This window comes from Octopus sinensis, linkage group LG14 (genome assembly GCF_006345805.1).
Source record: "Octopus sinensis linkage group LG14, ASM634580v1, whole genome shotgun sequence".
NCBI lineage: Eukaryota > Metazoa > Mollusca > Cephalopoda > Octopoda > Octopodidae > Octopus > Octopus sinensis.
Window position 1 is genome coordinate 33,858,689 of NC_043010.1, and position 56,240 is coordinate 33,914,928.

The 56,240-nt window shown below is 36.4% G+C and overlaps 1 protein-coding gene and 1 non-coding gene across 2 annotated transcripts; one reads left to right on the plus strand and one right to left on the minus strand.

Annotated features, from left to right (window-relative positions):
• The first annotated feature begins 3,766 nt into the window (after positions 1-3,766).
• Positions 3,767-51,440, plus strand: LOC115219059 (armadillo-like helical domain-containing protein 3). The gene is made up of 27 exons (XM_036508864.1): positions 3,767-4,120; positions 10,660-10,813; positions 11,232-11,288; positions 18,160-18,225; positions 20,134-20,217; positions 22,221-22,328; positions 23,034-23,126; positions 23,698-23,772; positions 24,131-24,217; positions 25,217-25,273; positions 26,449-26,492; positions 27,227-27,287; positions 33,521-33,567; positions 33,869-33,944; positions 34,687-34,762; positions 35,816-35,917; positions 36,513-36,571; positions 38,177-38,242; positions 38,353-38,422; positions 40,788-40,848; positions 42,325-42,413; positions 44,837-44,919; positions 45,470-45,596; positions 46,208-46,283; positions 47,922-48,000; positions 50,175-50,291; positions 51,039-51,440. The coding sequence occupies exons 2-27, from the start codon at positions 10,691-10,693 to the stop codon at positions 51,132-51,134; spliced, it is 2,079 nt and encodes a 692-aa protein (XP_036364757.1). The 5' UTR covers positions 3,767-4,120; positions 10,660-10,690; the 3' UTR covers positions 51,135-51,440.
• On the minus strand, positions 32,603-32,710 carry LOC115219565. The gene has a single exon (XR_003882333.1). It is a non-coding gene; the product is annotated as a small nucleolar RNA U13 (small nucleolar RNA).
• Positions 51,441-56,240: the final 4,800 nt, after the last annotated feature.

Here is a 56,240-nt window from a genome sequence, read left to right on the forward strand (position 1 = left end):
CAAGAAAGAGAAGGCAAACTGCAACATTAGTTGTGGTTCTATAAAAAGCAAACTTCTGGGTGAATGCAGGTTGATCATCTGGGATGAAGCAACAATGAGACATAGGGTTTCCTTTGAAGCGCTTGACATGACCCTTCAGGGTCTGAGACACAACACTGGGCTCATGGGAGGTGCCACAGTCTTGCTTGCAAGAGACTTTCGACAACCCTTCCCATGGTTCCAAAGAGGACAAGAGCTGATGAAGTAAATGCCAACATAAAGTCGTCCTACTTATGGAGCAGTGTGCAAAAGCTAAGACTCACAACCAACATGAGAGTGCAGAACCTTTTCAAAGCAACTGTTGGACATCGGTAATGGCACTTCAGATGGTGAGAAGGATGGCTGGGTAAGCTATCTGATTTAAAGGAACTAATGAATAAAGTGTTTCCTAACCCAAGGAATCAGTTTACAGACCACAACTGGCTGAAAACTCATGCCATTTTAGCTCCAGAGAATGTGGTAGTTAATGATTTGAACTTTAAATTTCTAGAACAGTTGCCAGTTGAGCATCACATCTACAATTCCATTAATGATGTACTCAACATTGATGAAGCTGTGAATTATCCAGTTGAATTCTTGAATAGTCTAACACAACCTGGCCTCCCGCTTCACAACTTGCACCTCAAGATTGGGGCACCAGTTATGTTGCTTCAAAACTTCGATCCACCAAAGGTTTGCAATGACTTGAGGCTGAGCCACACGTTGCACACAATATTTGCTGGTGCAGGAGTTATTCAATTCTAAAAATTGGAACAACAACAACCACAACAAGAACAAAAAAAGATACTGGCTAAATATCTTATTGTTATGCTTTCACATGTATTAACTTGATAATATATCTATTTTAGGTGGAGGCACATGGCCCAGTGGTTAGAGCAGCAGACTCACGGTCGAGGGATCTCAGACTGGGCGATGTGTGTGTTTATGAGTGAAACACCTAAGCTCCAAGTGGCTCTGGCAGAAGGTAATGGTGAACTTTTGCTGACTCTTTTGCCACAACTTTCTCTCACTCTTCCCTCCTGCATTTTGCAGCTCACCTGCAACGGACTGGTGTCCCGTCCAGGTGGGGAGCCTATATGCTAAGGAAACTGGAAAACCAGCCTTTATGAGACAGGCATGGCTTGAGAAGGAACAAATATATCTATTTCAGACTATATTTGGTTTGGCAGAAGCAGCATATGAAATAGCTGCAGCTACTGCTGAGGAGAATATCCAGCCTGAAATGTATTACCTTTCATATTATTCTGATGGTATTGTTATACCAAACTTTGGGAAGCAGCTGACAGGTAAATCACTTATACCTTTAAAGAAGTAATTTTTTTGTTTATATAAATAATTTGTTCTAATTTCTAGTTGTGTAAACTAAATCAGGTCAACCACTGCTGACTTAGACTAAACAAGTATTGAAGCCTTGACCTTCCATTTTTGCATATTTCTGACTACAATGTTTATATTTGTGTTATAAAATATAAATTGTTGGGTTTGATGATTGTTGTTAAAAGTCAATGAACTGTCCTCTTTCTTGTTACCTTTCTCTCTCTCTTGTCTCTCCCCTCTCTCTCTCATCTCTCCCCTCTCTTTTTCTCATCTCTCCCCTCACTCTCTCTCGTCTCTCCCCTCTCTCTCTCACTCTCCCCTCTCTCTCTCTCGTCTCCCCTCTCTCTTTCACTATTCTCCCTCTCTTGCTTCCTCTACCTCTTTCTCTTTCTCTGGCCAGGTAACCATGTACCTCCTCTGTAGCAAGACACCTGTTTCTGCCTCTCTGTCTCTCTCTCACACTCTAACTTTTCATCATCTGGCACAAGATCACCTCCTCCATTGCCCCACCTCTTCTCTCAAAATTCTTTGTCTTATAAGTTACTTGTTGACCCTGCTGGTGCTGGTGCTGCATAAAAAGATCTAATCCACACTGTGAAGTGGTTGGCATTTGAAAGGGCATCCAGCTGTAAAAACCATGCCAAAACTGACCTTGCTTGTGCTGGTGCCTTGTAAAAAGCCAATCTATGAAGTGTCCACTTTATAGGGTGGTTGGTGTTAAGAAGGGCATCCAACCATAAAAACCATGTTGAAACAGACACAGCAGCCTGGTGTAGTCTTCTACATGGCTGGCTCCTGTCAAACCATCCAACCCATGCCAGCAGGGAAGGTGGACATTAAATGATGATGATGAGTACATGCATATGCACATATATTACGTGATCACGTGACTGACCAGGCTATCAGATGTTGCTACACATCACTGGTCACAATGTGCTTCACATTGTTTTAGCCTTCAAATGACGTCACCCCGCTGGCTAAGCGAGCAGGCCAATAGAAGAAAGAGTGAGAGAAAGTTGCGACGAAAGAGTATAGCAGGGATCGCCACCACCTCATGGAACTTTAGATGTTTATGCTCAATAATCACTCACAATGCCTGGTCTGGGAATCGAAACCACAATCCTACATCTATGAGTCCGCTGCCCTAACCACTGGGCCATTGTGCCTCCATATGCATATATATATATATATATATATATATATATATATATATATATATATATATATACACACACACACATTCAAAATGTGACCGCGTGTGTACTGTTGGTGATTTTATTCCTCTGTCTTCCCTTCTTTGGATCTTTCCTTCTCCTATGTTTCTGACGTAGAGCTCCGCTCGAAACGTTAAACCCTCCTTCTTTCCTTCTTTCCTGAGCGTCCAATAATACTATATTTGTTCCACGTCCTCGTGTTGTTGTGTTTTCTCTTTGTGTTTTCATGTTTGGATTAACTACATATATATATATATATATAATATATATATGTATGTATATTTATGAATATATATTTAGATCCATTGAAATTTGTTTGGGATATATTTTACCTGTACAAAGGTCAAATTTACTTCAAACTTGCCATGGAGATCCTTTCTTGCTTGAGGGAACAGATGATCAAAAAATACCAACCGTCATTTCAAGGTACCATCTGGCAGAAGTAACGAATGCAGTTTGAGTGTTTTGCCTATCATCAGCACCATGTACTACAAGAGATATCACCCTTAAATGACTTCAGAAACCATTTTTTTGCCTTATAGTAATTCAGTCTCCAAACGTGAACTGATTATGTGCAATGCCAGCCTTGGCATGAACAAAATATTGCAGTAGCCATGCAAAAGCAGTGTTGTTAATAAATAAACATTTAGATCAGGAAAAGACTTTTTACCAAAGTCATTTCAGGATTGTCTCTCTTGCCTGTGAATGTCATGGGCACTGTCCCTGTATATCGACTTCTTTTTTTACTAACATCTATCTCACTTCACTATAGAGTCCACTTGTTTCACTGATTTATCACTATGTACTCCAACTGATACGTTACTTCGCCCATCATTGGAGCTCAACTATATAATGGAGATTTCGGTAGCATAGCTGATTTGAGAGAGAGAGAGAAGAAGAAGAACCAAAAATAGTACATGATGATTGGAACTTTATTGAATTCCCAAAAATTTTTTTTACTTGAAATCTCAAAACTATGACATAAATGCATGGTTAATTCAAATACTGACTAAATAATCAGTACATATGACATAATATTCTGAATACTGAAGGTATATTAACTTTATGAAATATGTTCATGCCATTAACCCAATTGAGTTATTTCCCTTAGCTCAGGTTTTTTTTCCATATTTTTTAATGGTATATTTAAGACTGCATTAACTCATATGAGTTGAGAGAGAGAGAGAGAGAGAGAGGGAGATGTAACTGCAATTTCTAGCCAGTATAACCCACCCAGTCGTTATAACATAGAAGATATTTTGTTTATTTCGAATGAATTCGAACGTGGAGCAAGCGCTATGATTAGAAACTAGCCACCGGAAGTCAGTCGTTTAAGCCGTAGTTACGTAAAGTCTGGGGGTGACTGAATCACATTGATTTGTTGTTCTCTCTTGTCATGTCTTACGCCCTTTGATCTTCTTGTCGGTTAAACTGACTTATTTCCACTATTCAGTTGTTTTTTTCCCCCACTTTCTCTATTTTTTTTCGCAATCTTTCAAATTCTATATATTACTATGACTATTCTGTCGTAGAAGTAACTACAACGAAAAGGTAAGATTATTAGATTTTTTTTTCTTTTTCTTCGTTGTCCAAAGTTCAGTTTTATTGAATATGGATCTTTCACTGCCTCGAAAATGATGAGAAATAAGAATATATATATATAATATTGTTCAGAACAATGTTATTATTTCATATTAAGCATGAAACAATAATGACTAGATTAAAATAAAATCTACGAACAACAAGTACCAACTAGAACTAGAAACCTCATCTCCTGCGTAGCATCTTGTAATATGGTTTTCCCTATTGAACAACGAAAACAATCCAGATTATTAAAACAACAAAAACAGTGCAGCATTTTAAATTAGTTTTATTGTTGCTTGCTTGTTTTGATTTTTCAATTAAGAAAGTTTGGTGAATCAATAATTAATTTCACGCTTTGTTTGTGACTTGTTTTCTGTTCAACTATTTAATAATGCGAGAATTGCAGATTTTGTTACCTTCTGGTTTTGTGTCAAAATCAGAGATCTCGAAAGTTAGAAAGGCTGTGCGCTTTTTTCGAATTTACGTACGATATATATATATATATATATATATATATATACACAAACGAGACGTACATACCTACGTGTGATGTGTGTATAAACACGTACTCACTATTGTTTTCTAATGACGAGGCATGGTGGGAGAGCGGTTGTAATCGGTTGATTTAGTCAGTCTTCGTATATCGATGATACCTGTTGTATCGGTCTATTAGAACGGTAAGGCAAGTGGAGGGGCGAAAGAAAATAATGCAAGGTATATTTAGTCCTGCTCTCTACTGTATCGACTAAATAACCACCATATATATACATATCGAGAGAGTTCTTGGGGAAAATCGATGTAAGACCTACTTGAAAAATAATAGTTCATGTAGTTCCTGGTTTGATCGGCTATCGTTGGGGAACAATGACAGTCAATCACACAAGTTTCGAACTGTCGTTATTGTTACTGCTAAATTGTGTTACTGTTTGTTAAATTATATGTTGTTGTGTCCCTCCCCCTCCCCGTTATATCTGATCAAGCAGGCATAAGTTCAAAGGAGGTTCCAGCCGTGACCATTCTGTCTTTCGGGAAAAGTGTACCCTGGACTACTTTACTCAACGTGTCCTTTTCTAAAAACTGACGGGTGCGATTTAAAGGAGATTTAGCTTTAATTCTAGCATGTTGAGTGGACACGGTCTTCCTTGATGGCTCGATTATATTTTATTTGTTATTACCTACATTGAAATAAAATTTGCGTAAATCTTGCCTTTAGTGTTCCGAAATAAGGATGAGGGGACCGCCAAGTTTAGATGATATCTTTTGTAATCCCTTGTTTATTTCGCCCTATTTTATAGCTTCTGTTACTTTTACTTCTCCCCATGGAATTTGTATGTGACAACTTTGATTTCATATCACGAGTGAGGAGGGGTGAGAATTAAAGAAAACATAACTCATGTTGGAAAACTTATTACGCTTGATCTTTTCTTCTTTCACTGTCCATCTAACTCGAACTTGTAGTTGTCATGTTTACATCAACTGGACCAGGCAGGTAATTTGTCTGTCTATCGTGTGCTAGCATGAAACATCTCCTCCCCCGATAACTTTTGCGGGACATTCTAGTCTGATATTAGCCATCGTAAACATTTCTTTTTTTTTTTTTTAATTTAAGAGAGAAGGCAGTGCCCATGACTTATTATAGGACGTACGAGTCCACTCACTCCGCTGTAAGCATTCGGGAAACTTGACACGAATGCTTGCAACAGAATGGACTCCGTTAAAGGCACCAAGTGCCAGCTGGTGGTGTTAAATCTGGCGACGAGTTAAATCTATCACCCAACTTGACCATGGTTGGATTTGCAGAACAACTAACGCAAGACGTGCGGTCCGATATTCTTACAGTTACGCCAGTTCACTGCTTTGGATTTGTGATACATTTTTTTTATTGATCTCGATGGACGGAAGGCAGAGTTAACCTCGACAAGATTTCAACTTCATTTAATACGATGTTGTTGTTGTTTAGACCCAGGTCAGCCCCGATTAAGATATACGTGTGATCAAAGATATTCTTGTGATGACCATCCCATATTTTTTTCAGATATGCACTATTATTAAATGTGTCCTTACATTTGAAAACAATATAGTTCGATCTAAGGATGATTCAGCGAATATTCCCAGCAGGATGAAGGTCTGCGTAAAGGCGACCTCTTTCGTTTGTCAGTAATATTGTTGATTAAGGCGGCGAGCTGGCAGAAACGTTAGCACGCCGGGCGAAATGCGTAGCCGTATTTCGTCTGCCGTTACGTTCTGAGTTCAAATTCCGCTGAAAAGCATCTCCTGATTTTGCCTTTCATCCTTTCGGGGTCGATAAATTAAGTACCAGTTACGCACTAGGGTCGATATAATCGATTTAATCCGTTTGTTTGTCCTCTCAGTGTTTAGCCCCTTGTGGGTAGTAAAGAAATTTCGCCGAGGTCGACTTTTCCTTTCATCCTTTTGGGGTCAATAAATTAAGTATCAGTTGCTTACTGGAGTCGATGTAATCGACTAGTCCCCTCCCCCAAAATTTCGAGCCTTGTACCGAGAGTAGAAAAATATAATATTGTTGATTGCCAGTATATCTTTACAATGAACAGCTTTTTATTGTTGCTCATATTTGCAGTTACGATTTATACATTTTTAACATTAAGACACTCAACTTGCTAGAACTGGCAACTAAATCTTCAATCCACATACTGTTTAAAAAAAAAAACAAGAACAAATTACGGAGATGTACTTGCATAGCAAGTGACCTGATCTGAGATCATGTACTGGAACGATATCATGAACTAACTGTTACTTTCTCAGATGCAGCACAAAGTTTTGTCAGTGAATCGGTCGCGGTCTCAAAGCGACGAAAATATCTTGACAAATTAAATTTAAATGTTGAAGTGAATCTAACGGTTTTTGTGTGTTTCTTAAATGGCTTATAAACACCTTCCACACTGCAAGAACAAATTGGATTGACTGAAAAAAAAATCAGGAGATGGTCTTGGCTAAAATGCTTTTCATTATAGATCTGCTTGGTATCAGAGTTAACTTGAAACTAAACAACAATAATAAACAATACACACACATACATACATACATACAATGGGTTTCCATCTACTAAGCCCACTCACTTGGCTTCAGTTGGCATGGAGGTTATAGCAGAAGATACTAGCTCAAAGTTGCATGCTGTGGGATTGGGAAGCAAATTCTTAACCACACAGTGGCTCCAACACCTACACATGTATGTATATGGTGTTAGCATAGCCTTGTGCTTCATAAGTTTGCTTCACAAAACCATAGTCTGGGGATCAAATGTAAGTATATACTTATATGTGCCTGGAGATGTTATTTCTTTAAAAAGATGAGCTAAAATAATCATGTGGTGTTTACATTGCCTGTAAACATTATACCCTATAGCTCTGTGCACTTGTACTGTTGGAACTAAAAACAAAGATCTATTACATGTATAACAGATCCAGGATGGCAACAGGTAAAGCATCCGACCATAGAAAACTGCCTCAAATAAGTACCTGTCTGCTTGCGTGGAAAATAGACAGAAAATGAACAAATATATATATGTGTGTGTGTGCATATGTATGTTTCATCATCATCAGCGTTTAACGTCCGCTTTCCATGCTAGCATGGGTTGGACGGTTCAACTGGGGTCTGGGGAGCCCGAAGGCTGCACCAGGCCAGTCAGATCTGGCAGTGTTTCTACAGCTGGATGCCCTTCCTAACGCCAACCACTCCGAGAGTGTATATATATATATATATATATATATATATACACACATGTGTGTGAGTGTGTAGGCCATCTAAGACTTCACAAGTCAGGAAAAAATGCACTCATGTATCTGTCAGTAAAGTGGGTATATTAATTGAAGTGTACAGTATTATACATCCATTACAGTTTATCTTACCAATCAGTTTTGCACCTCCGCTCTCTTCTGTTTCCCTCTACCTTCATTGGTCGTCCCCTACTCCTTACTCCCCACTTCCTACATCCACCTTTCAATCTTACCCAGCCTGTACAATTGTTGCCTACCTTCCCTTTGCCATTCCTCCATATCTTTCACCCCCATACACTCTTTCTACCTTCCTCGTTCACACACACATTCCTAGTTTCTCTGCTCACACTCACTTCTTCTCACCTTGTACCTTGAGAGGTCACCTCATCAGCGCTATTTATTTTTTTGCATCTCATCTACAACAACCACCTGTTTTCTCCCTTCCTTTCTCTCATATTTTAGCCCCACATCTCCCAGTTTAAAGCTACCTACCTCCCCAAATCAGGGTTCATAGTCTTGCAAGCTACATGATAACCCCACTGGGGTCAGTAGCTCAGAAAAAGCACCAGTACACACTGTAAAGTGGTTGATGTTAGGAAGGGCATCCATCTGTAGAAACCATGTCAAAGCAGTCACTGGAGCATGATGCAGTCTTTGGATCCAGTGGATCCTGTCAAACTGCCATGACACTGCATCCTTTAAGGATCCTGCCATGACACTGCATCCTTTAAGGCCCTCATGCTTTCCGAAATCCGCCGAAACTACACCTGATTATATATACACTTTAGATGAGTTGTAGTGCACCTGAGCACTGTACACAATTATTATTATTATTATTATTATTATTATTATTATTATTATTATATTATTATTATAAACTGTCCAGCCCATGCCAACATGAAACATGGATGTTAAATGATGATAATGATCATGACATATGCAACATGGCTGTGAGGGTAAGACATTTACTTCAGAAGTACATGGTTAGATTTCAGTCCCTCTGCAGAGAGAGAGAGTTGTCTAGGCTAACACACTACCATTTCTGAACACCAACCACTTGTCCTACAAAATAGTGAAGTACAGTGTATAATAGTTGTAATACTTAAAATATGTAACCAGGAAATACTTATTTATTTAGAACAATGATCTAGCACAGGATTGGGGAACTTTTTTTAACCAATTACCCTAAAATGTATCTATTTACGCTTATGTTACCCACTTGATTTGAAAGGAAGAAAATCATAGATTCTTTGAATTCAAAAGGTTTATTGAATCTGTTTATATGAATCTATTTACACATCCATTACATTGGACAGATGCAGTGTTGCCAAAAGAAAATTTTCTGTCGCAACAAGGAACACGATTTTCATGTAATTTTACTTATATCCAATGAGTCCTCATTACTCCCAAGAATTTCGTTTTTACTCCACTTAATACAAATTTACCCTGGTTCGCCAACCCCTTACTTAGCAGAATAGGTAGAATGAGTATTGTTCTTCCTTCAGCTTTTGAAATCTGTATTTGTTACATTTCAACCTGTCAAGGTATTATTTTAGGTAACTTCTACTTGAGGTGAATTTGGCCTTTCAAAAATAAAGTACCTGTTACATACTAGGATCGATATATTTGACTATATTTCTTAATCATGTGCCTTTGTTTTAAAAAGTCAGTATGATGAACAACTTCACCATCAAGAGTTATCTCTCTTCACTCTGTATTGATTTATCAGTAGTTTTGTGTGTGTGTACAAATTTCTACACACATAAATATGCAAAAAAAGAACATCCATCTCACACACATACACTCATAAACAAATAAATACTGCTGGTTTGTGAAAGCAGTTAAAGTGAAATTAACTACTTACTAGTAGTGTCTTGAAAAGTTTTCCTTTCATCTGTGTCCAGATCCATCCTTTTGATACCAACCCACTTGAGAGTGCCCCTTGTTCTGTGATACAAATTCCCTGTTTTAAAGAGTTCTAAATTGCATGTAAATTTAAGTTCAAAACACCCCAGTTTTGTAATCTATAATGACAATTTTAAATTAAATTCTTCGTTATTTTCAAAATTAACTGAAACAAACCCACTGTATTTTAACAGTGTTATGGTAACAAAAGGATTAAATAAATACCTGTAATATATCAAGATTTATTCAATCAACCATAACTTCATCTCTCTTTCTAAAGAAGTAACCTTTTGTTACATAGTTTTTAAATTTGCAAGAATTTTTTTTTTAGACATATGAGTTTTGCAGATCCTCCCAGTTTGAAGAAAATCAATGCAAACAAGGAAGGAATTCAGTAGGGCTGTATTTTTGAAAAGAAAGGAAAGAATTGGAAAAATCTTTAGTTTCAAATCCAAGTAGTGAGACATGTTAAGGAGAATGAGAGAGAGATGAGTTAGTCGAGTGTATCTGGATGGATGTGGTGTACAGATTTGTAGTTCAAAGTAGCAGGGGTAGACAAGCCAAAAAGAGAAAACAATGCCTCTGTCAACTCATGGTTATTATATGTTGGTAAAGGAATTATGTATAAGACCCTGTGTAATGTCTATATTTCAGTTAGTGACCATAAGATTCACTTTCCCTGTCTTCTTTATTTCAGCTGAGAACCATAAGACTAGCTCTATTGACTTTAACTGTCCAGTCTATCATAACCTATATTATGATAGACCAGAATATTATAATCTATATTCACCTACTGATCCTTCTGTTACGTCCTCCCTTACATTCAGTTATGTCTTCTATATTTCAGCTAGTGACCATAACACTGACTGCTCTGTCATGTCACAAGACGCACTAACAATGAAAGAACAGAGTTCATCATCTGTGCTACTACGCAGAGGTTCTACCAACAAGATCCCTCTCAAAGAGAAATTTGTCCAGATATATGAAGCTTTCTTTCAGGTGAGTTCATTACCATCATCACCTGTTGACTTCCACTTTCCATACATGCATGAATCAAGCATAGTTGAATAGCCTGTACCTATGCCTTATATAATTCTTTCACTGAGTTGTGCTTTATAATGTTATTGATATTGTTGTTTTAAATGTTATTAGTGGGTTAGGTTTCAACCACAATATCACCAATCTAGGAAGGCCTGTAAATGTCATGGACTCTGGCCCTTCTTCCCTGATTAACCTATATTTTGGTAAATGCTGTAACTTCAAAATCACTGTCACCCCTCTTGTAAAAATTCAATAAATATCCATGCTGCAAAAAGTATTGAGTAATCCTTTAGTTTAAGGTTAAATTGCTTTTATATAAAACTTGATATAAAAATACAAACATCAATATATATTTCTTCTTTATTTATTTATTTAGCTTGAAGACCCTTCAACAGGCAACCCTAACTTTTGGGATGAATTATTTTTGTTAAAAGTAAGTCGTGTTTAATCTCTGACTTGTTGAGTTAGTAGGCACTTCTCTTTTGCATCAATCTTTCTTATATTTTTGCAGCAAGAGAGAGAGAAAATTATTTAACCAGGAGGAAGACATTGAGTGAATTGCTTTCTGTCAATCTCATCATCATTGTGTTAATATGTTAGTACAAGTTTGGATGTGTTTGCAGCATGGTATGTTAGCAAACCTTTCAATCCTGTCATCATTGTGTTTGTGAGATCCGAAACCATAAAACCTAACCTTACCATATCTTCCTCTGAAATAAATACCTTCCACTATCAGTACATCGTACCTTTTCACCCAGCTATTTCAGCACAACACAACATCTTCTCTTGCATGCATGAGTTGATCATAGGCTTAGGAAAACGGAGATGTACAAGCATATCCCCTAAAGTTGGAGACAGAGATGCAATGAAAAGGCTTTGAACATCCTCCTGAAAAACTTCATCTCCAAATTGAACATGCATAGAAAAATTTGGGGACTGATTTGAAACATTACTTTTCCATTATTGGATTTATCTGATTTGATTGATGTACAAATATAATAATAATATTTATTATTATTATTATTATTATTGAGTGAGAGAGCAGCGCATGCTATCAAAGTGGCACTAGAGTACAAATATATGAAACCCAATATACCCATCATGACTACCCATCTGATAAGGGTACACCAGACACATGCATCACAACCATATGTGCGCAACATGGTGATTTAATATGGCGATAAACAGCACATGACCTTGCAGGTGGGGCCCAGTTAGAATTTTCTTTGGGTTGAGTAGCCCATCCTGCTCAAGAGGTCCCTAAATAAGGTTTGTTTAAGGATGATGGACAAAACACCTATGTTTCCAGAGGTGAATTATTCAAACAGCAAAGAATTCCCTTCAACACATGGCTATGATGCTCCCTTGCTACTTCTGCTCATGATCAGTCATGCACATATCGTTAGCCACTCAGGGACATGCTCCACTGACAAGCAAATCTGTAGTTTTGAGCAGAATATTTGCTGTAGCCCATCATTTCCCATGCTGGCAAAGGTTGGATGGAACATGCTAAGGCAGATTTTATACAGCTGGATTCTTTTCATGCCACAACTCTTATTTGTTTATTTTCCAATTAAGGTATTTTCATTTCACTGACCCTCGCACATCAAAACCAACAGGCCACTAAAATTACAGGACTTTTATTTACAAGAAAACACAATGTTACCATTTTTTTGCTTAAATAGTCTTATTGAAGACACACAGATAAATCATGAAATCTCTCTCTTCCTCACACAACAAACACATGTAAACACATACATACACACACAATGATTTTCCTTACATTTTCTGTCTACATAGTCCTCTAACAGGGCATCACCAGTCAGCCTAAGGCTGCAGTAGAAGATTCTTACCCAAAGTGCCTCATTCAGTGGTGCTGAAACCACCTGCTTGCAAAGCATCTTCTACTATAATAATACTCTTGTGTTTTTCTCCGTTGCAACATAGGAATTTGAAAGGAAGGGGTGATAGATGAATAAGTAAGAAAAGGCTGATAGCAAACTGGTAGTGGAAGCGTTTCAACTCTGTGTGAGTATATGTGTGTATGTAAAAGGGAGGTATGTTATGTGAATGTTTGTGTGTGTGTGTAATGGAAGTGGGATGGTGAACATTCAATGCTGAAAAGAAAAATCAAACAGCATTTCAACTCTGTGTGAGTGTATGTGTGTGCGTGTACAAGGGAAGTATGTGAATGTTTGTATGTGTGAATTAGCGTTCTTTCAGTAACAAACAATGATTGATGTCACATCTCAGACAACCACTAGATAACATTGATAACTGTATTAATTTAATTTACCGTCCATATTGATAAATAAAATACTACAATTAACCGTCATTTTTGATGGCATGAGGCCAGCTAGTACTTCATAATCATAGAGACATGACTGCACCTAGTCATATGTTTATATCTCTTATCTTTTATTTGTTTCAGTCATTAGACTGCGGCCATGCACTGCCTTGAAGAATTTTTCTTTTTTTTTAAAATCTGGTACTTAATCTATTAATCTCTTAGGCTGAGCTGCTAAGTTATGGTGACATAAATACACCAACACCAGTTGTCAAGCAGTGGTGGAGGACAAACACAAACTGAAGCACACACACACATATGACAGGCTTCTTTGAGTTTCTGTATACCAAATCCACTCGCAAGACTTTGGTCAGTCTGAGGCTATAGTAGAAGACATTTTCCCAAGGTGCCACACAGTGTGACTGAACCCAGAACCACATGGTTGGGAATCTTGCTTCTTGTTTCTTTATTACCCACAAGGGGCTAAACATAGAGGGGACAAACAAGGACAGACAAAGGGATTAAGTCGATTACATTGACCCCAGTGTGTACCTTGTACTTAATTTATCGACCCCAAAAGGATGAAAGGCAAAGTCGACCTCGGCGAAATTTGAACTCTGAATGTAACAGTAGACCAAATTAACACTAAGCATTTTGCCCGGCATGCTAACGTTTCTGCCAGCTTACCTAGAATATATCTAAATATCATCATAATCATCATTTAACAATCATATTCTGTGGATTAGACAGTTTGACAGGGCCAAATGTGTCCAAAGACTGTATTGTGATCCAGTGTCTGCTTTGGCATGGTTTCTATGGCTGGCTGCCCTTCTTAACACCAACTTTACAGGTGTACTGGGAGCTTTTTTTTTTTTGTGTGTCACCAGTTGTATTGAAGTCACCATGTAGCTCACAAATCAACAGACCCAAGGAAGGAGGGTGCTGCATCTATATGTTAGATGGGGATTAAGGTATGAGGGAAGAGTTTGGGGTTGAGCAAGTTCTTTTTGTAGAGGAGCTACATAGCTACTCAAATTTAGTAGAGAGAGAACGACTTACAATGGTGATTAGGTGTCCAGGTGGCATCTCAGGTAGAAGGAACAGTAGTGGATGTGAGTGAGTGGAGGTTTGCACGAGTGTGTGGTGGAGGAGATAAGGGAAGGGTTGAGGAGGGGTGGGTTAAAATTGTATACTCTTTTACTCTTTTACTTGTTTCAGTCATTTGACTGTGGCCATGCTGGAGCACTGCCTTTAGTCAAGCAAATCGACCCCAGGGCTTATTCTATCAGGTCTCTTTTACTAAGTTACAGTGACATAAACACACCAGCATCGGTTGTCAAGCAATGTGGGGAGACAAATACAAACACACAAACATATACACACACATATATGACGGGCTTCTTTCAGTTTCCGTCTACTAAATCCACTCACAAGGCTTTGGTCAGCCCAAGGCTATAGTAGAAGACACTTACCCAAGGTGCCACGCAGTGGGACTGAACCCAGAACCATGTGGTTAGTAAGCAAGCTACTTACCACACAACCACTCCTGTATGGTGTGATACAAATGTAAATTCAGTAAGTAAACTGCTGCACATTATTGTCTCAAGTCTTGGGATTCATAGAGCCAGTGACCCAGTTTTTTCCATAGTATACGAGTAACTGAGATCACAACAGCACTCCTAAACAGGATGTCAGTCCGTTGCATGGTTATTCATTTACAGTGGACTGGAGCAACATGTAATGAAATGTTCTACTCAAGGACACAACTCACTGCCCAGTCCAGCAATCAAAACCATGACCTTGCTACACATACACACAGTTTAGTATGAAGGACATTGACACTGTCCCTCCACCCCTTCACTTATAAAATAATCTAAGCAAAGTGCCAACATTCAAGTATGTCTGTCAACTTGAATGTTGAGGATTTTTTTTTTAATTTTCAAATCTGAGTTATTTTTGGCCAGCTCTTTTCTTAAATTTGCTGTCAATGACTGAAGAGAGCCATTTCAGAATTGTCTGTGAAGCATTGTGTCACCAATGTGTTTACATCGCTTGACAATTGATGCTGATGTGTTTACGTCCCCGTAACTTAGTGGTTCGGCAAAAGAGTATACAATTTTAACAGGTGTGGGTATGTGGTTAAGAAACTTGCTTACCAAACCATGTAGTTTTGGGTTCAGTCCCAATGTGTGGCACTTTGGGAAAGTATGTTGTCCCAGTCTATTAAAGCTTTATGAGTAGATTTGGTAGACGGAAGCTGGTAGAAGCCCATCATGCATGTGTGTGTTTTTGCGCACACCTTTATTGGCATCTTGCGATTGTTGTAAATGAGGATCACTGTCCAGGTTCCAGGTTCAGTCCCACTGCGTGGCACCTGGGTATGTATCTTCTACTATAGCCTCGGGCTGACCAAAGCCTTGTGAGTGGATTTAGTAGATAGAAACTGAAAAAAAGCCAGACATATATATATATATGTTTGTGTTTGTCCCCCCACCATCGCTTGACAACCGATGCTGGTGTGTTTAGCAAAAGAGACCGATAGAATAAGTACTAGGCTTACAAAGAATAAGTCCTGGGGTCGATTTGCTCGACTAAAGGCAGTGCTCCAACATGGCCACAGTCAAATGACTGAAACAAGTAAGTAAAGAGAGAGTGTGTATATATATATAGAATATTGACACTGTACCCCCTTCCCTCATTAACTTTGTAGTGTTTCAACACTCAAGTGTGTCTGTCTGCTTTAATGATTTCAAGTAATTTTTTGAGATGTAAACTAAATTTTTGGCCAACCCATTCATAAATTTGAAAGCACTGACAAATCTGACCTACATTCTTGACTACTTTCCTCTTAGCAGAATTTGACAACTTTCAGCATGGTACTTAGTAATGTATTTTCCTTGCTCTTTCTTTGTAATATGAGCCTAGCCATGTAGGTCAGTCATTATATTTTATATTCAATGGTTGTTGTTGGCATTTCATCTCTATTTAATGGACTTTGAATTTTTGTAGTGATACACATTATTACTTACTATTATTTTCGTATATAAGAAATTTCTTTATAAGAAATTCAGTGTTAACACTTCTAAATTAATTGTTATTGATTTGTATCTGAAGTACAAGGCTACAATTGATTTTACCAGACATAGTATTTAACTGATACATACCTATAAAGGAGTCTCTGTGTGGTTGCTCAGTGTGCCAGAAAAAGCAGCCAAATTTCTTTACCCAACCTTGAATCATACTCATCTATCTTAACCCATGTATACCCCTGGTTGCATTGTTGCAATGCATAACCTGCACCTACTTGTTTAGACATGAACTCGCCAAGAAGCACCTGACTGAACATACAAAATGTTCGGTAGGGAGTCGACATCTGTAGCCAAAAGTTGCATACTGTCCTTCTCTCCCAGATTGTGAAAGCTTACTGTAACGTTTTATCTAAATTTTTAAGAAATTTATGAAATTTTAAGACTTCATTTTTTTATGGGCATATATGGGTTAAAGAAAGGAAGGATGCATTGAACAAGCAGTAGTCATATATATAAAGATGGGATGGTCATCGTTTGGATGCCTTTGATCATAGGTCTGTTCAGTAAGCAATCAATTTGAGATAAACAGCAATAACTATTCTTTTATCCTTTTCCATGTTTTTTAGTCAAATAAATCAACCCCAGTACTTTTTTTTTAAGCCTGGTACTTATTATGTTTGTCTCTTTTGTTGAACTGTTAAGTTATTGTCAAGTGGTGATAGAAGACAAACACAAATACACATATATATGCATTCACACACACACGACAGGCTTCTTTCAGTTTCCTCCTACCAAATCCACTCACAATGATTTGGTTGACCCTAGGCAACTTACACAACCTAGAACCATGTTGTTGGGAAGCAAACTTCTAACCACACAGCCAAGCCTGCTGATTAGTATATACATTTTACATTGATCCTTGGGCAGGATCCTCATCAGGATTTGAACTCAGAATATATAGCAACATATCTAAATATTGCAATGTGTTTTGTCAAGTGCTGATCTGAATGTGACACTTCACTACTGTCACACATAATTCCTAACATGGTACAAGACTAGAAATTGAAGGAAAATTTTGTTGATTTAAGTGACCTCAGTATTTGATTGATATTTTAATAACAATGATAGTAATAATAACAACCCATCCTACTATAGGCACAAGACTTGAAATTTTACATTGACACCCACACACACACACAGTGCGTAACTGGTGCTTATTTTATCAATCCTGAAAGGATGAAAGGCAAAGTCAACATCAACAAAATTTGAACTTAGAACATAAGGACAGACAAAATACTGCTAAGCATTTCGCCTGGTGTGCTGATAATTCAGCAAGCTCACCACCTTAATAATAATAATAATGCTTGTATTGGGTGGACAGAATTTGTCGAGACAGATTTTCCTGTGGCCAGATGCTCTTCCTGTTGCCAACCCTTACCTGTTTCCAAGCAAGGTTATATTTCACCATTGTTTGGACATTTTCACAGAAAACAGGAGACAAATAACACTGTTTGTATGATGGTCATATAACACATATTTGCAACTATCATGATATCAAGATAAGGTTAAATAGACACACATGCATGGATATATACTTACTTACTAACTTACTTGTTAAGGGCTTCTTTCAGTTTCTGTCTACCACATCCACTCATAAAGTCCAGAATTATAGTAGAAGACACTTGCCCAAGATGCCATGCAATGGGACTGAACCTGAAACTATGTGGTCGAGAAACAAACTACCTAACCACACAACCATGCCTGCACCTATCATCATAATTATGTCACCATATTGACCACAAATATTCATACATTGATGACGATCATTATCAACATTACCACAATATTGCTATAACAACTGCAATTATTCATGCCATCATCACTACAAAATTCTTACAGCAACCACAACCAAACACATCATCATCATCATCATCAACACCACACCAGTACTGCTACATCACCTGTAATACTTTGTATTTTCTTTCCAGGTCAAGTCTTCCTATATTGAGGCAGAATTTGACAAGTTGAATGAAGATGCTTTGGTTTCACTGAAGGTATAGTATATTATTACTGAGCTGTTGTACTTAATTATCATTGAGATAATATGGATGCACTGCTTTATTTAATTATCATTGACATAATGGATGACAATCTCAGATTTGGGCAATTCTGAAATATGCTCGATTTGATGGGTCCTCTTATGTTGTGCTTGAGAAGAAGACCCATCAAGCCGAGTGAAATCGCTGTCTTGGCAGATACCGGTGTCATGGAAATGGCACCTGTGCCAGTGGCATGTAAAAGCACCTGTTACACTCTCAGAGTGGTTGGCATTAGGAAGGGCATCCAGCCATAGAAAACCACACCAAATCAGACTGGAGTCTGGTGCAGCCTTCCAGCATACCAGCCCAGTCAAACCATCCAACCCATGCAGGCATGGACAACGGATGTTAAATGGTGGTGGTGAAGAACAATGGCAGAACCAATATAGACTGGTAAACAAATACTTTACAGAATTTAATTACATAGTGAAGGCTAGTAAGTGGTTAGGATATTAAGCTCATGATCATAGGGTCATGAGTTCAATTCCTGGTGCTGCAGTGTGCCTTTGAGCATGATGTTTTATTTCATGTTGCTTCAGTTCACTCAGCTGGCAAAAATGGGTTGTGCCTGTATTTCAAAGGGCCAGCCTTATCACACTCTGTGTCATGCTGAATCTCCCTGAGAACTACGTTCAGGGTACATGTGCCTGTGGAGTTCTCAGCCACTTACATATTAATTTCATAAGCATGCTGTTCCATTGTTCAGGTCAGCTGGAAGCCTTCTCATTGTAACTGATGGCGAGCCAGTAGCTAGTAATTCTGTCTTTAACTCTTGGATTCATCAGTACCTGGCATATAAGTGATCAAGGCTGCAGCATTCTCCCTGAAAGAGACTCCTGTCTGTTGCAGAGTGACTCAGTTACTGCAGAGTGGAGTGGAGCAATATGAAATGAAATGTGTTACTCAAGAACATAATGTACTACCCAGTCTAGTAATCAAAACCTCAATCTAGTGATCATAAATGCTACATTCTGACCATTAGGCCAGGTGCTTTCACAGTTAATTATGTTGTGGATTTCAGTTTTGTAAACCTTCACACCAAAACTCCTGTTCCCTCTTTATAATTTTTCTGTACATATTGATATTTAACTATCATTCACATTAGTCTTGATAATATTCTGGGAGCAGAGCTTGTAACAGGCATGGACACTGTCCCTTTCTCCCCTGATTAGTCTGTATTCTTTCTCTAGCTTCAGTCAATGGATTATGGACCTGCTGGGATACTGCCTCAAGGATCTTTATTCAATAATATCAACTCCAGTAATTTTCTGTCTGGTTCTCATTTTATTGGACTCCATTTATTGAATGGTTAAGTTACCCTTTGACATGAAAAGGATGCATTTTAATACACCAGTATTCATAGAGGCACATACACTTGTTGTTGACGTCCATGCAGTTTCTGTCCACTAAATTCTAAGCATTGGTCAACCCAAAGCTATAGTAAAAGACACTTAAAGTGTCATGCAATAGGACTGAACCTAGAACCACATGTATGTGAAGTGAACTTCTTAACCACATAGCCATGTGTATGTGTGTGTGTGCATACATGTGTGGTGTTGATGAATTTTGGGAAGCAAGGAATGTTTGAATGTTCAGCATCAGACCTGATTCTACATCTGAATTTCTCATCTTTGCATTGGACCCACATTCCAGTTCAAATTAAATAAGGGTGTGTGTGTGTGTTTTTTTATTAGTCTATTTCCTATTAAACACACCATTAAGCAGTCCATCCAACCTCAGCTGTGTATGAATCCTATATCATATACCTAAGCAGTAATTTTTAAAAACTTTTAATGTTTAAGATTAGTTATTTGCAGAAGAGGGAGACAAAAAAATGTGTTAATCTGTCTATTTTTATTGCAGGACAATATCAATCTCTGGTTTTATAAATGTGTGGAGACATTAAAACAGCAGACTGCACCATTTCGAGTGGTGAATGCAATCCATGTAAGTTTTTTTTTTGTTTAGTTCTAGATTGACCCTGATTGAGCAGTTTCTGTGGTCAAAGACATTCCATCTGTGATCATCACATTTTCATTTAAGAAAGTTAATGTGAAACTACTGTGTCTAATGTATCTACTTTCTCTTGAAGACAATAGGGTGTTTTCTGTGGGTGATTCATCTGCTATTTTTAGCTAGTACATGGACCATGTATAAAGTTCTCCCTTTGGTTAGCAATTACTTGAAAGACTTACTTTCAGGAGGTTTTTGAACTTACTCTCATGTAATTAAGGGAGATACGAGTGCATTTAGAGTTAAATTAATTGCCAGGCACTTATGTCATATATGATGCCCAAAGGACTATCTAAATTCAGCAATGTAAGTTAATGAAACCCTCTGCAGTTTTCATAGTGCTACCACTGTTTGTAGTAATGAGTCTTTCCACTCTGTGGTATCTACTAACTACTAGATAGCCTGACCCATTGACAGTTATATGCTTGGACCATATATATCATCATCATCATGTAACATCCATTATCCATACTAGCATGTGTTGGACAGTTTAACAGGAGGTGGCAAGCCAGAGAACTGCACCAGGTTTCATTGTCTGTTTTGGCAGGGTTCCTGCACCTAGATGTCCTTCCTAATACCAACCACTTTACAGAATGTACTGGGTGCTTTTTACATGGGACCAGTACTGGCAGGATGGACCATATATATATATATCCAGCCGTAGAAACCATGCCAAACGAGATTGGAACCTGGTGCAGCTCTCCAGCTTGCTATAGCTGGTCAAAAACCATCCAACCCATACCAGCATGGACAACAGACATTAAATGATGATATATATATCTCTCTCTATATAAACGGCAGTTTGTCTGTGCGTGTTTCTGTGTGTCTGTTTGCTTGTATCCTCACCCTGACCACGGCTTTCAACCGATTCTCATGAAACTTGACACACACATAGCCCAATGTCATAATTCAAAACTAACGCAGCGAAAATTTTGAAAAGTTCCCCCAGTTCTGAAAAAAAATCGATAAATTCGACATGGGGTCGAGAATCAGAACTGTCATGGGGACGCAACTCCACCTTTTTAACTCAAAAATAAATTTACCATAATTTTTTTTCCATTTTTTTGCTATTTTTTTGGCTATAACTCTCTAAAAATGCTTTATAGTTATTTCCCTTACAAACCCGAGCAACGCCGGGCGATACTGCTAGTATATATATATATATATAAAATACAGTGTACATTTAAACACATAAGGAATCCACTTGTGGGAATTCAACACGCTAGAAAGAACAGCTAGGTTATAGAACTGTCCCATGAGTGGATTCCTTATGTGTTTAAATGTACACTGTATTTTATGAGTAATACATAGTCTTTGGACTAAATTTTTACACGCTAGGCCACTGGAAGTGAAAATTTCTATTAATTTCCATCTCCCTTTGATATGATTATATATATATATATATATATATATATATATATTTATAAAATCACACACACTCTTTCTTTCTCTCACTCTCTCTTTCTCTCTCCCTCAGTATTGATGACAGGAAGTAAAACACCGGCACAGTTCTTGAAACATACTCTGGTATCCTCTATATTCCAACAGATTTTACAAGCTATCTGGCTACTCACAAAATGACTGTATAATTTTTATATAAATTTGAAGTAAAAAAAACCCTCACTAATCAGTGTAAATCACTGTAAATGTTAGACAGACACAATTTAGACTTTGTAGATTTATTTCTGAACTATCACTAAATACCAATAAAAATGTATGTATGTAACATATATTGAGTACTATCATTATATTTCTTTTCCAAGTTGTAACATTTGTGTGTGTATGTGTTTGTGTGTAAACAACTGAAGTTATGATCTGTTGATTGAACCTGTTCTGGTTGCAGTTGCAGTGAACACAAACGGTTTTTAAGGTAGAGCAAGGATAAAATATGTATGTTATCTTATTCAGTTCTCAGAATGCTGTTTTTGTTATTGTAGACATTATGTGCATTGATACGCGGAGTATTCCGGAAGACTCGCAATAATTATGGATTCGATATCATTAACATTCTAATTGGCTTTGATATGGCCGAAACGTTGATGCAAGTAAGTTTTCTTCTTCCCTGCTACCTCTCTCTTTCTCTGTTATATGTATATTTGTCTATGTATATGAGAAAAGGGAAAGTGTTCACATCAATCATCGTCGTTGTCATCATCATCATCATCATTTAATGTCCCCTTGTCCATGCTGCTCTGGGCTGGATGGTTCAGCAAGAACAGACAAGTCAGAGGGCTCCACCAAATTCTATGTCTGCTTTGATATAGTTTATACAGCTGGATGCCCTTCCTGACACCAACCACTTAATAGTGTATTGGGTGCTTTTTACAATTTATTGTAATGTCCCTCCCTCTTTCCCTCTCACTTTTTCTATCTGTATGTATATATTTCTACAAGTAGATGTGTGTGTGTTTGTTTACCTCCAGTACCAAAAAACACTGTCACCAAAACAGGTTGAATGTCCAGTCAGCTGTGCCAAATTGTCTTGTTCCAAGAAAATGCTGTTAAAATTCTTGTTGTTAAGTTCTGATCTAAATCCTGTAGAGGTCAACTTTATCTTTCACACTTCTGTGTTAATAAATTATGAGCCAATCAAATACTGGGTCGATGTAATCAGCTATATTTCCATCCCCTAAATTTGTATCCTCGTACCTGTCTATTAAAATGTTGTTTGTGTGTGTGTTCTCATGCTTGTATTTCTGTTCATCTATAATAAACTCAAAAATGTATCATTTCCTGTATCATCTTTACAGTCATTGGTAGAAAGCTTAAACAAGTTTCTCACTGGAGACTTTTCCATGAGTCTCAAACAATTATCCTTGAAGCTGCTTCTTGTTCTTGCCACAGTAAGTCTGTCTTAACAGATTGTTTTTCTTTCTTTCATTGCTTAATATTTGTCTATCACATAAAGTCGTATATAATCACTACAGCACATGGGGGCAGGAGGGGGTTGACTCAAACTGAAGCAGGAATTTTCTACATAGTTACTTCACCTGCTCAACATAACAGTGAGGTCTTTATAAATAGGATCGCAAAAATGAAAGCAGGATTTTTTTAAATTTGTTTTTTGTTTTTATTTATATTGCTTGATCTTCTTGAGGCATAAGTAATAAACTAAGAGCAATAGAAAAGGCTGGAAAGTTCAGAAATGAGAATGGTTTGGTGGATGAGCAGAGTATCACTGGGAGAGAGGACAGCAGAGAATGATAGGAATAGTCAGTGATGGGTGCTGTGAAGAGAAATGGGATGATATGGCTGGGTCATGTGCTGAGGAAGGATGACTGTGACTGGGTGAGAGGTAATGGAAGAGTTCATATAGCAAAATATTTGAAAAAGAACAAATGATGAGATAAAACATGCTTCAGTGTATTCTTTCTGTGTAATGGTGTAAAATGACTTACCGTTATATTATTTCAGGCTACCGATAACATTTCCCAGAACACCATGCTAGAATATATTCTCATCAATTGTGTCTTTGAATCCCTTATTTTGGTAAGTTACTGACTACTACTACTACTACTACAACCATTAATGACTATTATAACTGTTTTATAATTAGTGAATTTCCTGGATTATATTCTGGAAGACACCAGAAGACAGAACTGCAATTTGACCAAAAAGAGAACAAGCATTTTCAGACATCCAAGACATGACGAATATGGAATGTCCTATTGTTAATCATTGATTGGCATTATTCTTACTCTTTGCAGAAGGGCACTTCTCTACAGTGTGTGGATTCCCACCTCTGGATTAGTACATTAAGATATTTAGCAGCATTAATTTTGTTAATTTTGAATTGTTTAATGAAATTTTACTCAGACTTTTCTTTTTTAAATGTCTAACATTACAGATTTTGGGCAATTCCATTTATCGACCAACCCTTGGCTATGATGCTGTTTTGCTGCTAACGTTATTGGTGCAATACAGAAAATACGAGGTAAGTTAGACCAGCATCTAGCTATACTCCTATTTATGTGACTAAGTGGACATCAAATATAATCATGCTGGCAGCTTTCACTTATTTGTTATTTGTCCCCCACATTCCACCAATTGCTTTTCCCCTCAATCTATTTCTCTAGTTTGTTATTTTGTTATTTGTTTAATCACTCTTTACTAAATATTTTCTCCTCTTCCTTCAATTCATTGTCTTTCCCAAACTTTATCCCTTTGGAACTCTCTCTCTCTCCCTCCCTCTCTCATATTCAAAGTGAACATGAATTTTTAAACATTTTCTTTGCACTAAACATTAATGACATACCAATGTATGTGTATGTACATGCTCAAAAACCTATATATGCAGGCATGGCTATGTGTTAAGAAGTTTGCTTCTTAACACACGAGGCGAGCTGGCAGAAATTTTAGCACGCCGGGCGAAATGCTTAGCAGTATATCGTCTGCCGCTACGTTCTGAGTTCAAATTCTGCCGAGGTCGACTTTGCCTTTCATCCTTTCAGAGTTGATTAAATAAGTACCAGTTATGCACTGGGGTCGATATAATCGACTTAATTCGTTTGTCCCCTCTGTGTGTAGCCCCTTGTGGGCAGTAAAGAAATAAGAAGTTTGCTTCCCAACCACATAGTTTCAAGTTCAGTACCACTGCATGGCACCTTAGGCAAGTGTCTTCTACTATAGCCTCCGGGTGACCAAAGCCTTATGAATGGATTTGTCAGATGGAAACTGGAAGAAGCTCATTATATATACATGTGTGTTTGTCTTCAACCATTTTGACAACTGGTGTTGGTTTGTTTATGTTCTTGTAACTTGAGTTCAAATTCTGCCAACACCTACTTTGCCTTTCATCCTTTTGGGGGTCAAGAAATAAAGAGTCAGTCAAATATTGAGGTTGATGATATCAACTTAACCCTCCCCTCAAAATCGGTGGCATTGTGTCTAAATTTGAATTCATCATATCAAAAGCTATGTTTTTCTCTTTCAGTCTGCTAATCCATACATTGTGAAATTATCCATTCTAGACGATGAACTAGCTTTGACTGTAAGTATATATTTCCTCTCCATTTTCATTCCCTCCTCCTCTTCTTTAACTGCCACCAAACATTTGCTGAAAACAAATTTCTATGCTGTTGAATTGAAAATGTGTCTAAGGGAAGAAGGGGCTGAGAAAGATATTTAAGACAGAGTTTGGTGGGCTTGATGAGAAGTATGCTGGGATATGTCATAAAGCAATGAATTAGCCGAATCATTAGGATATTGGACAAAATAACTTGTGGTATTTCTTATGGCTCTCTTTATTCTAATGCCACATCCCCATGAAGTCAACTTTTTTCTTTTCAACTTTCTGGCGGGTTGATAAAATGAAGTATCCAAGTGGAACTGTTAGAGCAATGGACTCTTTACGAATGTCCAGTCATGTATGCCAAACTTCTCAGCATCTAGCTTACGTGATGGAGTCTTTAAAAATACTCAAAGCAAGTGAAATGGAAACTGCCTTTGTAATTGTTTCATGAAAATTCCATGATAAATGCACAGCACTTGTTTTGAAAGTTACTAGGGATCTTACACAACCTTATAGTGCAGAAAGGTAAAATGACTGCACCGAATGTGTTGTGTTCCCTTGGTTAGGTATAAAACAGTGTGTACCACATTGTAACTATCTCTCATAGCAGGTTCTAATCATATGTACATTATGTATGTGAGTGTCTTTATGTATGAATATGTATCTACATGTTATTATGCATGTGTGTTATTATCTTTGTTTTCTTGTAAATGTATCTGTACATTTGTGTAGGTAAATCTATATTGTCATCATCATCATTTAATGTCTGTTTTCTATGCTAGCCTAGCTTGGACGATTTTACAGGAGTTGGCAAGATGAAGGGCTCCACCAGGCTACAATTATCTGTTTTGGCATGGTTTTATGGCTGGATGCTCTCCTATAGAGTGCATTGGGTGCTTTTTATGTGGCACCAACATCAGTAGGGTTGCCAAGTAACTTGCAAGACAAAACCTCTCAGCTAGGAGAGGGAGTGGAACTACAAGAAGTAGCTTTGTGCAAAGTAGAAAAGTTAGAATATATGTGTATATTTGTAAGCCTAGCTGTTGAATTTGAAAATTGAAAGAATTTTATTCAGTGGTGTGTTAACACGTAGAATGTCCTCCTTACCACTCTTATTGCCTGTCCTCACTCATCCTATCTTGCTTTTGTTGCAGGGTTATGCTCAGGTGGTTTCGTCATCTCTTACAGACTTCAACAGGTATAGTGGATAAATTCTATCTTAATTACTGGCTTATGTGCATGTTGTTATGTTGTGTTTATAGTTAAATTAGTTATTAACATATGCAATGTAATGAGTATTAAAAATTTAACTAGAAATATTCATATGTGAGAAAAAGAATAACATTAATTCAATATCTAATATTACTTTAATCATTTAAACATCCATCCTTCCTTCCTTTCTTTCTTTCTTCATCACCATCATTTAATATCCATTTTCTATACTGGCATGGTTGGACAGTTTGACAGGAGCTGGCAAACCAGAAGACTGCTCCAAGGTCTGCTGTCTGCTTTGGCAGGGTTTCTTTGACTGGAAGCCCTTCCTAGTGTTAACCACTTTACAAAGTGAACTGAGTACTTTTTATGTGACACCGGCACCAATGAGGTCTCCAAGTAACTAGCAAGACATGACCCTTCAGCTGATGGAAGAGTAGTATTAAGGGAGGTGGCATTGTGCCAAGTAATGATAGAGGGACAGAAGCAGGTGTCTTGCTGTAGAGGCAATACATGGCTACCCCAGTTTGAAAAGGAGAGAGAGAAGATGGTGAAAACGATGTGTTAGGGTATACCCTCAATTTACAGGGAGGCGTTCCATGCTTACTTATAAGAAATTGTAAAAACAACATATGATGTGAAATAATCCGAATTTAATAAATGCTATTAATATTTCTATTTATTTTCACATTAATTCTTTTCTCTATCATATTTCTGCAGAGAATATCAGACTAAAAATTCTGAACCACAAACTGGATGGTTTTCTGCAATTGCTAACATGGTAAGTTTTATTTTTATACTTGACTCCCACTTTGATGGAATATAGATTTTTTTTTATAATGTGTGTGCATTTCTTTGGTAGCATGGCTGGGATGTTTTTTTTTGTTTTTTATCTGACTATTTTTGTTTAGATCTAGACACTTTCATACATTTAACTACTCAACCATGAAGTTGGGGGTGGAGTGAAAATGCATGTTTGTGTTTAATTGTGTGCCTGTGTTTGTGTATGTATCTGTAGTTGTGTCTGTGTGTGTATTGGATCATCCCAAAAATAATGCAGCTTTTTTATACTTCTTTCATTTTTCAAAATTAAGACAAAGTCCATTTTAATCTAAAATATACTCTCCTCCATTTTCTTCAATGTTCTTCCATCTATCTGGTGGACTTGCAAGGCTCCTCTTCTAAAATTCAGTTTTCTATGAAAAATACTCCTCCAGTACTGTTCTGACTCTGTCTACAAAGTTCATATTTTTTCCGTCTAAATGATTTTGAAGACTGTGGAATAAATGATAATCAGGTGGAGCAATGTCTGGTGAATTATGTGGGTGGGGCATTATTTCCCATTCAAACTGCTTCAGCCTTTGGAATGTCATCCTGACTGTATGTGGCCGAGCATTATCCTGATGAAAGAACACCTTTTGTCTTGAAACCAAAGATGGTGATTTTTCTTCTACCACTGGTTTAAGCCATTCAAGCTGGTCACAGTAGATCTCCATTTTGTTTGGGCTTAAATGTTCAAAGTGGACTAAACCTTTTATATCCCACCAAACAAATAACAACACCTTACATGAGTGAAGTCCTTCTTTAGCCTTGGGTGCCTGTGTTTCTCCTTTCCCCACCCACAGTCTTTGGCGCTTGACATTTTTATAGAGAACCCATTTCTCATCACCAGTTACTATTTGGTCCAAAAAAAGTTCATTCATAAGATATAACAGCAAAGAAGAGCACACATTCACTCTCTGATGCGATTAGACTTGGAAAGTTTGTGAGGAACTCATTGACTTTTCCGATGGCAATGAATGGTTGAATGACCAAATCCAAGCTTCTCTGTTAGTTCCTCAACAGTTACAATGGGATTTTGTTCTATCATGGTTTGCAGGACATCCTCATCAAGCTCTACAGATCTTCCAGGACAAGGCTCGTCTTCTAGGCTGTAGTTTCTGGCACCGCTACTGACACTGGCTTATGTTTATTGTCCAATCCCTATATACTGCATTAATATTCCTTGCACTTTCTGTTGCATTGTTGCCTTTATTGAAGTCATAAAGCAAAATATGCTTCTTTGTCATTTCTATTATAGCTTTGAATAAATAACTATCAAGACTGAACTGTTCTCTTCAAAACTTGCACTAAGAATAAATACAAGGTAAAATTACTACCTGCTTTCATAGCAAATTGATGCAGGTAGCTAAACCCGCCCTCCGGCTTTTAGTTCATGCAATTGAAAAAACTGCATTATTTATGGGATGACCAAATATATCACAATTTCACAAACTCCACACATCATGTCCGAAAGAAAGTTTTATAATAAAAAATAAGTGTATGTGTAGATTTATGTACAAATGAGTATATCATTTATAATCTATACACAACACAGAATAGCACTTTGTATCAAAGGAAGTTTTCTTTAGAGACTTTGTATGTTAAAAAGACAGCATGCTTGGAATGATGTAGATTTATATAGGCAGGGAGGGGGCAGCAAAATTGGTAACTGGGGCAAAATGAGTAATTTCTGATTTCTTGTTATTTTGTACTATTGTGTCATTGTTGGGAGTACAAATTGGTCAGCATATTGTTGTTGAAGTTAAGAGAGTTTGAAACCTCATCAGATGACAGGTACTTTTCTTTTCAAGAAATTTTTCCACAACTTTGACCTGATTTTAATTGAGGTTGCTAATAAAATACCTGGATAATTTTTGGTGTTTAAACTAATAATATTCTTACCTCTGTTGGATTCTAAGTCAATTTTTTTTCCCCACACTAATGTCTAATTTCATAATTTTTAATTTTCAAAAAATCATGTTTAAACCAAGGAAAATGAGTGACTAATTTCAATAATTTTTTTTCTCTTTAACTGCATGGTGTGTAAACATAATCATGATGAGGGACACTCCAGCAGACTTTGAAGAAGCTATAGAGAATATTTTTATGTTGATTTTTTTTTATATAGTCAAATTTTGTTAATTTCATTTCATATGCCATTCTTCTATGATCCTCTTTCAATTTGACCTATATATTTTTAATTTTTGTTGCTGTATGCAAGGAATATAATATTAAGCTTCACTATGTCGCCAAACATAAGTCACAAAACAATGAATTAAACGGAGAAAGAAGGAAGATGAAAATAGTTGAATTGAAGAAGAAGCTTAGTTCACAACAGAACAATTTCACAAAACATGTTGGGGAAACTGGTTTATGTACAAATGTTAGTCATTTAATAGCTGAAAAATTGGCTCAGAAGGGTAAGCCACTGATAGATGGCGAATTAATAAAAGAATATTGTAATTGCTTTTAATGATTATTGTCCCGAGAAGGTGAACTTATTCAATGAAACAAGTCTGTCACATCAGACAATTGGTAGAATTGATGACTTAGCTGACATTATTGTGAGTACATTGCAAACCCAGTTATCTAAATGTGTTCATTACAGTTTAGTATTGGGCAAAAGTACTGATCAAAGTGACACTGCACAGTTGGTTATTTCCATCAGGGGAAGTGATGTCAATTTTAATATCATTGAAGAAATGTTGGGTGTGTGTCATATGAAGAGTATGACGACTGGCAGGGGCATAACTGAGCATGTTAAATTTATCATTAGAAAAGTTCAATGTTGATAGAAATAAAATTAATTCGATTAGAACTGATTGTGCTCCTGCATTAACTGGTAAAGATAATGGGTTTATTACTTTATTCAAAGAAATAGTTGATCATGATATACTTAGCTATCATTGCTTGATTCATCAACAGCAATTATGTGCTCAAAAATTAAATATGAAACAGTTGATGACAGATATTGTGAACATTGTTAATTTTATCAGATCTCAGGGATTGAACCATTGTATATTTACAATGGTTCAATTGTATATTGGTATAAGCATACATGGTAGAAATTGGCAGTGAGTATGAAGACGTTATTTATTTCTCAAAAGTCAGATTGCTCAGTCAAGTAGCAACTTTGAATAGATTTCAATTATTGTTGCCTGAAATAAAACAGTTCATGCAAAGCAAAATGCAAAATGTAGGTTTTTTATCAAATGAAGAATGGTTAAATGATCTGTCCTTAGGAGATATCACTGAAATTTAGCTGAACTTAATTTGCATTTACAAGGAAAAGACCAATTATGTTGTTCAATGTTTGAGCGAATAACAAGTTTTACTAAGAAATTAGAACTTTTCATAATACAATTGGAGGGTGGAGAAATTGTACATTTTCAGAATTTATCTAAAAGATAAGAAGAGTTTCCTATGAACTTTGAAAAATACACTAAATTATGTGAAGCTTTGTTAGAAGATTTTACAACCAGATTTTCTGACTTCAGAAAGATAGAAACTGAACTAAAATTGTTGAGTGATCCATTTTCATTTATTTATGTGGAAGCACCAGCCAAATATCAGCTAGAACTCATTGAGCTTCAAAGTAGAGAACCTTTGAAAACTTATCATAGAGAACCTGTCCTTCTTGACGTTTACAAGAAATTGCATTCTTTCAATGAATTTCATCAAATTGCCAATTTAGCTACAAAACTATTGTGCATGTAAATTAGTATATACTGCTGTGAACAATTCTTTTCGTGTGTGAAAAACATCAAAACTGCTGAAAGAAATAGGTCGAGTGATTGCCATTTAACACACATTCTTAGAGTAAAGAATAGCACCATAATAGCATATATTGAGAATATCATAAAAGGAAAGCAATGCCTAAAATCACTTTGATTTTATTTTGGTTAAGTGTAATTTTATTTTTACTGTCAACAACATATTATTTTGTATTTATATTTGTTATCAAATAATTTGGTTAATGTTAAGTACCTCTGTGGCCCGGTGAATATACTTAAATTTATAATTTGGCCCGCTAGGAAAAAGGTTGGACATCCCTACTCAAAAAGAATGGAGATAGTTTTCTGAAATTGTGTTCAGATTATGTTATAGTGGTGTTAGTGCATTTAGAGATGGTCGTTTGCTTAGCTGACATAGTTTTTGTAAGGTAGTGAAAATTTTGTGAAAAAAAATTGTTTTTTTCTCAGACAAAAATGCAGTAAATCTTACTTATTGTATCCCATCTACCCTTAACTTTAAAATAAGAACCAGTACTGAGGGTTATTTAACTGAAAATATCTTCCTCAAAATGTTTAGCCTTGTGAACAATAGCGTCGTTTCCAGCAAGCTAACCACTACTAAGTTCACTGACTAAATTGTCAAGCAATTCAGATGGAACAAATATCACAAGGTACTTTTCTTCGAAAGCGCCGGTTTTTCAATTTTCCCGAAAGATGTAATAATATATACTGCAATTTTTTTGCGTAGTAACCTATATCAGATTACAAATAGTGTTTTATTGTTTATAAAATATACTATAAAACGATAATTAAGTCAATTTACTTGATCGCAGTATTCACAAGCTCCCTCATTGACCCATTATTAATTACACTCCACCTGTAGAATTCCCCAATGTCTAGAAAAATTATTCAGTGTGTTGTTTTTGTCTATAGAATATACCGTAAAACGCTCAGTTCTGTAAAATGATCGTTTATTTGAAGTTGAGTGGTATATCTTTTCCATGTGGTAACTTCTACTACTTTTGACTGAACGTTGTTTACATATATATTCAATAACTTTATTTATAAGATTAGCTATGATGCTAAACTACATTCGGTAGTGGTGCGGAGGTAAAGAATACGTACACCACTCGTTTTCGGCGTAACTCTAAGTCCTAACCTTTAAACACCGCGTGTTTACCTTCGCCCGGAAGTGGGAACCACCTCTTAACCACTTTGGACCCAAGTCTACTCAGACCCGGAGTAGTATTACCGGTCATGGTCCTGACTGTGGGTTAAATAGTGTGTAACCACATTGAAATCACGATATGCAAAATAGTGGATGTGAAGTGTTTCGGTCGATGAACGTATTGAATCAATTGTGAACCTACGTAGTCGTGGCGTGAGCAAATGAGCTATTTCAGCTAAGTGAAAGTCTGGTCAAAATAAATATTTATGCTTCGACGCTCTTTTGCAAAGAATTATATTAGCTCCGATAAGTCTATGATCAGCTCCGGTATCTAAAATAATCGGTTAGTAATCCTTCTAGGCTAATTCGGAGAATCAGACAGGGTGTCATGTCGTATGTCGTAACAAGGTTAACGGCGACATGTCTCACGTATCAGTACGTGATAACCCGATTCATCATTTCTTCTGAACTCAGAAGGATCGATTAGTGGTGTTTTACGACTTTAACTTGTACATTTTATCTTATGATACATCACGTGATATATCTTATTTGCATATTGTCAGCTGAAATTTCTTTGATTATTAATTTCTGAGGAATATTATTGGGATGACATAGGAGTGATGTTGTTTAAATTCGAAGTTTCAATTGTTTCTTACTTAATACATGAATTCATTTGAAATGTTGTAATGGAATTGTCTAATTACGTTTGTATGTCAGCGACTTGAAGAGTTGGAGGGTGGCGAGGAATCAGGGGAGATGACTGAGGCAATGTTTTTTTTTTTTTTCTAATTCATAGTTGTTTGTTCCCATCTCAATCTTGATCCAAGACATTTCAAAAGTGACCATCCGTTATTTTATCTTTTATTTTTATTTTCTTACAATGTGTCTTACCTTTGAAAAAAAAATTAAACATTAGATAATGAAGTCCTTAATAATCTGTTAAGCTTTTTCTTACAATATTTCTGTTGTTTCAATTAATTTTGAAAATGATGAAGAATTTAGTAAAATTCTTTGTCATTATTAACTTGGTGTTTGGAACATAAAATAAAGTGAAATTTTGATAGAAATTTTTAATTTGAATCTCTTTAAAATACAAATTCCATATCAAAGAATAAGGGACAGTCTCAAGTGGTTTGGTATCAAAATCATTAAAAGGCAAAAATTGAAATTACATTTGATCAACTAGAAGTCAAAATTGTGGGTTAAATTTTGGTTTCTAACATTGTCACTTGTGGAATATTTTATTGAATTCATTTCAAAATAACAAATATTTGTTTATGTTATTTTTAGGTTGGTAACATGTTTGTTGCAGAAGAGAAGACAGTGGAATCAGTCAGGTAAATATCAAATGTTAAAAATTTTCTGGTGGGGGGTGCTGAAAATAATCTGTTTTATAATTATTTTTACTAATCCAGCAGGTCCTGTAATTAAAGGTACTTCAACTATGACTATTTGTCTTTCTTATTAGTCATAGTCTAATACATCTCAACCATCTTTTGCCTATGAGCCTCTTTGATTCCTATTTTACATGGGTGAACCTTCATAGCCATTCAGTGTTTAAAAAATCCTGTTATTATATTTTTATAATTAAACATTATTAGGAATTGTATTGTTTTGTATGTTTTCTTATATTTTCAGAGCCAATGATTCCATCTTACTGGCCCTTTATGAAGCTATTCACTTAAATCGTAATTTCATCACAGCTCTGACACATGTTAGTATTATCTGGAGTTTTCTTCATTTATTTTTCTTACACAATGTAAATTTCAACCAGATAGCTACATGAACTGAAAGAGAGAAAAATGAACAAACGCACGCACGGTAAACCACGAATCCACATACATAGTACAATATAACAAGCTTTCCAGAGATGTGTAATCAGGCAATTATTCTTTCTCAGTCACTTATCACATCTTGAGTACATTACTTATTTGGGCATCAACACACTAAAGTTTCAACATCTAGTAGCAGATTTAATAGAAACCCACAAAATTATCCACCATCATTCCAAGTTGACTGTGTGGGGCACTAGCATTATGCTAGGTGATGAAAGGTTAAAGTATGAAGGATGAGGCAAGGATAGGTTGTTTTTTTTTTGGGGGGGGGGGTTGCTGTAGAGGAGATACATGGCTACTTGCATTATACAAGAATGGATGGGATTAATTAAGGTGGAGCTGGAAATAGAGATAAAGATGATGGTGATGAGGTGCCAGGGTGGTTTTGAAGACAAAATATCAGGAAGTGTGTTTATAGAGGTAGAAAAAACTGTAATAAATTAATATATTTCTATATCATCCATATATGAAGGCAATATGACTCCATAACTGCAGTCAATGACTGAAGCCTGTAGAAGTTTATACATGTTATATTGTGATGAGATATTTGTGTATCATGAATACATGAGATGTATTGTTAGCTAATTCACTTATCAAGTTTTATAAACCATCATTCACTAGGCACACACACCATCTACACCAGCAACACCACCTGCGTCTCCAGCATTCCCTACCTCATTACCAACAGAAGAACAAGGTAAGTTTGCTTTTTTTCTTGCATTTTCATTGTCTTCTCAGTAACAACTTACTGCTGTAAGCAGTGGTAGCACTATGAAATTTACCAGCGTTCATTTAAAAGCTGTCTCATCATGTCTAGTTAAGACAGTCAATTCTCAAGTGCTTTAGTCCATTAGCAGGACATATGGATCATGGGATAGTACAGTCCACTTAGCTGTAAATAGATCCACAGTTAAATAGTTTGCCTTACTGTAAATAGGTACATGAGAAAGTAAAGTCTGTACATATGTGCACTCCATTGCAGTGGTACAATTTATGCTATATCCATGGCCCAGTAGACCTGATTGCAAATAGGTGCCATTAGATGGTACATTTCATTCAACTATACACCATGTGGTGGCACAATCAATTTTTTTGTAAATAGTTATCAGTTTGCTAGAGTCCACCTAGCTCTAAATAGCTACTGTAGTAGATGGTTTGAAAACTATTATTACTTCTTTCTAAAAAAAATTGAAATATTTCTGTCTACAATAAACATTTGTGGAGGTGTGTAGGTTAGGGTGTCAGCATCATGATCGTAGGTTTGTGGTTTTGATTCCTGGACCGGGCGACGCATTGTGTTCTTGAGCAAAACACTTCATTTCACGTTGCTCCAGTCCACTCAGCTGGCAAAAACGAGTAACGCTGTGATGGACTGTCGTCCCATCCAGCTGGGGAACACATACGTCTGGGAAACCAGGTGTGTGTGTGTGTCCAGTTTTGTAGGACCCTGTTCCCCTGTCCCATCTCCTTGCCCTGCATGTTTCATGTTCCACCACTCTGTTCTGAGCTACGCCTCATTGCCTACCTTCCCACCTCATTGGTTCATATGCATCCTCATTGGTTCATATCCCACTCTGTGCCGCAAGTCTTTGTCTTATCTTCCATTTCTCTTTCCTGTCTAGTGTCACACCTCATTGACCTGTGTGCCACTTCTCTGTTTTCTGTCAGTTTTCTCTTCTCAGTTTTTATATCTCCACATCCATCTCACCTTGTCATTACATGTCAGATAATCTTATGTCACTGTCTGCAGTTTCAGATGCCACATTAAATCCAGATGAACCAACGAAACAGCCGACCAACTTGTTGGTCACATTTCTAGAATACAGTTCCATTGTTATGCAGGACACAAAAGGTAAAGATTTTATCACAACAGACTGTTATCTTAGATTGGTACCCCATGGTACCTTGATACCTTTTATATCAGTGCTTCTCAAGCCAACAAGAAAGCCCCACGACTTTCTTGTCAGCTTCATCATCATCATCATCATCGTTTAACGTCCGCTTTCCATGCTAGCATGGGTTGGGCGATTTTGACTGAGGGCTGGTGAACCAGATAACTGCACCAGGCTCCAATCTTGATCTGGCAGAGTTTCTACAGCTGGATGCCCTTCCTAACGCCAGCCACTCCAAGAGTGTAGTGGGTGCTTTTTACGTGCCACAGGCACGGGGGCCAGTCAAATCTTTTTACACATGTCATCGGCACAGGTGCCAGTAAGGTGACGCTGCTAACGATCACACTCAAATGGTGCCCTTTTACATGCCACTGGCACAGAAGCCAGTTTGCCACTCTAGCAACGATCACGCTCGGATGGTGCTCTCTGGCAACAATCACACTCACATTTAATTCACTCAGTTGTATTTTTTAGTTTTTATAAAGTAAATCTGAATTGTGGTTGTTGTTAACTGTAAACTATATTTTAAATTCACTATGTTTTTGTTTATTTCAGATGAAACTAGATATAACAATGCTAAACTATGTTTAATAATACTCAATTGCATTGCTGAGGTAAGTAAAGATATGGAATTTTGTAAGCTAAAGAGATTCAATGTAGCCTGTAAGCTGTTTATGTGTATGTATGTCCATAACCATATGCTCATGTTGTGCAATATAGACACAAAGGAAATTAAAGAAAGGATACAAAAAATAAAGTCCCTTCTTGTTTTTTTACTAGTTTCAGTCATTTGACTGTGGTCAGGCTTGGGTACCGACATTTACAGTATATTTAGCTATATCAACTGGTACTTATTAGAATAATGTAGCTACAAAAATATCATATTTAATTCTGTCTTTCTTTTAAAATGCAGTCATCAAAAGACAAAAGCTGATCCACAAAAATATTAATTTTTACCTATAATACAGTTGATAATCCTTTATCCAAAATCTGAAATTTTTGTGAGTGAGAAAAATGCAGCAAATAGGGAATTCCTCAAACACCTGAAAATGTTTAAGAAAAATGGTGGGTGGGAGTATAGGTGTTTGTGAAACAAAGGTATGAGAAGCAAAAGCAAAAACAATGTGGTGTTCTTATATGTAGTTTTGACGAGCTGAATTGAAACTGTGAGATTTGTTTTAGTGGACATTGAAACATTCCCAAAGTGAAATTGTTATGTATTGTACAAAATGGACTAGCACCAAAATTTATATAAAACTACTTTTATGTTATAAGCTGTATTACAAAATGTAAATGGATAATGTCTTTAGACTTGGAAACCATGCTGTTGCATTTTACACATGTAATAATTCCAAAATCAAAAGAATATGTAATTTGAAATATTTTCAGTGCCTGGCATTGTTAGGTAAAGAATTATCAAGTGTATTTGCATATAATCAAAATAGATTATTGAAAATAACAAATAGCTAACAAAGTATTATTGTTGATCATGAATACCCAACATTACATGTGGTTTACTAATATACCAGATCCAACCTCTCACACCTACCCTACAATGTCATTAAAAAAATATACAAATAAGCAATCTATTTGACAAAGAAACCTGATTGCTAAAGGGTTAAACTGCTGTTTGGAACATAAATTAACATGAAATTTTGATAGAATGTTTAAATTCAAATCACTTTAAAACAACCAGGGGTGCCTCCAGGTTGGCCGGTTATCAAAAGAGTTAATATATTTACCAGCATAAAAATCAACATAGTATGTAGTGTGTAAGCATTCAAATGTTGCCATTATCATTCAAAATCTTGCTGCATTTCAGACAGAATTTTGGGCTGTAAATTTTGGACTGAAAAATTCAACTTGTATGCTAGAAATCATGGTAAACGTAAATGATGTATGTGTGATTAAGGTCCCAAACTACTGCTGACATGGTCACATTTTAAATTTTAGTGTAGCCATTATGTTGTGTCCCTGACAAAGAAACATGGTCTTGCTTACTTTCATTTTCTGATAAACAATAAGACGGGAACTACTCCCACTTCATAGCTGTGTGGTCAAAAGTATAAAGGAAGTCATCCAGTTGCAAAGAATTAGCTGTAGTCTCTCAATTTCTCTTATTCTACTGTTGTTGGTGTGATAATATAGATGTTTGAAAACAGTAAATGCAATACTTTTTGGTGTTAACATTAATGTTGGTGTTTTGTCTGTAATTCCAGGATCAGTATGCCAATTCTTTAATGACCGATAATAATATGACATTTCGTGTTCCACTGCACAGAATGGTGAGTTTTATTTATCTATTTACTTCTATGCATTTCTTTTTTCCAGTTAGGTTTGTTTGTAATTATTAATTCAAAAAAGACTCTGACACCTCTACTATATTGTTTTGTAGCCTATGCGACATCGGAAGGTTAATGTAGACCAATTTCCTATGTGTCGTCCGTTGGTCTGTGCACTTCTTGGTAAGTTGTTCTCATACATTTTTGTTGTTGCAGTTGATTTATCATCTCGGATCAGCTTTGGTCCAGCCATCAGTAGACATAGTGTGCCTAGGACTACCTTATACAATGTGTTCTGGTAGTATTATTGAGCTACAGGTAACCCTGATGCAGATCTCTCTTTTAAGGTGGTAGGGTGTAATTTGAGGGTGATTTGGCTGATATTTCTAGTATGTCAAGTAACTACATAGAGACTCCCTTGTTGGCTTTGTATTACTGTTGCAGCTGCTGCTACTACTGTTTTTGTTTTCTTTTATTTATAGTGCTGAGTATATATGCCAAGCCCATAACCCATTGTCACTACTGTTCACTGGCACAGAAGGTTTTTAAATGGCACCAGTACCTGCGAGGTTGCAAGACTAGGACGTCTCATTTGAGAGAGGGAGTGGGGGCATGGCCATAAAGGACATGCGTATATGTTTGGATGGCCACGATTTTACTTAGCTTGACGTATCTTCTCAAGCACAGCAAATCGCCAGAAGCTTTGGTCCGTTGTCTCCTTTGTGGGGCCCAACCTCTGAAGGACCCTTCCCAGTGCCACGTAAAAGCACCCATGCCAGTGCCACATAGCAACATCTGTGCTAGTATCATGTAAAAAGCTCCCAGTACACTTTGTAAAGTGGTTGTTGTTAGGAGGACATCCAGCTATAGAAACCATGCCAAAACAGACAATTGGAGCTCTCTGGCTGGCCAGCTCCTATCAAACCACCAACTCATGCCAGCATGGAGAACAGACGTTAAATGATGATGAGGATGATGATTTAGTATGGCTTGAACAAAGTCAGTCTATCAATACCTGCCTCCATCCATGCTATACTCACTGGAATTTGCTGAAATTAACAATACTACAGTCTGTCAAAATACTCATTAGTTATACATTATTCCTGCTGATTATTTCAGTAATGATTTGTTTCTGTCCTTTTGAACTTGCTGAAAGTTAATTGTCATGACAACAGTTACATATCAATACAACTGGTTGACTATCAGCAACATTCTTCTTTGGGAACTAAAGCATGGGTTCACAAATGTGGATAGGCAGCATTGAACCTACATACAGCAACTGTGCAAGGACTCCAAGTGCACTTGAGAAGACCTACCATGTGCAGTTGTCAGACCAAATAGACTAGAGAGAATGAGTCACAGTGATCCATGCAATACGCACAACCAGATGATGATGACACATAAACATTACATCAAGTGGCCATGGACTCTTTACTTGACTACAAAATAATTTCAAATATACACTCACTGATGTTATAAATATTTGGGTTTAATTTAAGATGGTAAAGTGACAAAAATATGAGCAAAATACTAAATACCAAGAGGTTCACTTATTCTATTAACACCACCACCTCCACTTGGCCCTTAAGGGTCTTTTGCAGAGTTCACTGTATTGCTAGCATTTCAACAAACTGGGTCTCTGGTATTAAGATAACTTTCTCCTTTCCTGCTACCCATCCCAAAAGCCTTGAAAAGGCTCATAGCTACTGCACTTCCTCCTCTGGAATTCTGAGTTCGAATCCATCCATGTTTGACTTTGTTTTAATTTCTCCTGGGTCTGTATATGATCTAAGAATGATGTACTTATGTCACTATCATCAACTCTACTCCATTCTCTGATAAATGTGGGGCTCTGTACCTATGTAAAAAATAAAATCAATAGTTTGGTTCATTAAGGCAACAAACTGTCAGAACCATTAACACACTGGGCAAATTCTTAGCAACATTTCATCCCTCTTTAGGTTCTGAGTTCAAATTCCACTAAGGTCAACTTTGCTTTTCATCCTTTTAGTAGAGTTAATGAAATAAGTACCAGTTGAACACTGGGGTCAATGTAATTGACTCACCCTCCTCCTCTGAACTTGCTGGCCTTGTGCCAAAATTTGAAGCCTGTATATAGTTTCAGCGCTCTACATTCTGATTTCAAGTTCTACTGGTACCAGTAATATTCTAGAGCAAACAGCTAGCCTTTTGCCTATATAAGAAATCATCTTCGTTATAATTTTATTATTTATGCCAAATGGTTAATGAAGAAATGACCATGTTATTGTAGCGTCCTAAATTAAATACTTTACAGTATTTGATTTTGCTTCTCTTGACCCTGAGTTCAAAATCTCTCAAGTCAATTTTCCTTTTCGCTCCCACTCGGGGCAGGGGGGGCGGACAACAAAAGGAAAATATTGACAATATTTTAGTAGATGAGGCAAGCTCTCTCTCACTCTCACTCTCTCTCTCTCTCACACACACGTAAAAATTGTCCTTGTACTTAATCTTGAATAAAGAACTGTTTTAAATTACAATGTCATTTGCTTTAAAAATCTTTTTCTAGATCTGATGGTGGAATTCATTCTCAGTCATTTAATGAAGAACTTTCCTTCTGAGTTGCATCTGTAAGTATTTGTTTTTGATATTTATTATTTGTTTTAGTTAATTGTTTTACATCCCTTTTCTTAGAGCTAGCAAAGTGGGAATAGATTTTGCCAATTTATGCTTGTGTGTGTGTGTGTGTGTGTAGGGTCAAGAAGTTCAAAACCATAGACAAGTGTTGCTTATAGTTCTATAGCTGACACCTCATATCTAATGATTCAAATTTCATGTTCCCAATTATTAGACTGGACACATCATTTTGAATAACTAGATGTGAGGTGCCAGCTGCAATAGCTGCATGTGTGTATATATGTGTTTATGTGTGTGTATTTGCATGCATATCTGTGTTTGTTTACGTCTGTGACTGCTTAATCAAAAGTACAGTGGGTGGTGTTTTCAATTTCACCTGTCGATAGTTCACTCAGTCACATCACACCTTCAAAGCCATGTGGAGTTAAGACATCCCTCATTTGAAAAACAGGTAAGGGTTAGCATCAGGACAGCATCCACCTGTAAAACAATGCCCCATATAACATATTCCTCTAGTCCCTGCAAGTATGGAAAAACAGATGTAACACAAATGGAAGATTGGTAAAGAACACAATATTAGTAGTTGTTAAAATGACTCCATACTTTGTTTCATACATCTCTATTAATCAGTAGGAAAGAAAAAGAAAATTGTGTAATTTATAGTAGTTTGGGCAAAGGTATATTTTATAGAAAATATTTTTACATGTCTATAATATACAGCATGGCATGTATTACATATGATTAAAATAGTTTCTTCAAGGATATGAAATGATATTCATCAACTGTTCTGTTATAATCATGTGTGTTGTTTCACTTCATTTTGATCTATAGGAAAATGAAACTTTGGTTTGTGTTCTCACACAAAATTTATCATAACCCAGAATATTGTAAATACAATGTGCATCATCAATATCATTGTCATCATTATACGTTCATTTTCCCTGCTATCAAGGCCAGGATCTGCACCACGTTCCATAGTCTGTTTTTGGCATGGTTTCTACAGCTGGATGCTCTTCCTAACACCAACCACTTTACTGAGTGTACTGGGTGCATACAATTTTCCTTTTCTTCTTCTCCAGTTATGAGTATTAGATATTTAAAACCTTACATAATGTCTGGATCAATTTTAATTAGATAATTATAACATCTACTAATATTTAGACATACACAGATAAAGAATACTATTTTACACATACCTAAAATATGACTGTTATTCCATTCAATTTAAATTGTTTGGAATCCGTTTCAATTTCAAATTTTATTGATAGAATTTCCATGTAGTTAACTTTTATCTAGTTCCTTTGGGTTTGTACTGTAGAATCTATGCCTTCTCTCTTTCCAATCGCTTTAATGGGAATGACCAAGTTTCAGAAGAAAAGTTTGAATGTTATAATTATTTTATACTTTTTCTGTTATAATAAAGCTCATTATTTCACCAATTCTCTAATTAAATTTTATTCACTCTCCAGGCGCTGTTTGGGAATCATTCATCGAGTGCTGTGTTACCAAAAGAAGTGCAGAGTGCGCTTACAGTATTCTTGGAAAGACCTCTGGACTGGTAAGGAGTGGAATATCAATGGCTCTGTAGCTTTTGTAAAATGTAGGGCTGGTGAATAATGTTATTAGAGTTCACACAGTTAAAGCCAACTTCATCTTAGATATGGTGCAGTATGGTGTTAGTGTCAAGTCAGATTGGGTCAGAACACTGTTGATTCCGATCGTGTGTCAGTAACTTTTTGATGAGAAGTAACATTTTAGTATCTGTTACTCTACACTAGGATGCCAATTCTCAGTCAGTTGCATCAGTAGTAAGAATCAGAAAGACCAGTCAATTAATAGTTTCTCTCAGGACATACAAGCTTCAAATCAACCTGCCATTATTTTAAACCCTCAAATTATACCCTATCATCTTAAAAAAGGACCTATTAAATTATGTAGTCCTTTGATAAGTTGTCTAACCAAAGGATGGACTAGTAACAGCTGGAAGGCCTTCAAACATGAATCTGTGTAATCTGGGACTAAACAACATCATCAGATTTGAACTCAGTACTACTGAGTAAATGGAACATTTATTATCTAAGAGATTTGTTGTTTACACCCTGTGATACCTATAAGCATCTAGGTAGACTGGGTCAATACTTTAATTGTGTACACTGTACAGTGCAATGCAGGTTATAAGGATACAAATAACTCATCTCTCTTATCTGATTGTCAAATATTTTGTTATTTATTAAATCACTGTTTTCCACCTTTCACAGGCCTCAAACCTTTCTGTAAACAGAAACAACATCAACCCATTTGAATCATCTTCCACCACCATCCTCAACATCATCTTTATTATTATTAGGTTGTCCAGAAAGTTTTGAGCATTTTTTAATGATATTTGAATTTTCTTCAATTTTTGCCTTCAAAATATCTTCATCCAATTTTGAAGGTCTTCCACTGCAACTATCATCTTCCAAGCTAAACTCTCCAGCTTTAAATTTTGCAAACCACCTTTAAACATTTGATTCACCTACAGCACCATCACCATAAACTTGGTTTTGAAATTCTTTGCAGCACTTCCTCCTTTTTGAAAAAGAAAAGCATTACAGCACAAATATGAAATTTTGGGTTATCCATTTCAAATGTCAATAAAGGGTAACCAGAATGAAAGATAAATCTATTTTTAGTCAGGAACAAAAAATAGATGCACTACCACTTTAAGCAATGCCAAAGTTCTGTGTTACATTTCAGGTGTGTTCAATGAAGTGTTAAAAGTGTTAGCTTTAAAACACTCAGAACTTTCCAGACAACCTAATACTATCACTATCATCTCTTCATCAGTATCAACACCACTGCCACTACTACCTATCATCACTATATTTTCATCAACTTTATGCTCCAATATCATCATTGCTATAAATTACATACACATACATGTACACATTCATAAAGACACACAAGCTCATGTGCACACATAAACACTCAGAGATGCACTCAAACACATAAATGCATTCTTATATATATATAGGGCAAAAGGAAAAAGATTTCTATGCCAATACGCTGAGAATAGGCTTTAAATTGTCAATCACCACATACAATATACATCACTATGAATACACGTCATGCTGAAAACAAGGAAGGCAAGCTGACAGAATTTTTTTTAAACGCGTTATCTCTGGCCACTTTGATGAAATTTTTGGAAAAATTCTATCCTATGTTAGAAGTATGTATGTGCGTATATATATATATAAATTAGAATAAAACCAACTTTCATCAATTCAATTAGGAAAAATTAAATTATACCATTTACAAAAATTAAATATTAAAGAAAAATTAAATATAAGATAATACATATAACAACGATTAAGTAATGTGTAAAATAATAAGTAAAACGTATATATTTGGTAGAATAACGACACATGTTTCGTGGCTATATTTAAGAAGTGATAATAGTAGTAGTAGTAAAATCACTTCAATATAAATATAGCCACTATTCAGGTTAAAGATAACAACGATAAAATAATTAATTAGATAAATTAATAAATATACATAAATAATCTTGTAGTGAAATTTGATTTAGTATTTCTAAATTGAATTTTTCCCTGTAAGTTTGGAATAATATTCCCTCATATTATTATTATTATCATATATGTGTATATAACAAAAGAGGATGTTGGAAAATTTTGGGGTGTTCTTTATTCACTATTATACATGTTTCATTTACTAATAAGTATGACAAAGTTTTACATGTTGCATAAACATGTAAGAAATTTCCTGTCAGAAATTCTTCAGAGAATATATATGTGTATGCTTATGCATAAATAGAGAGACAGACTGACAGAGATGCTCATACACACACACAGCACACACTCTCTACAACTACCGCTACTGTCCACCACATATCACGTTTAATTCAAATTCACATACTGCTGTCACATGACTGTAGCCTCTGCTACTCTGGCATTTGGTTAATTACAGTTTCTTTTTGATTTCCAGCTTTAATGAACCTGCTCAAGTTTGTTCTCAGCCATGAGTCCTATTTGGTGAAGAAACACAATATCTTTCATGTTGCATCGAAGGTACATTGGAGAAATACTTTTCTTCTAGTTTACTGAGTTACAAACAGACATGAATGAAAGCTTCCCCATCATCATCATCATTTAAAGAAAATAAATTTTTAGCTGTTAACTTCATGTTTAGCATTTTCTATGGATAAGCATACGCTCCACCTGGGCTCCTGAGCAAAAAAAAAAAACAAATATATACAGCTTAAGAGTAATGATTGCAGGCAAACTAATGAACAGAATTGGTTGGCATCTTCTTTTTCTATGTGTTCTTCATTATCATTTTATTGGGAATCCAGCAGAGATGATGTTCAATCTATTCCCACTATAGCAGGAACATGGTGTAACAGGATTAAATAACATAAGGCTTTTTATTTTTCTGTAATTCTATTCATTCTTACATTCACTGGCCTTAATTAAAATAATTAGCTTAGATGCAAAACCAAAATATGGTAGAATCAATCTTTTACTTTATGTAACATCATTGTATGAGGATAAAGAAATTGCATTTTAAAATTTTCTTGTTTTTCATATTATAATGTTCTGATGCCATAATTTCTTACAGGTTGTTAACATCTTCAACTTATTTATCACCTATGGTGACACGTTCTTACCTAACCCAACCAGTTATGATGAACTCTATTATGAAATCATTCGAATGCACCAGGTCTTTGACAATGTTTATTCTATGGGTGAGTTGGTTTACTTGGTCCATTGGTCTGTTGGCTGATTGATCAGTCAGTTGGTTAGCTGGCTGGTTGGTTGGTTCTTTGGTTATCTGTTTGTTCGTTTGTTTCAAGAAAATAAAAAAAAATCTCATGTGATTATGTTTGCATACATCTGAATGTGTGTGCAGGTGTGTGGCTGTGTGCATGTCAGTATGTATGTGTGAATATATATGTGTGAAGCTGGCAGAAATGTAAGCGTGCCGGGTGAAATGCTTAGCGGTATTTCCTCTGCCGTTACGTTCTGAGTTCAAATTCTGCCAAGGTCGACTTTACCTTTCATCCTTTCTGGGTCAATAAATAAAGTACCAGTTACATACTGGGGTTGATGTGATCGACTTAATCCTTTTGTCTGTCCTTGTTTGTCCCGTCTATGTTTCGCCCCTTGTAGGCAATAAAGAAATATATATGTGTGTGAAGGCATTTGTGTGTGTATGTGCGTGCATAAACAGTAACTTCTTCCATGATCTTGTCTGAAGCACACTAACACCACCACTACTGCTACTGCTGCTACTACTATTACTACTACTACTACAATCTGATCAGCTAATCTCTCTGTTGTTTCTCTCACTCACCAGCTTTAAGGTACACCACCAATGAAGGGGAATGGAAAGACTCTGCAGCAAAATTGAAGAACCACCTTGGAAATATCAGGTAACTTCATACACCTATATGTATAGGAAGTGAGTTCAATTCCTGCCTAAAATTGCTTAACTGGAAGTGAGTTTGTTGAGAATATGCTGTAGTCTGGTGTTAACTCTCTGATGGTCACTAAACAAGATCTCTCTCTGATCTCTGATCCAGTTTCAATTCTGAATCAAAAACTATCTTATTTACACACCAGCAGCACTGTCGTTTATGAAGTCATATACACCCCAACTTCTCATAGTTTCCTTTCTGTAAATTTTTTTTCTTAATTTTTGCTATGTCCCAAACATTATATCTACATGAGGAATAGAATAGTATGTGTGTGTGTATATATATATATATATATATATAATGGCAGTCTAGGTCTAAAAATATTGGTAGCCAGGAGACTAAGGGGGCCCACCCACAACTAGAATGCTATCTTCTTTTTTTTTGTTCTTTTGTTAAAAGTATTCTTTCCAGCTGTCTACAAATACAGCCAGGCTGAAATAATTAATGCATTCTTCCAGGAGTGAATAAAAAGTTCTCATACTTGAGGGGATGGGCCCTCTATATGGATTCTAATGGCGCAGGAGCCCACTTGCCATCGGGCAAGCTGGCAATCTGGCCAGTCTGCCACTGTATATATATATATATGTATGTATGTATATATATATATATGAATTTTCAGAATGAGATAAAAATCCAAGGCTGTGAAAGATTTTAGAACATTTATAAATAGAAGGTCTTACAGCTGTTTCTGGGATATTTTATATATCCCTTCAACGGAGACGGTATGAGAAAATGGTTAAGCAATTGTTACTTTAGATAAAATATGAAATAGAGAGTGAAGTGAAGGAATGAAAATAGACGTGAGATATGCAGGGATATTGCATCTGTAGATCTATTATTTAAGCAGAATAGTATACATATAAGATTCCATTACCTTGTGAGTAAGTTTCAATAATATTTAAAATTGGTCATTCCAAGTACAGAGTTTATACACAGTATTATTGAATCGAGGGTTTTAAATAAATTTTGCTGCACACACCAACAGAATTTAGATACATGATAATGATTAAAGTTAAATTTGTCTTACAGAAGTTTTTTATTTCTTCTTGATTATAAATGGGTGTAGAGAAAATTATATGCATATATGAGTGTGTCTTTACATAGAGAGAGAAAAGAGAAAATTGAGATGTTATATAATGAAATGGAGGAGGAACAAGTCATAATTTGTCAACGGCATGAACATACCATGATACAAGAGAGAGAGAGATATAATGAACAAAATAAAAAATTGTCCAGCCCATGCCAATATGAAAAAATTAACACTTAGCAAATAGAAGAAAGAGAATATACATACATACACACACGCACATACATACATACATAAATACATACATACAGACAGATAGATATTATACATACATGCATATAAATATTTAATTACCAGAAGTTAGTAAAGTGTCTCAAGAGCCGAGTTCCTTGCATAGCACAAGACTTTTGGCTCTTTAGTCACTTACATAACTTCTGAAAAGTAAAAACATCTACTCCTATATTGAGTTGTAGTTATCCTCTATTTTCTACCAAATGTATGTACATAAATACACACACACTTGTGTGTATCTGGTATTGATATTGCTTTATTTCTTTGTCTTTCAGAGCCATTATTAACCATTTTTCCCCTAAAGTGGATTCTTGGGCTGCACAGAACCATTTATCATCTCTAACAGAGAAACAGGTAGAAACACTGTTGTATATTTTTATTTGCTAAGAAAGAAGTGTACAGAGCTGATGTATGTTTGGACATTGAGGAACAGAGCTCAGTTAGGGGGCCCCACTCAAAATCCTATTTGAGTCCTATCGGCAACCAACTATTGTGGATAATGTAGTCATAGATACACTGCATCTGAAAGAAAAGTAAAGGATGGTCTCAGCTGGAAATCCTTTGAATACAACCTTACTGTATCAAAGCTTATCTGAGACTAAATCTCAACAATAACAATAAGCAAACAGAAACAGACCAGCCATTGGAAGAGAATACAGAACATTCATCTCATCAGCGGTTCTCAACCATTTTTTACTTATGAACCCCCTTTGATTTCTACTTTGCTCTACTCACCCTCATAGCCATTCAATGTTTAAAAAAGCCTATTATATATATGTGTATATATATATATGTGGAGGCGCAATGGCCCAGTGGTTAGGGCAGTGGACTTGCAATCGTAGGATCGCAGTTTCGATTCCCAGACCAGGCGTTGTGAGTGTTTATTGAGTGAAAATACTGAAAGCTCCACAATGCTCTAGCAGGGGGTGGTGGCGATTCCTGCTGTACTCTTTCGACGCAACTTTCTCTCACTCTTTCTTCTGTTGGCCTGCTTGCTTAGCCAGCGGGGTGGTGTCATTTGAAGGCTAAAACAATGCGAAGCGCATTGTGACCGGCAATGTGTAGCAACATCTGAAAGCCTGGTCAGTCACGTGATATATATATATATATGTATATAATTACATTTTGGAATTGTATTTTAAAAATTGTTAAAATATTTTGTGTACTATAAAAGTATAAGCAACTTATTGCACGTAAATTTTACCATAAAAACCTGATATGGATCCCCCAAGGACCATATGAACGCCTGTTGAGAACCACTGATCTACATTGTTACACTACTTCTCATACAATTAGCATCATATATCCAAGTGTGCTGTAATGTCCTTAGCTGATTAGAAGCATTGTGTATCTAGAACAGTGGTTCTCAACCAGGGTCCGTATGAAATTTTTCGGAGTCCATGCAACAAAATAGTAAATTGGGTATCCACAATAGTATTTTAAGGGTCCCTGAAAAAATTTTGCATTAGATATATGTATTGGTATGTATTGCAAGAAATAGCTAGGTTTTTTCTCTAACATTTTACATAGTCCAATCTACACGAGTTAATGTGTGAAAAGCAAAATGGGAATTTTTAAAGAAGTTTCTATAAACTATTAGTTAAACATCAAATCACCAGAATAAAATAATAATCAAAGGGGTCCTTAGGTAAAAAATGGTTGAGAACCCCTGGTCTAGAACAATAGATGATTTATGGATAAAACCTAGTCATTCAGCTAGATACCTGCATGCCATAGGTCTTTGAATTGACTTTGGATCACACAGCAACAACATACTCTAGGCTGCAGCTCAGCCAGTAATGAAATAAGTAGTGAGTTGGCCAAAATGGTAGTGTTTTGTCATGAAATTCCTTACAATAGGGACTCTCAAACTGACAAATACCAGAGTCCCACTCCCAAAAATTAATGAAATTTTTTTAATATTCCCCTTCCTCTTTCTTAATGAGGAAATGACAAAGTTTGCATGTATATTATTTTTCTATCTTCACCATTGTGTCAGGCAAGTTTAAAACCATCTTATTTTATTGGATTGGATCACCCATGTTCAGTCCACTGTCAGTTGAAGGCCTCAGCATATTCTCTCCACCAGAGAATGACTTGAGGTCATTCAGGTTTGTTGAGCCTACTCTGCCCACACTAGATCAACATGACTTTGCAGAGGGATGCAGTTTTTCTACTCTTACCCAGGAGTAGTAAAGTTGATTGCATCAACTCCAGTGCTCTTATTGACCTTGAAAGGATGAAAGGCAAAGTAGACTTTGGCAGAATTTGAACGCAGAACATAAAGACAGATGAAATACCACTAAGCATTTCACCCAGCATGTTAACATTTTTGCCAGCTCACTCACCTAATTTTATTAAACATGAAAATTTATCCAATCTTTTTATTCAAATCCTAGTCAAATCAACTTTGCTTTTTGTCCCAACATTGAAGTATGAAGTAACTAACAAAATGCTATATTTAATCTATTCAAAGGTTGGCCTTTTACCAATAATTTTCACTATCTTATATTTTGCAACCATTGAAGGTATTGGAAGTGGTACAGAGTAATTATGATACTCTCACACTTAAGTTACAAGACAGTTTGGATCAGTTTGACAGATATTCAGAGAAACCAAGAGAAGCTGCTTTCTTTACTCAACTTGTGAGTATTTCATTGCCAATTTCTTAACCCAGTTTCTAAATATTCTGATAGAATAACTATCGTTAACATACTAGTGTCAAGGTGATTAATAATGATAATGGTAGTGATGCTTATTCTTGTAAGCCCAAGTACATTTGATTTAGTGCTATATGATGGTTAATTAATTTTTAAAAATAAACATATATATGTTGTCTCAATTTTACTGAGGGTTTTTTTCTTTTTGTTTTTGTGCCCTTTTAAAGCCTAGCCAGGCTCATGGGCCCGGTTTCCTGGTTTCAATGGCGTATGTGTTCCCCAGCTGGATGAGACACCAGTCCATCGCAGCATTACTCATTTTTGCCAGCTGAGTGGACTGGAGCAACGTGAAATGAAGTGTTTTGCTCAAGAACACGATGCGTCGCCCGGTCCAGAAATTGAAACCACAATCTTATGATCATGATGCCACACGCCTCCACGAAAGTGTATTACCATTATTAAAAGATTGGAAAATAACGAGCTATGTGGTTCTATCCGCTAGAAATAGCAGCCAAATCTCCCTCAAATCTAACCCTAGAAAGAATACATTGAATAATATAGTCATAAATATACAATATCTGACACACAAAAAAAATAAGCTAGTGATGAGTTGACTACTGTTGATGATAGATGATCTGGAGAGGGTTTAAATACAATTATAAGTACACACACATCCACTCATTGACAACTCAAAAACTAACTTTGCTTAATCTCTTTTCTCAAACCTTCCAGATCCGCTCAATCACATGTGATGTACGCAAAAGTGGAACTAACCTGGCACCAATTCAACAGGAGAACCTTCTTTACCAATATCCAATGATATCTTGATGCCCTCTCTTTACTCTTACTCAGCAAGCATTAACACACCTGCTATTGCCATTGTTTGTAATTAGGTGGGGAACTATTAACAGCCAACATCTTTCCGACCAGTTATTATTGAAATTAAATTATTTATTTCTCGTTAACTTCTCTCATTATTTCAACATAATGTGGACTGCAGATGTATATTTACAGACTTACAATGCTGTTTGTCTTTCCTTTATTTTGGTCTCACTTCTTCATCCCCTCCCCATCCCCATGTAAATTTTAAATAAATATGTCTACAAATTATATGCAATAAATGCAATTAATTTTTTTATTGTTTTTTCATTCTTGTTATTATTCATACTTTGTTGGAGATATTTGTTTTTGCTTTCTTTTAATTTTATATTTCTTCAGGTAATGGATTGGCAAAATTATTAGAATGCCATACAAAATGCCTGGTGGAATTTTTTTTAGCTACATTCCTTTGTTGAACTAAGACCAAATGACATAAAATAGATACCAGTCAAGTACTGGTATCAGTTATTTAAATACAAGTAAAGTTCTGGGGATTGACAGCCTAACTTCCAAAAACATATGGTCTTATGCCTGTGTTAGAAATCATTATTATAATTATTATTTTATTGTTTTGTATCTTTACCTCGTTAACTGTGCAATTAGATTTCATAGTTATTCCAGTTAAAAACTGACATTTTGTTGGTTACAACAATGAGGGTTCCAGCTGACCTAATCAACGGAACATCCTGCTTGTGAAATTAACATTAAGTGGCTGAGCACTCCACAGACACATGTAACCTTAATGTAGTTCCCAGGGAGAATCAGCATGACACAGAATGAGATAAGGCTGGCCCTTTTAAATACAGGTACTACTCATTTTTGCCAGCTGACTGGACTGGAGCAATGTGAAATAAAGTCTTGCTCAAGAACACAACACATTGCTGGGAATTGAACTCACAACCTTATGACTGTGTGTCAGATACCTTAACCACTAAGTCATGCACATCTACCTAAAACTAGAACTGGTATTTTCTGCATGTCTTGTTGCCTCAATAAATTAACAGGAGTGGCTGTGTGATAAGTAGCTTGCTTACCAACTACATGGTTCTGGGTTCAGTCCCACTGCGTGGCACCTTGGGCAAGTGTCTTCTACTATAGTCTCGGGCCAACCAAAGCCTTATGAGTTGGTAGACGGAAACTGAAAGAAGCCTGTCGTATATATGTATATATATAAGTGTGTGTGTGTGTGTGTCTGTCCCCCCAACATCGCTTGACAACCGATCCTGGTGTGTTTATGTCCTCATGACTTAGCAATTCAGCAAAAGAGACTGATAGAATAAATACTAGGCTTACAAAGATTAAGTCCTGGGATTGATTTGCTCGACTAAAGGTGGTGCTCCAGCATGGCCACAGTCAAATGACTGAAACAAGTAAAAGAGTATATACATATATATATATATATATTATATATACATACATATATTTAATTAGCAGAAGTTAGCAAAGTGCTTCAAGAGCCGAGTTCCTTGCATGGCACAAGACTTTAGTCACTTACATAACTTCGGTAAATGATTGAAGCAAACAAAAGAATAAAAGAATGTCTCAACAGAAAATTGTTTCAAACCTGACATTCCTCACCAAAGATTGCTGTATTGAACTGCCTTCTGCAGTTAAGGATAATAAAATTTTGTTATCAGATACAAAATGGATGTATCTGATTTCTGCAGTGAAAGGGTTAATACATTATAACATAAGCAATTTTCTGTGCCAAGTGAAGGCAAATGATTGAATCTATAGGGTTACCATATAGTCATTCGAAAGGCCAACAGTTTGTATCCTTATCATCATCACTGAGTTGTGTCTTTGACTAAGATGGACAAGTCTTAATGGCACAGTCTTCCTTCTTTGTACCATTAACTCAATGAATGACTTGTAGCTTTTTTCACAAGTATATACTGCTTGTGGAATTTTCAAGAGAGAATATAAAGGTAGTCTCTCATTCCCTAGATTCAGATTGTTTTTACAAGATAATATTTTGTCATTTATAGCCATTTCTGATGCAGAGGCACAGGTTTAACTGCAATAAGAAATTTGCTTCCCAACCACATGGTTGTGGGTTTGGCAAGTGTTTTCTACTATATCCCGAGGCTATCTAAAGCCTTGTGAGAGAGTAGATTTAGTAAATGGAAACCTAAAAAAACACTATATATCCAAATATATATACATATGGATAATAATAATAATTAATTCTTTTATTGGCCACAAGGGCTAATATAAATCAAAACATTAAAGGACAACCCAAGACGATATACAAAAGGTTTTGCAAAAAAAACATTTGTGTAAACATTTCATAACAATGTAACAAGTAAATAAACTCCCAATAGGAGAAGGTGCTTTAAAGGTTACTCGTGGAAAAAGCCACGGGTGCCTGATCAACAGGGCAAGAGCCCTTCTTTTATATTTTTATTTTTACAGGTGTATTTTCAGAATTGGCCTATCCATACTGGCCATTTTCCCGACATCCACCCATCTTTTGACAAATTTACTTGAAGACAACACTTCCCTCTCTACCATCACTTTCTTTTGTAAGTAGAACTCTCGGAAAAATTGATGAAGCCTTGGCCAAAGAAAAAAGTCTGACTTTAGCCCTTTTAAACGGGTCCACCATACTACTTCTTTCACTACAGCCACCAGACAATGAAAATTGCCTTCCCTCCAGGTTAAAGAAGGTGGCGGGGCAATCTTCACTATGGATTCAGCTGATAGCCAGATTTGTCCTACACACGACAGCAGATGGTCAGCAATACTCAGGCATTGGACAAGTGTGTGCAGAATGGTTTGGTCACAGAGTGCACCTCGGGCAGGGCCAGCTGACAGCACTAACATGCCTGTAAAGTTTATTTCAAATAGGCAGCACCCCTTGGTAGTACTGCCAGGCAAGGGATATCCGGAAGCTATTTATAGGTCCCAGCCCAAAAGTTCTCACAAACAGACTGGTTAGTTGATAATCGTCAACACTTAGAGTTTCCCTGAGAACGTCACCACACTTTTCCTCCACTAACCCTCTATAGAACGCTAGAGTGGAACTACTACTGATCGCATTGCCCCTCGGGCGGAAGGTGAGTGCTTGACAGCTCTCAAGGTGCCAAATGCCCTTTCTCAGTCTACGCTTGATCCAAGATTGCAGCTCAGTCAAAAAGGCAAGCTGTGGAAATGCAAGTCTGACACACCTGCTCACTGCCAGGAAATGCTTGAGATGCCATAGCCTGAGTGCATGTCTACGCATCAGCAACAATGGCATGCCAAGGCCTCCATTCAGCTGATGGAGAGCCTGACCAGTGGAACCTACCTCTTCCACAGAAAGTGGAAGAGTAAGTGCACCAGTTTGGTCAACCAGCAGTTGGGACAAAGGACAATGGTCAAGCAGTAATAGATGACAGATACAATGTATGTGTTCACCACCTTGGCTCAACCTTTCAGGGATAGAAAGACGTTCCCAGGAAAACCTCCAGACGCTTGAAGTAATCCAACCGCCCTGCCCCTGTCAGAGTATAGGCAGCCACCAGTCTGAAGGCACCACCATCGTTGCTGTTCATATCCAGAACCACCAGCTTACCTTCTGGATCCAGAAAGATTGTCTTCATTTTCAGATCCAGGCCTTTCCAGAAAAGCACCACCTCCTCCTCCCGGCCAAGATAGAAAAATTCCTTATCCATCAAAAAGAGTTGTGAGGTCCCGTAGGTCAGAAAGCCTTGTTTCACTATTGGCTACTACATCCACACTGAAAGACCTCAGGTCATGTAAATAAGTAACATCCTTGTTACTTATTTACATTCTGTTCACCTAACTTGGAGCTGTGCAAACTATACTGAATTGGCAAGGTGCCTCAATTGAAGTACCTAATTCAACTGAATCTTAATTATGTTTTATATATGTGTATATATATATTGATCAATCGATTGATTATGATACTGAGAATTCATTTGTGATATTTTTAATAAATTAAATTATTTTGTTTAAACTTCTAAGTATTCTGTGTTTAATATAAAAATTAAAATGAGGAAGAAAAAATATGTGTAATAAGGCAAATTAATTTCCCTACGTAAAATTTCCATAACGGATGTACAAATGTAGTGTGTAGATTTTATTTTCCTTTTTTGATCCTTCTGAGTTCAGAAGATATGATGAATTGGATAATCACGTACTTATACGTGAGACATGTCACCGTCACCTTGTTACGACTTATATGGCATGACATCTTGTCTGATTCTCAAAATATTCAAGAAGGATCAGAACCTTTACTTGATATTAAAAAAAAACCCCCAAAACAAAACGAAAGGAGGGAATATTTTCGATAATTTAGACCCAGATAAATAAGATTGGGAACCTCACGGTCTTAGTGTACTGTTGGTTATAGGTCTGCTAAATTGTAACTTGAACATGTCTTAACAATCTGCTTAAATACTTATCACGAGCTAAGGAAGGATTATTTACGTGGTCGTCTGTTCTATAAAAAAAATGAAAGAAGCAGTCAAATATCCCTTCTGAAACCTAAACCCTGCTATACTTAAAAAGGGAAAGTAAAAATAGTATGCTATAGTATATATATAGTATCTTATATGCCGATATATATATATATTTAATTCTTTAATCAGAAATAAGAAGCCATAAGAAATATTAGCTTACTTTTCCATTCGAATATATATGGTTATTTTACTGTCGAAGCGATAACACTTTCTTTCTCATTCCCAAACGAAGTGCATCTCATGGTAAATTAAACTTATCGCGTTCATTCCTGTATGTGAAATACTTAAATATTTCACGCTTTTCGGTCACAACGCCTAACTAATATTTGAATAGTTATAAAAGAAAAAATTTGGAGGACATAATAGACGTTAACGCTTCACAGTGTGAATCCAAGACTAGGTCATCATCGAACCGACAATGTTGAAACGGACAATAAAATATTCAGATAGACTTGAAGTCTTAGTTCTAACATGAGACCTTTTCTGTATTCGAATGATTGAAAAAATATAATTTTATTGCAACTAAATTAATAATTAGAAAGATCCGAAAGTATGTGCTAAGATTTGAATGTAAATGGTATAAGGGATC

Excerpts from the sequence above, each read along its gene's own strand:
- LOC115219059 (XM_036508864.1), top strand. The coding sequence starts at position 10,691 with ATGTCACAAGACGCACTAACAATGAAAGAACAGAGTTCATCATCTGTG. Across the intron at positions 33,945-34,686 it reads TCATCACAGCTCTGACACAT|GCACACACACCATCTACACC; the intron begins GTTAGTATTATC and ends ATCATTCACTAG. Across the intron at positions 35,918-36,512 it reads TGTTATGCAGGACACAAAAG|ATGAAACTAGATATAACAAT; the intron begins GTAAAGATTTTA and ends TGTTTATTTCAG.